Raw genomic sequence first — 71,602 nt, forward strand, 5'->3', positions numbered from 1 at the left:
AAGATCAGTTGCCACTAATGAAAAAAACGTAGTGGGTTTCCCCTCTAAGACTTGACGTCAAAATTACCAAATGTTTGACATCCATTAGCTGATGGTTAATAAATCAATGTGCTCTAGTGGTGTCGTTAAAACAAACACACTTCTTGGTCATTACCTAAGTGTAGCCAGTCGTATGTCTATAAAATGTTATCGCACGTATGTGTTGGTGAGAACATCATTCGTTGTTTTTGATAACACACACTTGTTTACACATGTATGTGTGTTAACAATTTCAAGACATACGACTGACTGCTCCTAGGTGATGACCGAGTCACCAATGCCATACATCCATAGAAAAATCAGCACGGTCGAAATCGAATACACTGTGACTTATAGTTAACCTAGCAATCATTTGTCAATGAAACGTAAGTGCAACGGCTGTAAATAACGTTCAGTCGAAAAAAGATGTTAAAATTTGCTTAAAACCTGGTAAGAAATAGGATACTACATTCGTGTCCGTTAGATACCATTTATCTTACAACTCGTTGTTTAAAACCGTATCAAACACGCTTTCGCTTGTTATATACATTTTAAGACAACTCGTAAGATAAATGGGATCTAACGGACACTCATGTATTATTCTGTATTTAATTACTGATGTAATTTGTGGAGTAATACATAATCAGACAGAAACACGCATACAGTATATTACGTGCTAATCCACTGAATGTCTTGAAGGGACATTCCTGAGTTTGCTGCACTGTAAGATATTTCCGACTAATAAAATATTTCTACGATTAAACTTTCATATTAAATATATTTTCTGGTTTAGAATATCAGTGTCTGTATATTCAATGTGTTTCCGGTCGTCTTAATATTTATCAGAAGCCCAAAATGGATTTTGTCTTCAAATAATTTCGTTAAAAAAAAGGAAATAAAATGAACTTTAACTTAATACAAATTTTAGAACGGTCAGAAACACGTTTAATAAACAGCCACTAATATTTTATGCAGAAAAATATATTTGATATTTAATTACAATCGTTAAAACATCTCTGTTAGTCGATACAATCTTAAAAATTGTAGAAACGCAGGGGGAAAAATCACTAATGTAATTTTTGAGGTCATAAATAACTGACTTAATAACTTCTTCTGTTTTCAAGACTAGTTCTTCAGCATAAAAATTACTTTTATGAACTGTTAACAGTGTCAGTAAATTTATAAGAAAATTAGCGAAACATTGTAGTAATTTTTGACAGATTGCGACTGGTTCCAGCGTAAATAAAACAGACGTGTTTGCAATTACACGAAGACGAGTTATTGAATTTGTATTATGGAAATATGGATATTTTATTATCCGCACGGTTGAGAACAAAAGATGCCACAAATATGGTGAATTTGAAATTGCAATCAACTGACCTGAGTTTCGTAATCAGTGGCGGGTCTAAGGTATTTTATAGGGGAGGAACACGCTCGATGGTATTATTGTAATGTGTAGTTCAGGGTTATTGATTGCAAGACTCCAGACACACACTATAGGCCTAATATACAATGTACTCTTCTTCTTCTTCTTCTTCTTCTTTTCGTTCCTTTACAATGTACTAATGAACTGTATGTCTTAAAAATCAACCAGGAAATGATGTAATTTTGGGTAATAAATAATCACACACGCGCGCGCACGCACACACACACACACACACATTCTCTCTCTATCTCTCTCTCTCTCTCTCTCTCTCTCTCTCTCTCTCTCTCTCTCTCTCATACAGAGAGAGAGAAAGAGAGAGAGAGACAGACATACAGACAGACACCCCCTCCCACACACACACACACGCAAGCTTTATGATATTATTGTAATCTAGTTCTGTAGCGTTGATAAACAAGACACCACACCCAAACTCACCCAAATAATTAACTCACCAAACCCCTGTGTAGGATCAAATGTAAACGGGTACTCGTAGTAGATCCCTCAAACCTTAAATAGTTGGGGTGAGAAATCTTTTTTACCAACCACTATCGAACTATCTTATATTAATAGTATGCTGCCCACCCCATATCAGCCCCCTAACCAATGACAGATCCTCTTAGGCATCAGGGTATTGAGCATGTAATTAATATACGTGCGTTCTTGGAATCGTAAGGGTGATAATATACGTGTTTGTGTCGAGGCGGTGTGGATTCCTCTACCTGCTCACGACAAAAAAAAAGCACCAACGTTTCCCACCTAGGCCTACACTATACAGATGATAATGAGACTAAAGCAATAAAGAAAAATAGCATTATGCATCTTGATTCCAGCGCTGAACATGGATGCTAAATCAAGCCGTTGTATTTCAATATATACACATTCGACCTTTGTTTTCCTTCCATGTTTCATAGCCCTATAGTGTAACTGGTGGCATGCATAATGGCAAAATGACGTAAAAAATATAATTAAATGAGAGACTCGGCCCGTGCCCGAGTACTCGAGTACTCGTGGAGACCCTATCATCATCAACATCATCGTCATCATCATCATCATCATCATCATCATCAACATAATCATCATTATCGTCGTCGTCGTCATCATATTTTATTATTTTATTTATTTATTTATTTATTATATTTTGGCAGTTCTTCGCTTTGAAAAATGTAAATATTAGTAATTAAATATAGTAAACCTTTTGCAAAAAAAACAGAAAACGATCTTAAAGGGACATACCCTAGTTTTTAAACACTAACGCATTTTGTTTTACTATTATAACTGTTTTTGATAACGTAAATCATACTTTACTTAGATTTTATTGTTTAGATTATCAATTTCCGTACATTCGAAGTGTTTTTGGTCATCCTGGTGTTTTTAATGTCACAAAATGCATTTCTCATATTTTTTTAAAACGCACGTGCGTCTGAGAAGTAATAGTTATGGACTCATGTTTCACTCAGTTGTAATTTTCTCCAAATGTGTTACAGGTTTGTAGATTAACTAAACTTAATGTTAATTTTCACGGGTTGAAAGTTGGGTCTGTCCCTTTAATGACTCCCATGCAAAAGGGGCTGACCTTTTCATTGATTGTGTTCAGCAATAGTTAATATGTTAATGAAACAAGGTATAAAAACACGTTACTAAAACAACCTAAAAACTTTCACTGATAAAACAGGCCAATTACACCGATGTATGAGAGAAAGAAAGAAAGAAGTGTTTTATTTAACGACGCACTCAACACATTTTATTTACGGTTATATGGCGTCAGACATATGGTTAAGGACCACACAGATTTTTTTAGAGGAAACCCGCTGTCGCCACATAGGCTACTTTTTTACGACAGGCAGCAAGGGATCTTTTATTTGCGCTTCCCACAGGCAGGATAGCACAAACCATGGCCTTTGATGAACCAGTTATGGATCACTGGTCGGTGCAAGTGGTTTACACCTACCCATTGAGCCTTGCGGAGCACTCACTCAGGGTTTGGAGTCGGTATCTGGATTAAACATTCCATGCCTCGACTGGGATCCGAACCCAGTACCTACCAGCCTGTAGACCGATGGCCTGCCACGATGCCACCGAGGCCGGTCCGATGTATGAGAGAGACGGTGTATATATGTTAAATGCAAACATGTATACAAGTTGACAAATAACCTTATCAAACAAACAGTCTAGAGACATTACATGTTGACTAATAAAACTCAGGCACGGCGGAGCAGAGTGGATGGAGAGGCTGTACCCAATAATTCTGAATCAAAAATAGTATTGGTAGTAAATTTAAAGGCAGAGATGATTTTAACTTGAAGAATGCAGGAAATTGCATTCACTTTTTACATTTTTTTAGCGGGAGAAAACCCCCGAACTCCCTAGAAACTTTGCTTTGCGCCCTCGATTTTAGTCAGCCCCCCCCCCCCCCCCCCTCCCCCCATGTATGCTTGCTTCCGCCGTGTCTGCATGTTGATTAATAACTGATAAATGAACCAGTGTACAGGTTAACTAATAACTGTTAATGAACCAGTGTACAGGTTAACTAATGACTGTTAAATGAACCAGTGTACAGGTTAACTAATGACTGTTAAATGAACCAGAGTACAGGTTAACTAATGAATGTTAAATGAACCAGTGTACAGGTTAACTAATAACTGTTAAATGAACCAGTGTACAGGTTAACTAATGACTGTAAAATGAAACAGTGTTTAGGTTAACTAATGACTGTTAAACGAAACAGTGTACAGGTTAACTAATAACTGTTACGTGAACAAGTGTACAGGTTAATTAATGACTGTTACATGAACCAGTGTACAGGTTAACTAATAACTGTTAAATGAACCAGTGTACAGGTTAACTAATAACTGTTAAATGAACAAGTGTAAGCACGTTGTGTACATGTTGACCATGTAAAATGTCAAATGTAATCATCAAATGTAACTGTCAAAGTACTACTACTACTACTACTACTACTTCTACGTTTACTACTACTACTACTACCACCACTACTACTACAACTACCACTACTACTACTACTACTGCTACTACTACTACTACTACCATTACTTACTACTACTACTACTACTACTACTACTACTACTACTACTACTACTACTACTAACACTATTACATGTATTATCACTAGTACAACTACTACTACTTACCAGCAATCTCCATCAGCACTGCTACAGCGACCAACCTCCCACTATCATGACCAGGTATCCATTAGATCAGATATCGCGCAATATCTCGGCAAGCCCATTAGTATAATTATTATAGTTTCTGTGCGTGTTATCGGGAAAGGTGCAATGTCCGACGTCAACAATCGAACAACGCTACTTATATTATCTTTAATTTCTATATCAAGATTGTCCAGTCATAAGTTTACTTACATATCAGACATTGGCAGTGTACATAAACAGATAGATGATAGACGCTATAGGTCAGGTTAATTAGATATATCTGGGTATTCTTATTCTTACTTATATTATACCGGGTGGGCGTGTACAAGATTTTGTGAACAGGGGGCTGGGGTATGGGGTAAATGGAATAATGGGTCTATGCGTGGGATGAATATCTGGGACAGTGTTGGTGGAGGAGGTGACGCCCCTCCCCCTCCCTCATTCCCTCCTCACAAAAGCGTCTTGTTTACGGCTATGTTGTAGACGGAGTATCAAGCAAGTTTGTTTTGTTTAACGACATCACTAGAGCACATTGATTTATTAATCATCGGCTAATGGATGTCAAGCATTTGGCAGTTTTGACATAGTCTTAGAGAAGAAACCCGCTACATTTTTTCATTGGTAACAAGGGATCTTTTATATGCACCATCCCACAGACAGGATAGCACACGCCACGGCCTTTGGTATACCAGTCGTGGTGCACTGGCTGGAAAGAGAAATAACCCAATGGGCCCACAGACGGGGATCGATCCCAAACCGACGGCACAATGTAATCAATGATTAAACTAAAGGTGCAGGACAGGAGGTGGGATCGATCCTGTGGCTAACGACATGTTGACCAGCTGAGTATTATATATAGTTACCAGATTATAACCCGCAAGTTTAAGGACGTAATATAGTGGTAAAATGCTCACCTGATGCGCGATAGATCTAGGATCGATCCTCGTCCGTGAACCCAATGATCTATTTTTACGTTTCAGCCAGTGCTCTACAGCTGGAGTAACAAAGGTAGTGGTATGTACTATCCTGCAACCTATCGTACCACAGAACTAAGTACCGTATTATATACAGTGTGTAATATTGCTCTTCGACAGGCATATTAAAAACTGTGGTATGGATTGCCCTGTTTGAACGAAAGTACATGTATATACAAAATATAGTTTGGTTTTAATCGGAAGATGTATACGTAGTGGCGATTTTCTTCTCCAAAACTTTGGATCAAGTGTTTTAGTAATAATATACCGTAGGATAGAAATGGTTTATTTGACTCAGTATATTTTATGCACGGTTATATGCGTTAGTCATACGATTAAGGACTACACGGCTAATGAAAGGGGAACCCCCTGTTGCCACTCTTGTTTTTATTATTATTAACTAGCAAGGGCACTGGAGTAGCCAGAATTTTATATTGGGGGGGGGGGGGGAGGCAACTCACACTATGTGTATATGTGTAATTTAATAGTTTTAAAACGAAGTTAGATTGATAGGGCCATGGCACCCGTACCGCCCCCCCCCCCCCTCGCCTCCCCCAGGCTACGCCACTGAGCAAGGGATATTTTATATGCAGCATACCACAGACAACCTATTATACCGAACTGCAAAAGAAACGCCAGGGGCTTGTAACTGGAAGTAGTCGGAAGGTTCTACTAAACTTACGGTAGTCGGAAAACAATACTAAAAAGTTAGGTGTGTAACGCGAACCAAGCGTAATTTTACTCCTCACCTAGGAAGGGGCGGGACGTAGCTCAGTGGTACAGCGCTCGCCTGATGCGCGATCGATCTAGGATCGATCCCCGTCGGTGGGCCCATTGAGCTAGTTCTTGTTCCTGCTACTGGTGTAACAAAAGCCGTGATATGTACTATCCTGTATGTGGAATGGTGCATTTAAAAGATCCCTTGCTGCTAATCGAAAAGAGTAGCCCATGAAGTGGCAACAACGGGTTTCCTCTCTCAATATCTGTGTGGTCCTTAACCATATGTCCGACGCCATTTAACCGTAAATAAAAAATGTTGAGTACGTCGTTAAATAAAACATTTCCTTAATTTCCTGACCAAGGACAAGCGTTAATTTCCACATTTACGACAACATTTAGTTCTACTATGCCCCAGACCGGTCGTAGCATGGACGTAACATTAGTTTGTGTGCTTGAAAAGGCGAATGGTGGTATGATTTTACCCTAATGTTAACTAGATTATTTTTCTAGGTTTGGCAGGCCGGCCTTTGCCCGAGTTAAACAAAAATGTCCGAATCTGGAAAACAACATTCATTCATATTAGCATTACTACAGCTATATGGGGTTGCAAACGAATCGCCACGCATTTCTACGTGGATTGCATGGTATAATAATGGAAATACATGGTAAAAACATCTCAGGTTAGCACATTTCTCCCGAATATCTGTATCAATTTTGCCCAAATTTGATGATTTGTTCCAGCACACTCAGGAATGTCCCTTTAAGAGGACATATTCCCATTTAATAACAGAAAGAGAAAGAAACATATGAACTAGTTATAACAAAAGTAAACAACAGAGATTTAATACACATATCTGCATCCATATGCCACACAGACATAAATATACATACACACATGTGTACGCACGCACATGCACACATATTTACATCATACACACTTGCACACGCGCGCGCGCACACACATGCACACGCGCACACACATATACACGCGCACACATACTGACGCACAAGAAACCAACTCCTTTGCAAGTTGCAAGTCAATACCTCATGTGACACCATGGGCGTTGACATAGAGAATAATACACGAGTGGCCGTTAGATACCATTTATCTCACAACGAGTTGTTTTAAAATATCTAACGAGCAAAAGCGAGCTTGATACGTTTTTAAACAGTTGTGAGATAAATGGTATTTAACAGACACGAATGTATTATTCTGTTTCTCACATATCCTCAAAAACCAGGTTTTAAGCAAAATTTAACATCTTTTTACAGACGTTGCACTTGTAGGTGACTTACGCGTCACAGACACTTAATTGTCAGGTTAACTAAACGTCACAGTCTAATCGATTTCCAACACGCTGGGTTTTTTATCAGACATATGGCATTAGTGACCTGGTCATCACCTAGGAGCAACCAGTCGTATGTCTTGAAATTGTTAACACATGTACATGTGTTAACAAGTATATGTAATCATAAATAACACATGGTGTTTTCATCAACGGGTGTCTAAGAACATAAATTAAAGCTGCAGTGTTTGGAATATTTTTTATTATTTAAGCATTTAGAATAGATGATCCAGTTCTGTTTGGTACATACAAGGCCCACCACATCGCTATAGTTTCGCAATGCTCCTTATCTACATTATTTAGGTCAACTGCAAACCCAATGGCCAGCTTGTTTTTTTTTTTCAATTAGCGGGACGCCAGTAGAACTGGGAATTTACGCGATTTGCGCAGGCGCTGAGCTTCTCACGTGATTTTGAACAAATTTAACTGTCTTGATCGAGGGGTCGTCTCATACTTCCAAAATATATTTATATCCATAGAGGTATGGTACAATACCTTTCCAGGGGTCGGTGAGTGGGGGATTTGCCTTGAAATTTTGACAGTGACCAGCGGTTGGCATACGCGTTACATGTAAGGGGGTGTTAATAATTACGTAACGCTCTAGGGGTAGAGGAAGAGGGCGGTATGTTCGATATACGTAACATTTATGAAGACCATAATTATGTTATTTCTATTCATTACTTAGACCTAAAAATGTGGTGGGTTTTTTTAATGCTCGGTCGGTCTAGGATCGATCCCCATCGGTGGGATTGTTCCAGCCAGTGCGTCATGACTGGTATGTAAAAGGCCATGGTATGTGATATCCTGTCTGTGAGATAGTACATATAAATGATCCCTTGCTGAAAAAAAAAAATAGTAATAATAATTTCGTTTTTAAATGTAGCGGGTTTCCAAGGCGTGTGTGCAGGGATTTCAGCGGGGTTGGGGGTTATGGACTGCGTTGAGCGAAGTTTATATGGGGCCATGTTCCCCCAGAAAATATATTTCATTTTTTTTTTATCTGGATCAGTTATGGGTTTCGACACCCAATACCCTCCCCACTGCACATGCTCCCGTTTCCTCTCTTAGATTATATGTCAAAATTACCAAACGTTTGACATTCAAAAGCAGATGATTATTAAATCAATATGCTCTAACACTGATGTCGTTAAACAAAACAAACTAACTTTACCCTTTCCAAACGAAATAATATTTATTTGAATTTGTCGATTTTACCACCTATATAAAAATATATACATGATCAATGTGTTATACAAACTAAACTTTATCGTTTGTGGTTTGCCGAGCAATGGCTGCGCAGGCGACGAATCGAGCGTATACTTTTGACGTTCTCCGTTCATAGCGAACATGCACGAATTTTTTAAAAGTGCAGTTGAACTTGTATTTCATATTTGTGCATGATATTATTATATGGTAACCAGACACTGTAACTTTAATACACATCTTTACATGGAGTTAACAAGGCAGTTGATAAAAGGCCTTTAATTAGGATCTGAACCCATATTCTGAGTAAAATTCTACGTATATCAGCTGCAGTTGCCGACCTTGGGTACAATTCATTGATTGTGTATACAACCAGAAAATGCTTATAAAAGATCCTTTGCTGCATTAGGAAACATGTATGTGCTCTAGTGGTGTCGTTAAATAAACCAGACTTTAGTGTATACAACCAAATCAAATCACATAGACGATAATAGTAACATATGTTGCTAAACTGCTACACACTAAACTGCTACCATCCCTCGCCCTTAAAGGGACAGTCCTGTGTTTACAACCATTGTAAAATGTTTCCGACCAATAGAGCCTTTTCGATGACGTAACATACAATGAAAATACATTTTCTTATTTAAAATACCAGTGTCTCTATTTACAAGGTGTTTGTTGTTGTCCTAATGCTTGTAGTATCCCAGATCGGATTTAACCCCCCCCCCCCCCCCCATAATTTCGTACGTACGAAAACATATATATCACGAATTAAAGTAAAAACTGAGTGATAGAAACATTAGTATACGACAGCAAACACATTCGATATACAGACACTGGTATTCTGAACAAGAAAATATACTTAGTATGAAATAGTAGTCGCCAACAAGGCTCTGTTATCGCAAACATCTTAGAATGGCTGCAAACTCAGGACAGTCTCTTTTAAGGTAAATCAATAAAAATGTGGCTTAAGCTGCTCGTTTCGAACATAATCAGAAGCGTCTTTCACTACCTTAAATCCACTGAAAAACTGTCACCTTATTTTGTATAGGATCCCACACGTTTCAAGCACATTTGTAGCTGCTTCATTGATGCTAATTCAAATTAAATTACAGGAATTTATTGGCAAGATGAAACAACAATTTATGACAAGCACTGTCACATGTATCACCAATGGCGTGATTGGTAGTGTTAAATTGTGGAATAAGCAATTGGGTGTACTTCATACTTTGACCCGCTGAAGATACTATTTGGTGCCATTGTAGGGTGTATACTACCAAATCAAATCCCATAGACGACAATAGTAACATATGTGGCTAAAACTCCTACCTGCAACGTATCAACCGACATAAACGCCACGGATATAAATACTACCACCCCTTACACTTAAAGTGAATCAGAAAAAAATGGGGGTCAAGCTGCTCGTTTCTGAGATAACGGGTAGCGTCTATGACTACCCTAGTTTCGCACAAAATTCGAGTACTTTTTTTTACAGGTACTCCATACATGTTTCAAGCACAAGGCTACTTGACACATTGGTAGTAGATGAAACAAAATTGCACTTTTTTTTTACCCAGATGAAACTATTATTTTTTACAACCAACACACTCACATTTATAACCAATCACAGGACTTGTGGTGTTCACTTCTCTATCAAAAGTTACGTGCACCTCCAACTTTGACCCAGCCGGAAGTTATTTGGTTTAGTACTACCTGTAACAGTTAAAAATCAACCTGCACTGAGGTGTATATATGTGCTAATATTCTAAAAGTCCACAGGTGCGACTTTCTGGTTGAGTCCGACGGCACACCAAAATCATAATGTTTTTGCCACCTAACGGGTCTCTCTCCATCACGCACAAGTCTGCGGACAACGTTCGCCCAGCCTGACTGCCATTCTCCGTAAAAACAAGAGTACCTTGTTTCGTGAGCGGAGAGAATGGTTCCGCCCCTGTAAGGTTTGTAAGGATGGACTCCGAGCAGGATAACAAGAGACGTTTTTGGCTGCCAAAAGACCATGTCGGTACTGACAAGTCGTTGCTGGGTCCCATTTGCCTGACGAACCATATTGGCAGTCCTGATTAATCTGCCTTTGTTGATGTGTGGTGCAGATGGTCAGATGTAGCAGACATTATTTACAAGCGGATACATTACAAGGCATGCGTATACTTATAACATGATTTACAGACCTACAGTGTGTGTATTAGTGATTAATATGTTTGGTTTTTTGGTGTGCTTTTTTATATTAGGGACCTCAAAAATGATCGATGTAAAGGTATTTAACGTCAAACATAGTATTGTTGTTGTATTAGAGAGGGAATCTTTGACTACCTGTCACGGTACATGCTCTTAATTTGTTTCGCCTGTGGCAATTTTAATTGTGTTAGAGGGCCGTGTGCAGTTTATTGCCCGTAGCCCAGGTGGACAACTTGTTACGTAAGACTTCTGCGCGACCATCCTCGATCCTTGCGTTCCAATATGCACTTAGTCCCGCTGTGGAGGCCATGTGGCGAGTAGTTACGTAATACCTCTGCGAGTGCGGGTTTTACAACCGCGTTTTGGCGACGATGGCGTCAGTAGTCTGACGATCAGAGAGAAATATACCGAGGTAGACTATGAGATGATACGTGAGGTGCCGCTTTGTTCCCTCAGGCCAATTCTGATTTTGGAATAAATAGCTAGAATTTAGAGAGATCTAGGAGAACGATTAGGAAGGCTCCGGAGGAACGTTAGTCCGTTTGGACTTTGGTAAATATCATTTCTGCTCTGTGTATCACCTTGATGTGATTGATGTGACTTAAATATTTTAATACTGTATTATACCAATATTCCTTAGACAGTGTCTTCGGTCATCTGACGAAGTAAATCGTAGACTTATTGTTCTAACATTATATGAGTATTTGGTAATATAAAGCTTAGCCAGTCATCCTAGAAGACCCTGGGTACACTGTAGGTTATTGTCTTTATTGTGATAAGTATTAATTCGGTGTTACAAGATTACTGAAAGAGTAGTTAGGGTTAATTAAAAATTAACCCGTTAGGAATAGAGCTGTAATTCCTTTATTAATTAAGTTCCCCAAGAAGCGTTCTAAAATTATCACACGTTACTGAACGAGTAGTAAGGGTTAATTATAAATTAACCAGTTAGGAATGGTGTTGTAATTCCTTTATTAATTAACTTCTCCTGTAAGCGTTTCTCAATTATCACACGTGCGGGTGTGGTGTAACGGTGAAGTGATTCGCATATTGTGTAACTAGACACCCAGAGATTAACTAATTAAGTGATCAGTTCTGGGTTGTTATTATTGTTGTTATTAATTCACTACTACGGCTGTACATTTGTCAGCGTAGATTAATACAGATTCCAAAGTGTATTGTGTTTTTGTTATGTTTTCTAGAGAACTAACGTGCTATATTATATATACTTTATATAAGATCGTATCTCTGATCATACCTAGAGACGAGCCATACTAGGTTTAACAGCCTGTTACAGAGAGATCTAATAGATATACAGTTAGGAGAGAGATTTTGATAATCGTGTTTTATTCGGTTACGGGAATTATAGAATCCCCGTGACAGGAGTAGAAAATTGGGGCGCTCGTCCCGGATCTGAAACGGGACATGCATATTTAAAAAAGTATTGTTTGTAAATGGGGGCTTTATAAATTAATTTTACAAATTAACCAGAAGTAGCACGTTGTTCACTAGAAAATTAATAAATATTAAGTGCGTCATATCTAAACATGGATAAGAATTTGCTGGATAGGCCTACGCTCAGTGTAGTGGAGATTAAGCGAGCACGTAAGGCCGAGTTAGTTGAAATCGCGGGTGAGCGAGAAATTGATTTAACATCAGCTAAAACCTTAGGTGATATAAAGACAATTATTATCCAGGAAGTTTTTGGTGATAGGCCTGTTATGGAAGACAGTGAGATTGTTCCAGAGATAGAGATAAGTGACTTGAGTATGGAACAACAGTTAGCTTTTAAAAAGCTTGAGTACGAAAGAGAAGAACGTGCATTAGATAGAGAGAGAGAGAGAGAAAGAGAAGAGAGAGATAGAGAAGATAGACATAGAGATAGAGAGGGATAGAGAAGAGAGAGAGAGAGATAGAGAGAGAGAGAGAAGAGAGAGATAGGGATAGAGAATTCCAGTTAGCAAAATTAAAAGTGGAACATGAGTTAAAGTTGAATACTGAAGAAGTCAGACGAGAAGCCGGAAATGGGTTTAACATGTCGGAGGCTTATAGATCAGTGCCGGTATTTGATGACGAGGAAATAGATATGTTCTTTCAACTTTTTGAACGGGCCGCTAAGCAGCTAAATTGGCCGGAGTCTAAGTGGACATTGTTAGCCGTGTCTAAGTTTAAGGGGAAGGCTAGTATAGCTTATAATTCAATGAGTGATGAGCGAGCAAGTCAGTACGACTTAGTTAAGGCTGCAGTGTTGAGGGCTTATGAATTACGACCTGAGGATTATCGGTTACGGTATAGCGAGTTGAGAAAAACGCAGGGTCAGTCTTATAGTGAGTTTGTGGCTAAGAAGGCAGGGATTTGATAAATGGGTTGTTTCTCATCAGGTAGAGTCATATACCGAGTTACGGGAGTTGTTGATCTTACAGGACATTAAAAATGGATTACCAGTTAGCTTACGTATTCATTTAGAGGATCGTGATGTCAAAAAGATAGAGGAGGCAGGCATAGTGGCAGATGATTACGTGTTAATACACAAAGCTCAGGCAGTACCGGGTAGCTCTTTACAACAGGGTGATAAGAAGAAATTTCAGCCAGGTTTTTCCCGGTAAGGTAACTATCGGGGAGAGTCATCTAGTTGGTCAGCTAGTCAGGCCAGGAATGCACCTGGTGGGCAAAGTAAGGATAGACCTGCATTATCAGCCAATGCACGAACTTTTCGTCCACAGTGCAGTTACTGTAAAAAGGATAACCATCTTATCGGAGACTGTTTTAAAAGGAAACGCGATAATGCGCAAGTGGTCGGTTTAGTGAGGTCAGCTCCGTTAGCGAGAGAGTTAATGGTTAGTCCCATGGCAGAGAAAGTAAACCCGTATGTGTCCACTGGTATGGTTTGTGATGTGAAACAAGAGTTGTGTCCTAAGCCAATATCAATCTATAGAGATACCGGGTGTAGTCAGAGTCTGATAACGCAAGAGTGTTTAGCTGGTATTGAAAATTCAGACATAGGACGTAGTTTGGTTTTAACCTCGGTTACTGGAGAAAATATGGTTGTCCGGTTACATAAGGTTTTCTTGTGTTCGAAGTTTGTGACGGGACCAGTCGTTATGGGTGTTGTGAAGGACTTGCCTGTTGAAAACATAGGAGTTTTGTTGGGAAATGATTTGACTAGTCAGTGTTGTCAGCCGAAATGTGACCAACTGTTAATTAAAGACAGCACGTTACCAATAGAAGAGTGTGAGGTTGATGAGATTAAATATCCTGCTTGTGTAATGACCAGGGATATGACCAGTAGGTTAGCACAAGACGCAGAGGATATTTGTGATTTGTCTGATACGTGTGTGAGCCATGAACTTGGAGTGGATGAGGTTATCAGTAAAAATTGTAGACAAGTCAACTGAGGAATTAAATGTGGTGGAACCTGTTGATCTCCCAGCAGAGGGGAATTGAACCAGTTGTGTTTGATAGAGGGGACTTACCTTGTATTAGACAAGAGTTAGTACTAGAGCAGGGGGCTGATCCAAATTTGTTGGCAGTTCGCACTACCTTGTTAACTGTGGACAAGGGAGCATTAATAAATAAGAGAGTTAGAAATCGGAGGTTGCCGGCGACCGAACTAGCTAGGACGCAACTGAGCCATGCTCAGAGCAAAATAAAAATCAGTGTTTGATAGGAAGGCTAAGAGTCGGGAATTTAAACCAGGGGATAAGGTGCTGCTGTACCTTCCCATTAAACGGGGTTCTGTGCAGAATAGGTATTTCGGGCCCTATGTTGTGCACAAACGGGTTAATGAGACAGGGTATGTGATAAACACTCCTGATAGGGTTAGGAAAAGTAGGTATTGTCACATCAATTTGCTAAAAGGTTATTTTGACAGACTGCCGATAGTTCCAGAGGGGACCGGTCCAAATTGAGAGACACTCAATTTCCGGTGATGACGTCAAGACTGCAGAGGTCAAGTTGGCCAACGGCCAGATTCTAGCAGACTTGAACCCCCAGCGAGCAAAGCTGACTACATTGATACAAGACAATGTTTCCATTTGTCGGGACCTTCCAACGGTTACCAATACCTTAAGCCAAGATGTGCGCTGGGAACCCAACGCTACACAGATTCGACAGCATGCCTATCGGAGAAAAACCTGGAAAAACGTGCGACGCTGAAAAGGAAGAACACGAAGTTCCATTGGTCAGGTGAATGCGAGAAGTCATTCAACCGGCTCAAGCAGAGGCGCTACTCGTCTCCCGTGATGGCAGCACCAGACTACCGAGTGCCTTTCAAGCTAGCTATGGGTGCCAGTGACGTGGGTGCTGGAGCTGTGCTGTTCCAGGAAGACGAAGACGGACTGGACCATCCTAATGAAAGCCTCCAACCAGAGAGTTTTGAGATGGAGTCTTCTTCTGCAGGAATTCCCAATTACCATTGGACACATCGAGGGCACATCCAGTGTAATCGCTGATGCCCTGTCCCGAAGTTGAACGTTATGATAATGTGTTGACATTCTTTATTTCTGTTTTGTTTATATATATTTTATTTTTGTATACCAGGGACTCAGAGACTCAGTGTGATTACTGGTAGTCACCTTATTATTACATGTGTTATAAATGCCCGTATGCGTCGGTTAACGCACCTTTTTGTGTTAATGTAGTATATTTCCCTATTCCTAGAGTAGAGGAAATATCCTTTTTGAGGTGGGGGTGTGTCACGGTACATGCTCTTAATTTGTTTCGCCTGTGGCGATTTTAATTGTGTTAGAGGGCCGTGTGCAGTTTATTGCCCGTAGCCCAGGTGGACAAATTGTTACGTAAGACTTCTGCGCGACCATCCTCGATTCTTGCGTTCCAATATGCACTTAGTCCCGCTGTGGAGGCCATGTGGCGAGTAGTTACGTAATACCTCTGCGAGTGCGGGTTTTACAACCGCGTTTTGGCGACGATGGCGTCAGTAGTCTGACGATCAGAGAGAAATATACCGAGGTAGACTATGAGATGATACGTGAGGTGCCGCTTTGTTCCCTCAGGCCAACTCTGATTTTGGAATAAATAGCTAGAATTTAGAGAGATCTAGGAGAACGATTAGGAAGGCTCCGGAGGAACGTTAGTCCGTTTGGACTTTGGTAAATATCATTTCTGCTCTGTGTATAACCTTGATGTGATTGATGTGACTTAAATATTTTAATACTGTATTATACCAATATTCTTTAGACAGTGTCTTCGGTCATCTGACGAAGTAAATCGTAGACTTATTGTTCTAACATTATATGAGTATTTGGTAATATAAAGCTTAGCCAGTCATCCTAGAAGACCCTGGGTACACTGTAGGTTATTGTCTTTATTGTGATAAGTATTAATTCGGTGTTACAAGATTACTGAAAGAGTAGTTAGAGTTAATTAAAAATTAACCCGTTAGGAATAGAGCTGTAATTCCTTTATTAATTAAGTTCCCCAAGAAGCGTTCTAAAATTATCACACGTTACTGAACGAGTAGTAAGGGTTAATTATAAATTAACCAGTTAGGAATGGTGTTGTAATTCCTTTATTAATTAACTTCTCCTGTAAGCGTTTCTCAATTATCACACGTGCGGGTGTGGTGTAACGGTGAAGTGATTCGCATATTGTGTAACTAGACACCCAGAGATTAACTAATTAAGTGATCAGTTCTGGGTTGTTATTATTGTTGTTATTAATTCACTACTACGGCTGTACATTTGTCAGCGTAGATTAATACAGATTCCAAAGTGTATTGTGTTTTTGTTGTGTTTTCTAGAGAACTAACGTGCTATATTATATATACTTTATATAAGATCGTATCTCTGATCATACCTAGAGACGAGCCATACTAGGTTTAACAGCCTGTTACAGAGAGATCTAATAGATATACAGTTAGGAGAGAGATTTTGATAATCGTGTTTTATTCGGTTACGGGAATTATAGAATCCCCGTGACACTACCGTTTGGTAGCAGCGATTGCGCAGAATTTATATAGAGTGGGATAACTGTTCTAATGTTTGTCTAGCTCTCTTACCGTCAGATAACTCGGACTAATTAATACTTGTAGAAAGAGGAAGAAAGGGGGGGGGGGGGGGGGGGGGGGGGGTGTTGAAGAAATATAGAATGTTATATGGTGAATAGGAAACGTTCTGTTATACAGTTGTTATGCAGTATACATCAGAGGTTGAAACTAGTGCAGAGTACCCCCAAAAATGGAACTGTGATTTTCAGCAAAAATTAGGGGTCCTGTCACGGGGATTCTATAATTCCCGTAACCGAATAAAACACGATTATCAAAATGTCTCTCCTACTTGTATATCTATTAGATCTCTCTGTAACAGGCTGTTAAACCTAGTATGGCTCGTCTCTAGGTATGATCAGAGATACGATCTTATATAAGTATATATAATATAGCATGTTAGTTCTCTAGAAAACACAACAAAAACACAATACACTTTGGAATCTGTATTAATCTACGCTGACAAATGTACAGCCGTAGTAGTAAATTAATAACAACAATAATAACAACCCAGAACTGATCACTTAATTAGTTAATCTCTAGGTGTCTAGTTACACAATATGCGAATCACTTCACCGTTACACCACACCCACACGTGTGATAATTGAGAAACGCTTCTAGGAGAAGTTAATTAAAGGAATTACAACACCATTCCTAACTGGTTAATTTATAATTAACCCTTACTACTCGTTCAGTAACGTGTGATAATTTAGGAACGCTTCTTGGGGAACTTAATTAATAAAGGAATTACAGCTCTATTCCTAACGGGTTAATTTTTAATTAACCCTAACTACTCTTTCAGTAATCTTGTAACACCGAATTAATACTTATCACAATAAAGACAATAACCTACAGTGTACCTAGGGTCTTCTAGGATGACTGGCTAAGCTTTATATTACCAAATACTCATATAATGTTAGAACAATAAGTCTACGATTTACTTCGTCAGATGACCAAAAACACTGTCTAAAGAATAATGGTATAATACAGTATTAAAATATTTAAGTCACATCAATCACATCAAGGTTATACACAGAGCAGAAATGATATTTACCAAAGTCCAAACGGACTAACGTTCCTCCGGAGCCTTCCTAATCGTTCTCCTAGATCTCTCTAAATTCTAGCTATTTATTCCAAAATCAGAATTGGCCTGAGGGAACAAAGCGGCACCTCACGTATCATCTCATAGTCTACCTCGGTATATTTCTCTCTGATCGTCAGACTACTGACGCCATCGTCGCCAAATCGCAGTTGTAAAACCCGCACTCGCAGAGGTATTACGTAACTACTCGCCACATGGCCTCCACAGCGGGACTAAGTGCATATTGGAACGCAAGAATCGCGCGAGAAGTATTACGTAACAAGTTGTCCACCTGGGCTACGGGCAATAAACTGTACACGGCACCCTAACACAATTAAAATCGCCACAGGCGAAACAAATTAAGAGCATGTACCGTGACAGGTGCTAATAAAAACATTTATTAAATCTCTTAAATGTGACCTCTCTCCTTTTTTTCTTTTTTCTTTTTTTCAGGAAGATTAAATGTGAGGTATAACACTTTGTATTCGTATACAGCCTTAGTGTGTTGATACGCTGCTTGAATATCAGTTTTATTAGTAAACGTAACATTATGAGTAATATGAATTGATTTAGTACATTGGAACCTTACGTTTTAAACAGTCCAAGGGAGATAACCAGCGCTCGGCGTTTTTGACTTTTCCTACTTCCGGGTTTTTGTCATCACATGGATGATTTGCTGAGATAACGTTGTGTCGCTAGTGGGCGTCACGAAAACCAAGTCACAGGTAAACCTTGATATGCCACAAATAATTACTTGCACACTAATGCAGGTTGCACTTTAGAATGACAATACATTTGTAGGTAAAAGGTGAGCATATTAAGTGCAGACAGGTCTACCGTAGTGAGTCGTACTCGTAGTCCTATTAATAGTATTACTATTATAAAAATCCAGATTAAAATGTAAAATCTCCAGCACTGTAACAGTTGGCAACAGTTACAGTCGATGTCGCAGTGATTAAACCTGGTGGGTGTCTCATCAGGGGAAGATGCAAGATTTTAACAGAGAGTGTAAGACCTACGAAGGGCACCAACAGTAATCAAGGAGAGTGCAATGTCACGTGCAGGAGGGGTCCAGTGATTGGTGATAGTTTCGGGGGGGGGGGGGGGGGGGGGGGGCGCGCCGAACGTGATAAGAGGTGTTTTAACAGGCTTTAATTGTATATATATTTGTGAGAAATAGGTGTGTGTGTGTGTGTTTCTTTTGGCACTCCCACTGGATCAGCGCCTGACATTTTAAAAAGGCACAGATCAGAGATCTAAAATATTCAACAGTTACTAGCATGCCTTAAAAGTTAAAATTATATATGGCAATACACGCCCATAACACCAAGCTTAGAATGAATGAAAGAATGAATGAACAAACAAACAAATGTTGAATGAACAAACAAATGTTACATGTAAACAAACACACCCGGTACGAACAAACAATTGGCTATTAAGTGTCAAACCCAAACTGACAAAAATAGAACATACACTAAAGTCTGAACTGTAAGGCAGTGACTACGGCTCCCCAACCTGTTCACTGCCTATGTTCTGGGGACAATAAATCTTTTCTTTTAAAAAAAGAAGAAAAAAGTCTGAACCAAATTGTTAACAACTACGATAAATTACTCTCCTACTTTTAATTACTGTTAGAATTCCCCCAGATTTGTCCAGATACTAATCGTGAAAAAAACCAGTGACACAGATTCCGCATAAGAGACTGTAACAATGTCATTGATATCAACTTTGACACTGAGATAGCATAGGGCAAAATACATGCAGTTTTCTGCCGTCTGCCATTTTGCTTGCTTATGGAATACACTTCAAGAGGGGTGGATTGATATGACATAAAACTGACAACATCATGACATGTGCTAAGGTATAACACACTCAACATGACGTCAAATTAATTACGTCACATACTTAGGAGGCTTCCACCCCTCTTGAAGTGTATACCACAAAAAAGCAAAATGGCTGACGATAAAAAATTGAATGTGTTTTGTCCTAGGAGATCTTAACAAAGTTGATATAGGTGATATGGTTTCAGTCTAATATGTGAATCCATGTCAGTGTAATTGTTTTTTTTCATGATTTATGTTTAGATACAAAGTGGAGAAAATCTAACGATAATTAAGGTAGGACAGTAGTTTATCGTAGTTGTTAACAGTTTGTTTCGGACTTTAGAGCAGTTTTGACTGGATGTACAGGGGCAGCGCAGATGGTACGGCCATGGCTGTACCACTTTTCAAAAAGGTATGGCATGGCAGTACCATGTTTGTGTGTGTCTGTGTGTGGGTTATATTTATTATATCTGTGAAAATGTCCTTACAAGTAATTTGAAAGGCGACTCTGGCAACCACTATTTTTTACACTGTGCCGCCCATGATGTGTATATTTTCTTAATGCAGAATGGCTATGAAACAGTAACTACTAGAACATACCAGGAGATGTTGATCTGAAACGGTAGACAAAATGGAAGACAGCACCGGTCCGAGTGAAAGCCAGGAGTTGAACAGCAGTGGGGTGCGTCAGAGGAAAGTGATCCGAAAATACGGACAAGCTCATGAACCACCGTCAGACGATCAGCTGTTCTACGTCTCTGATGACAACTATGGAATGTTCACTCAGGTATGTAGAGGATTTTTTTATGTTAAATATTAATCAGCCTCAATGGAGTAGTCATTACAGGGACATTCCTGAGTTTGCTGCATTTTTAAAGATGTTATCGACTAACAGAGACTTTTTGACGACTGTAATTACATATCAAATATATTTTTCTGCATAAAATATTAGTGGCTGTATATTAAACATGTTTCTGATCGTTATAATATTTGTACTAGGGTCTCACTACACAGATGTCATCTGCCATTGAAACCCATGTTAAACTGCCCAACTTCAAGCGAAGATTGCCCATAGAACGGGTTCTCGTTGGCACTAACAACATACACCATTGCGAACATACATTATATAAGCATTTATTTTCACTCCAAAATCGAGAACATTTCCGTCTCAGTGTTTTGCTATATGACCGCATCTGGCTGTAGTACCGGTCCGAACAGGTGGTTCATTAACCGATTCACTCCGGCTGTCACTTGCGCTATATACCCATGTCCCAAAAGGTCGATGCACAATATTACAAAATAACATGGGCAAAATACAGCCAGAAGGCTTACCATTAAACATACATATTGTTTTAATTCTTCACCATTTCCTAGAAGTGAATATGTGAACCATAACATGTGTCCCAATTAGGAACTGTAGTGGACCGTGATGAATGAACTGTCACCCGAAAGTGATCTGTGAAGTGAGACCTAGGTTAAATTTCATTTTATTTCCTAAAAAAGATTTTGTTCGTACGTACGAAATTATTTGAAGACAAAATCAAGTTTGGGCTTCTTACAAATATTAAGACGACCAGAAACACATTGAATATTCAAACATAGATATTCTAAACAAGAAAATATATTTAATATGTAAGTTTAATGGTAGAAATATTTTATTAGTCAGAAACATCTTACAATGCAGCAAACTCGGGAATGTCCCTTTAAGCAGGACTTCTAGATTATGGTAGCCCCACTCCCGTGGCTAGTGATATTCAATGATGGGCTAGTAAATAACTACTATTGCCATGCCAGACAGGGCTTCTAGATTATGGTAGTCCCACTCCCATAGCTAGTGATATTCAATGATGGGCTAGTAAATAACTACTATTGCCATGCTTGACGGCTAGTGAAAAAAAAGTCAAATGTTGCAGTTAAGTCTTATTTTGTAAATATGAATATCATGCCTGCCTCCACAACCCCCAATATCAGTGTTTTTAAGCTCTTTAGGTGGTATATCTGATTATTACTATTATTTAGTAAAATTGTATTAACTTAAAGTAAAGTAGGGCTAGTGAATTTTTAATCCTGGCTAGTAGATTTTTTAAATCACTGATCCCATGGCTAGTGGATTTTAAAAACATTCTAGAAGCCACCCAGAGCGAGTTTAACGACTCCATGCCAATAAGTAGGTGTAAGGCCACTTCACTAACTTCTCCCTCACTAGCAACTAACTACTAACCTCTGTACTGGACCCAGTCACAGTTCAGATAGCTGACGTGTGTGCCCATGACAGCGTGTTTGAACCTTAATAGGATATAAGCACGAAAATAACTACGAACGAATGAATGTTAAATATTTCTTGTAAAGTCAGCAAATTCATATTACACTCAACATATGGGTGTTGAATATAATATGAAAATGAAGACTTAACATGATGCAGTATAAATCATATTTGACAATAATATATGAAATGTTCTATTCAGACCTCTGGAAATTAAAAATTTGCATAACCTATTTTTGGCCCATAAATTATGGGTGGTTAAAAACTAAAATTCCTCTTTTCGTAAAGGGTTATGTTATAGTATACTATGTCCTAAATTTAATGCGCAATCAAAAAATATATTATTATACCTGCAGTTCTGTTTTCTAGACAGATTATTATTATTATTATTATTTGCACTGATCTCAAGCTGTTCATAATGTTTTATCTTACAGGGACGAGATTATGAACCAGTGTACATCACACACAAGTACACGGAGAAGGAAAAGGAAACTCTTGCCACATTTGAGAGCTTGGATTATCTCCCTTCCCACAGTTTTATCTACAAGCACTGGATAAAACGGCAGGTTATAACGAGGTTTGTATGTTTTGTTTCAAGAGCGGGCCTCGGTGGCACAGTGTTTTAAGACATCAAACTCAAGGCTGGTGGGTCCTGGGTCAGCATCCCGGTACCGGCTTCCCCCACCCAGAGCGCCGACACCATATAACCGTAAATAAAATGTGTTGAGTGTGCTGTTAAATAAAACATTTCCTTCCTTCCCACCCAGAGCGAGTTTAGGGCCTCTACATTTACTTCATCTCACTAACCACTAACAACTAACAACTAACCCACTTCTGCCCCAGATTGAGCCCCTGGTCTCCCAGAGGCCGAACCCTGAGGCGGACATGCTCGAAACCTACGTAGTATATGAGCATGTTAAAGGAGCATGCACGCACGCACTAACCCACTGTCCTGGACAGACAGCTCAGATAGCTGAGGTGTGTGGCCAGGAAAGCGTGCTTGAATTCAGCAAGATAATAAGTATAAATGAAATGTTTTCTTGAAGGCAGGGTCTACTTTTTATTTCAAAACTTGTAGCCCAGTAAAGTTCTCACTTGATGCACGGTCGGTCTAGGATCGATCCCCGTCCGTGGGCCCATTGGGCTATTTCTCGTTCCAACCAGTGCACTTTGACTGGTATATCAATGGCTGTGGTATGTGCTATCATGTCTGTTGGATGGTGCATATAAAAGAACCCTTGCTACAAATGGAACAATGTAGTGGGTTTCTTCTCTCTAAGACTATGTCAAAATTACCAAATGTTTGACATCCAATAGCTGATGATTAGTAAATCAGTGTGTTCTAGTGGTGTCGTTAAACAAAACAAACTTCTTCAAAACTTAGCTTAGTGGTAGAATGCTTGCCTGAGGTGCAGTAGGTCACAGGATCAATCACCCATGAAGGACTGCCCCCCCCCCCCCCCCCACACATACACACATACACTGTACTGAGATGTCATTAATCAGACATTCCTTTCCTTTCTTTTACAGACTGCAGCTTGATCGGTGGGTGATGATGGGTCTCATCGGCTTCAGCGTCGGCCTCATCGGGTTTCTTCTCCATCAGCTCATCGAGGAAATTGCCAAGTTCAAGTGGAACATGCTACAGAAGTTTCTACAGGTGAGGGGTGAATTTCTTCATTTGTTTTACAATGGTGTTGTTTTTTTGTTTTTTTTTGGGGGGGGGTTGTTGTTTGTTAGGGATGGAGCTTTATTCATTTTTTTTTTTTTTTTTTTTTTTTTTTTTTATATTATATTTATATTGTCCCAGAAGAATACGTAGTGTTAGGGTTGTTTTACAATGTTGGTTACTTGGCAGATGGGCATGCCATGCATATTAAATCTGGTGCTTATAAAACTTTTAGAGTCTAGACTCAAGACTCTAATAGAGTCTAGGGGCGGGACATAGCCCAGTGGTAAAGCGCTCGCTCGATGTGCGGTCGGTTTGGGATCGATCCTTGTCGGTGGGCCCATTGGGACTATTTCTCACTGCAGCCAGTGCACCACGACTGGCGCATCAAAGGCCGTGGTATGTACTACCCTGTCTGTGAGATGATGCATATAAAATATCCCTTGCCGCTAATTGAAAAGAGTAGCCCATGAAGTGGCGACAGCGGGTTTCCTCTCTCAATATCTGTGTGATCCGTAAGCATGTGTCTGACGCCATATAAACGTAAATAAAATGTGTTGAGTGCGTCGTTAAATAAAACATTTTCTTCCTAATAATCTGAGACTTCAATGCCATGGCAATTTCATACAAACTGTATGCATGTGATGCCATTAGAGATTTGAGTCAAGAGTATAAATTATTATTATTAGCACAGGTCCTAAGGCAGACATTTTGTATTTATGTTATCTTTGCCTTTGCTGTACTTATAGTGAATGTTTATTAAATTTCATATTAATGCAACCTGTAATATTCCATTCACTAAGTTTTACAAATTATGTAGAATTTTTTTTTAAGTATCAATCAAGGACATGTTTCTAATTTTAATCAGTTTGAACGTAATGTTGTTTTCATTGAAAATGTATTATATAGAATAACGTTTTCATGTTCTGTTATTTCTCAGGATGGTGAGTCAGCCATTGCCTGGTTGTTTGCGGTCGGTTACAGTATTATCTTCATCACATTCAGTGCTGCAGTTGTCATAGTAAGATTTTTAAGAATACTTATTTTATTACATACCTTCATAAACTTATTATAGGCCTAGTAATAAATATTGTATCTGTTGAATAAACAAATTCTTAATTCAAAATATGTTGAATATACATGTAAGATCATACATTATTTTTCTTAAGGAATTCCTTTTTTTTCAGAACACAAAATAGTATTTTTGTCCTCTTTTAGGTTGAGCTTATGTTGTAGGGCATTTATTTTATGTAGATTAAAAAAAAAAATGTTTAAAAAACAAAAAACAAAACATATTTAATTAAAAAATCCAATGCTCTCCTAGTTAAAGACATAATAAACTATTGAGACAGAATGTTTATAATTTTTTCTTGATAAAAGACTGTGTGTTCCACCCCTGCAATTGCTGACAGCATTTGGCCATGCCATGTTGATTGTTGTGGAGTCTTGGAAAACTAAATTTGAATAGAGCAAAATCAGAGTGCCATGGAGAATGAATTGCAGGGGTTATCTTTTATCAGGAGTGGGAATTCTCCTCGGATCCACGGTTTTCCTCTCGTGGAACATTGCGTTTTTTCAAAATTCACAACTGGCGAATTTGGCGAGTGCTAGATCTAGCCCTGCATTTGCAAAGGCAGCTTTAGCCAGCGCCACAATGCAGCGTGGGATATCTGAAGTAAAAATGGTGGTCCGGACCCCTCTAGATTTCCTCTTTTTTACTGTTCACCAATTCCCACCCACCCCTGATTATATATTGATTTAAAACGTATCAAAATGTTACAATTAAAAATGTTCGAGACCAACTACTATATAATAAACCTGTACGGTTTACACTCATGGCTTTAATAAAGTTTCACATGCAAAGAGCATTGTAATTAAATAAATCTGGTGACATTTTGTTAAAGCCTTGGATCGCTACACATGCCCAGATATTGCAGTTTTAAACATAGGTGTTGGAAGTGGCTCAGAGAGACAGGGGACACTACTCCTCCCCCCCCCCCCCCCCCCCCCCAGGTCTGAATATTATGCATCCCCCCAAATTGATAGATGATCTAAGATATGATTTAATATTTATCTAATCCCTCCATTTGTCTGTTAGACTCACGGATGTAGCTTGGGGGTTGGGGGAGCCATATGATCCGACCAGTTGTCTATGTTAAACTCACAGGTGTAGCTCGGGGGTGGGAGGCTATATGATCCCACCAGTTGTCTGTTAAACTCACAGGTGTAGCTCGGGGTTGAGGGGCTATATGATCCCACCAGTTGTCTATGTTAAACTCACAGGTGTAGCTCGGGGTTGAGGGGCTATATGATCCGACCAGTTGTCTGTTAAACTCACAGGTGTAGCTCGGGGTTGAGGGGCTATATGATCCCACCAGTTGTCTGTTAAACTCACAGGTGTAGCTCGGGGTTGAGGGGCTATATGATCCCACCAGTTGTCTGTTAAACTCACAGGTGTAGCTCGGGGTTGAGGGGCTATATGATCCCACCAGTTGTCTGTTAAACTCACAGGTGTAGCTCGGGGTTGAGGGGCTATATGATCCGACCAGTTGTCTATGTTAAACTCACAGGTGTAGCTCGGGGTTGAGGGGCTATATGATCCCACCAGTTGTCTGTTACCACAGGTGTAGTCTTGAGGGGCTATATGATCCCACAGGTGTCTAAACTCACAGGGTAGCTCGGGGTTGAGGGGCTATATGATCCCACCAGTTGTCTGTTAAACTCACAGGTGTAGCTCGGGGTTGAGGGGCTATATGATCCCACCAGTTGTCTGTTAAACTCACAGGTGTAGCTCGGGGTTGAGGGGCTATATGATCCCACCAGTTGTCTGTTAAACTCACAGGTGTAGCTCGGGGTTGAGGGGCTATATGATCCGACCAGTTGTCTATGTTAAACTCACAGGTGTAGCTCGGGGTTGAGGGGCTATATGATCCCACCAGTTGTCTGTTAAACTCACAGGTGTAGCTCGGGGTTGAGGGGCTATATGATCCCACCAGTTGTCTGTTAAACTCACAGGTGTAGCTCGGGGTTGAGGGGCTATATGATCCCACCAGTTGTCTATTAAACTCACAGGTGTAGCTCGGGGGTGGGAGGCTATATGATCCCACCAGTTGTCTGTTAAACTCACAGGTGTAGCTCGGGGTTGAGGGGCTATATGATCCCACCAGTTGTCTGTTAAACTCACAGGTGTAGCTCGGGGTTGAGGGGCTATATGATCCCACCAGTTGTCTGTTAAACTCACAGGTGTAGCTCGGGGGTGGGAGGCTATATGATCCCACCAGTTGTCTGTTAAACTCACAGGTGTAGCCCTGGAGTGGGTGTGGGTGGAGCATACAGTCATATCCTCTGCAATCATGCACACCACGTTTTATCACACCACTTTCAGCTCATAGCATGATCCACAGACTGGGTCTACCCCATCCCCAATATATGAAATCCTGGCTATACACCACTGTATCAGATTCTGTCATGTCTTTCAGTTCTGGCGTCCGAGTGCTGGTGGTTCAGGTATTCCCGAAGTCACTGGCTATCTGAACGGCACCCACATTCGACACATCTTCAGTCTGCAGACGATGATCGTCAAGTTCGTGTCCTGTGTCACGGCCATCGGATGTGGCATGCCGGTCGGGCCCGAGGGACCCATGATTCACTTAGGGTTTGTCTCGTCTAGCTTTGAACATCCAACTTTAACTACTGTAAATCAGGAAGTCTTAGCGAGCAAGGCCATACAAAATGCTAATATTTCATGATGTTAAATTTCATGACATGCTAACTGTTCTAAAAAAAACTTTTGTATGATTGTTGTTTGGTGGGGTTTTTTGGTGATTAACTGGGAAGGGGGGGGAGTCATCTCCCAAACCCCCCCCCCCCCCTCCTGCACATGAACCTACACTGAACAGGACTTTGACATCATGATGGTTCTCAAATAATTTAGAATCGCACGGGGTAAGGAGGATTTTGGAGGCACTTTAATTATTATTTTATTTTTGCAGTTTGTTTCTGTATGCATCCTTGGTTGAAGTAAAGTTGTATTTTGTGGTTGGTGGTTACAAATATATTTAATAAAATGTCATCAGGTTTGGGTTAGCATTGCATAAACAATGACTAAGTACTTTGTATAACTATATAATACCTATAAAACATGATTCCTTTAGGATTTGATACAAACTTTTACTATGTACATATATAACTATGTGCTACATAATAACTACATGTATCAAACAGCTTGACATTATCTAACATTAAATGTTTGAACTGTATAACTAAGTAATATTAAAACAAAGTTATAATGGATAAAAATACTTAGGAGTGGGGTGGGGGCACACCTGGTTACAACGACCGACCATCGTTACTACGACATTTACGCCATCTGACCACAAATTGTCGGGAATGAATGTACATCAATGTTATTCTGTTCATTACACCAGAATTTACACCTTCCGACACTGACAGAGCAAATTACAATGTAGGAACAAACGTACACAGTATACACAGCCATTTGCCATCCTTGATCTCGTCGCGAGCCAACAATGTCGGCTAAACCCAGCGCCCTCAATAGTTTAAGAAGTAGCAGGCTGCAACAGTGATGATAGCAGGGGGCAAAGCGGGGGGTCTGGGGGCCCTCCCCTAGAAACATTTGAAAAATCGAACCTCTGAGATGCATTCTCATGGCCTCTGTTAGCGCAAATCAGTCACCATCCATTAAATGCAGCAACTGAACAATTTTACTCGTTGAAAGTTTTGTAGGAGACTTTATTAAAGAAGAGAAAGCACTTTTTTTTTTACCATCAACGAAAAGTAAGCGGCGGCAAAAGCTGTTTCAGGCGGCGATTTGCCGCCGGAGACCGGGTACTTTTGAGGGCTCTGTAAACCTGCAGACATGTATTGCTTTTGAAAATACGCCTAAGTTAGTCATTCAATTAAAGGATTAACTTCGAACAATTAAGTCATCGCGTGAGAGCCAGAAGGACGTAAGTGCATCAAAGTTCATTTTTAAAAAGCCGAGATAATGAAGGAAAACTGTTTTTCTTGATCAGTAGTTAAGATGTCGAATTTGTTTTAATGACAGTGAAAGCCGAACATACATGTATTTACGATTTCTTTGTATATTTGCAGTATTTATAGCATATTAGGTGTTTTAGTTATTTGCTTAAATAGTTGTATTTACGACAATTATTCGTGATTAAATTAAATGCTTCATTTACGACCAACAGTATATCAAGTAAATTTAAATATTTATTGGGAAAGAACCATCACTTCTAAAACATTTCAGTTTTACAAATCACATATTTATTTTTAAAAAGGAGAAAGCTTGTAAATAGAAAATATTTAGAAGCAAACATTCAAAAAGGAATACAAGTAGAAGTACGTATTAATAAAATCACTACTTGAACAAAATATTACGTGAAAAAAGTTATTTTACTTTTGTTAATAATAATACGATAAATAAAATCACCAATTGAGCAAAATAATAATGTGAAAAAAACTCGTGAAATCCTTGTTTTCTTTGACCCACCCCTGATTTTGTGTGACCTTATCTGGTGCAGGGTTTCTGCCAGAGGGTAAAATGGGTATGGTACCATACCCAAATATTTTTGCAGAATTTATTTTTAAGTTAACTTTTTGACAAAATTAATTACTGTTATTACTGTATGATTTTCTTAATCCTAACCCAAAACTTAACCCATTTTCTTTCTGAGGGAGGGACCCCCCCCCCCCCCCCCCCCCATATCTCTGTTGACTGTTGCATTCAATTCCATAGAGCCATACCCCAAAATTTCTATCTGGCAGAAAAACTGGTGGTAGTGATCCATGTTCATTGTTTGATGATAGTGCGTCAGAATCAGACGACTTATCCATACAAAACCTCTTTTCCTAGGCAAGTATTCGTTCCTGATGAGACATCAGAAAAGCTGATGCCATGTTGTGTGCAATGTTCTTTCCGTGTTCTTTGCACCATGGGAGTCCTTTTGCAGATAGTTCCTGGTTCTGCTGCCTCAGGTTGTACTTCACTAGTTTCAAGAATACCTGATTTATCAGCTAATGCAACAGACAAACCAGAATAGTTAAGCAAACTGAAACTGGTATCCTTTAATGAAGAAACTATGTTTAGCAGCTTATTGGTTTGGGATACACCGGGTTCAAGTGAAGCTCATTCAAAGGATATAGGGTTTACGTTTCCAATGAGGGTGTTTACTGAATATCAAATCCATGTTCACCTGTTGAGTATGCAGGATTCTCTCCAGTTTATATTGAGAGAACAGTAAACCCTACGGCTTCTGCTATGCGTTGGCTGTACTCTCCAGGTTCTGTTGTGTGTTCAGTGCACACTCCTGGTTTTGTTGTGTATTTGGTGATCTCTCCGGGTTCTGTTGTGTGTCCAGTGATCTCGTCAGGTTCTGTTGTGTGTTGGGTGTACTCTCAGGGTTCTGTTGTGTATTTGGTGATCTCTCCGGGTTCTGTTGTGTGTCCAGTGATCTCTCCAGGTTCTATTGTGTGTTCATTGATCTCTCCAGGTTCCGTTGTGTGTCTGGTGAGCTCTCTAAGTTCTATTGTGTGTTCAGTGATCTCGCCATGTTCTTGTGTGTGTCCAGTGATCTCTCCAGGTTCTATCGTGTGTTCAGTGATCTCTCCAGGTTTTGATCTGTGTTCAGTGATCTCTCCAGGTTCTGTTGTGTGTTCAGTGATCTCTCCAGGTTCTGTTGTGTTTGGTGATCTCTCCAGGTTCTGTTGTGAGTCCAGTGATCTTTCCAGGTTCTATTGTGTTCGGTGATCTCTCCAAGTTCTACTGTGTTCAGAGATCTCTCCAGGTTCTACTGTGTTCAGAGATCTCTCCAGGTTCTACTGTGTTCAGAGATCTCTCCAGGTTATGTATGATGTGTGTTCAGTGATATCTCCAGCTTCTACTGTGTTCAGAGATCTCACCAGTTTGTGTATGATGTGTGTTCAGTGATCTCTTCAGGTTCTATTGTGTTCAGAGATCTCTCCAGGTTATGTATGATGTGTGTTCAGTGATATCTCCAGCTTCTACTGTGTTCAGAGATCTCGCCAGTTTGTGTATGATGTGTGTTCAGTGATCTCTTCAGGTTCTATTGTGTTCAGTGATATCTCCAGGTTCTACTGTGTTCAGAGATCTCTCCAGTTTATGTATGATGTGTGTTCAGTGATATCTCCAGACTATGTTATGTGCAGTGTTCTCTCCGTGTTTTGTTGAGTGTTAAGTTTTCAATCCTCCAGTTTCTGTTGTGTGTGCTAAATTATTTTCTGCGTCTGTTGTGAGTGATATGTCATGTTCTCTTGTATGTGCTATGTCATGATCATGGTATGTTGTATGAGTGTTCTGTCATGTTCTTCTTCAGGTTCTTTTGTGTGTACTATGTCACGTTCAGGTTCTGTTGTGTCTCTATTATGTTCAGGTCCTGTTGTGAGTGCTATGTCATGTTCAGGTTCTGTCGCAAGTGACTGGATAAAGGCCGTGGTATGTGCTGTCCTGTCTGTGGGGAAGTGCATATAAAAATAACTTGCTGCATTAGGAAAAATATAGTGGGTTTCCTCTGATGACTGAGTCATAATTACCAAATGTTTGACATCCAATAGCCGATGATTAATTAATCAATGTGCTCTAGTGGTGTTGTTAAACAAAACAAACAAATAAACTGTCGCAAGTGCTATGCCACGTTCATTTTCTATGGTGATTATTTTCTCATGTTCAGCTTTTTGCTATGTTATGTTCAGGTCTTGTCATTGATGTGCTAAGTTCTGTTGTGTATGCTATATATCATGTTCAGGTCCTGTTGTGTGAGCTATGTCATGTTCAGGTCCTGTTGTGTGAGCTGTGTTATGTTCAGGTCCTGTTGTGTGTGCTATGTCATGTTCAGCTTATGTTGTGTGTGCTATGTCATTTTCAGCTTCTATTGTGCGTGCTATGTTGTGCTAATGTTTTGGTGTGTGTGTTGTGTCATGTTCACGTTCAACATTCTGTTGCTTAGGTTAGCTTAGTAACTGGTTTAACATGTTCATAGTCCATATACGACTAGGGTTTCGAACACGCCTATCCCAAGTCCAGCCTACCATAGGATCGGGTGTCTGACTCAGGACAGGGATATTCTGTTTGTTAACTGTATAGTTAATCAAAATTCATAGATCTTGCTATCGTTTATGTTGAGGCCACATTTACTTTATTCACCGTTTAACCTTACGTCTGATTACACTGTCTTTTGTTACTGGACTTTGTCCTCGATAACTTACAATGAGGTTTGTATGTGTAATATTGTTAATCCATAATGCCTACATTAGGACAATCCTGTAGATCTCCAAAGGCAGCTGAAAGGCGGAATTTGTTCACCGTAACATATAATTAAATACATGTACATCTAAAATCAGTGTGATTATGCTTGCACTTTGGTCGTATATGCCATATACATTTGTACAACATTATTATGAATTAAAATTGTGTCTACAGATACAAATTACATGTCGGAAACTTCACTTCAATTAAAAACTTTTCAAAATAGATATTTGTTTTTCAAGAAAATTCACCAAAACATGTTTATTATTATAATTATGGTGCACATAAAATAGCAAACCATACAAACAGTAATGTTACTGCAATTCCTATTTATATATATAGACACCATTCTTGTCTGTTGCCAAATGGTTCGTTGCATGTAGTACCAAATGTTTTTCTTAAATAGACCGGGCTCTCACAACGACAAAAGTCATATTATTTTTAGGATTCAAGCACATAAAAATATTGACATAATGTATGCTCTATTGTACTTTGCATTTGTAATTTTTATCACAGACCGATAACAAAGAATACATATGTGTCGTATTTGGCACATACAACCTATGTCAGACATAATTATATAACAAACTGTATTTAAAAAGGGTGTATCTACCACACAGACCAGTCGTGTTGACATAATGGACAGCAAGCAAATTGGAGGAAAGTCGTATATGTGTCAGTTACGTCTATTTTCATGCAAGTCGTATATGTGTTTCACTTACGACCATTTAAATCCTTCTGTATAAGCGATGCAATTAGAGACAAGCTACGATTTTTTGTGACAATATGTAATCGGGGATGGCGATTCCAAATATGCGAAAAAGACGTTTTAGGTTGTATCTGCCACTTACGACCTTTTAGCTCTCATGCGACAAAGTCTGCTATTTTATGACATTATGTAAATGAAGTAGGTACCAATCGTAGATGTTTTTAACCAAGAAATGATTAGAATGACAGAGAATATGCCTTGATTAATAATAATATATTTAATAATAGTCTGTGACTGATCCCCGTCAGTGGACCCATTGTGCTATTTCTCATTCTAGCCTGTGCACCACGATTGGTATATCAAATGCCATGGTATGTGTTATCCTGTCTGTGGGATGGTGCATATAAAAGATCCCTAGCTACTGATGCAAAAATGTAGCGGATTTCCTCTCTAAGACTATATGTTAAAATTACCAAATGTTTGACATCCAATAGTCGATGATTGATGAATCAATGTGCTCTAGTGGTGTTGTTAAACAAAACAATTTTTAACGGCAATTTCGATATCATGACAATTTCGATATAACGACAAAGTGACCAAGGGACAAACGTGGTCATTGTAACGAGGTCTGACTATATAGATATAGATATAGATACAGTAGAATCTCATTGGCTCGAACACTGGTGGTGATCAAAGTCTGTTCGACCCATCGGGTAGTTCGAACCATGCATTCGGCCGTTGTCGGGTGCTTCTGTAACACAAAAACCAATCGGAACACCTCGCATATTTCCGTAAAAATGGCTTGGGCGAGATGGTCCGATGGACTCATGAGTGTAACTATTATTTATCACCGTTAAATAAACAAATAACAAGTACACTGGTAGTTTGTATTTATAAATATTTATTAATTTAAAAAATCGTTCTTTATTATGCTGTTGTAGAATCTTTTGCGACATATTGACAACGTTGAGAAAAAATGAAAGTGCATGAAGCACAGGCGGAGGCCATTTATCTGTTATTGTTGCAATCACTACATTACATTGATCTCTCATGTATTTCAAGTTAAAAACAAAATATGCCGACGCTCATGTGCAGAGTAGAGATTAAACTCATTAAAGTAAATCGGCGAGGCCTGCCTATGCTCACCAATTGATTGGTGTTACAGGCAAGGTTCATTCAGTTAACGATTATCATAGTACAATTGTCTGTACTAGAAAGATAATTACCGATAGGTGCTAAGTAAACAACATGATAAGCCGGCATATGATCTAGGATTAATTCGTTCCACTTCCGAATTTATAATAACTTACTTTGTGACTGACGTGAAAGGGTTGATGAAAAATTTGTACATAAATAATTTTTTGTATTTCTTCGGATAGACGTAGTCATTCGAGCTAAATATGTTTAATTTTACAGTTCGGACCAATAAACTGGTTCGAGAGAAAGCTTTTGTTCGACCCCAGGGTTATTCGATCAATCAGCACCAAAATAAAAGGGTTTAATAGAGAGAGAAAATCGGGACCTTGTTCTTGGTTTGAGAATACCGGAAGATTCGACCGTTACCGGCATTCGAGCAAATGAGATTCTACTGTATATAGATATATATAGATATATATATATATATATATATATATATATATATATATATATATATATATATATATATATATATATATAAAAACCATCGCTGCTGCTACAAAGTGAGGGGGTCACATGCCCGCTTTGCCCCACTCCCCCCTCTTCCTACACCAGTGTCAATATTGCAAACTCAAAGCACTAAAATAATTAACCTGAATTTTTAATTTGTTGTAATGACAGAAAAAACAAATTGTTAATTACAATAAATGAAATAAACAGTAATAACAATAAAAGCATGATTTGAATACAGCATGTATATTTAGAGTGTTTTGTTTTTGATTTTTTTTCTCTCTGTTATTTCAGAGCTCTGGCAGGTGCAGGCGTCAGTCAGGCCGGATCTGAAAGCCTCCGATTCCGACTTCCAATATTTCAGAGATTCAGAAATTCAGAAGACAGGTACCGCTGAGATAGAATAATCTCTTTTAAAAATATTGTTCAGTCACCTACTACTCAGGGGTGGGAATTATCCTCGGATCTACGGTTTTCCTCTCATGGAACAGTGCGTTTCTTAGCATTTTAATCGTACTTGGTCCACGGTCCCCTCTAGATTTCCTCTTTTTTTTACAGTTCACCACCCTGGACCCCTCTAGATTTCCTCTTTTTTACAGTTCACCACCCCGGACCTCTCTAGATTTCCTCTTTTATACAGTTCACCAATTCCCAACCCCTGACTACTACCATGCATAGTATTTAATCAGTATTACTTCCCTACCCATTAATTGGAGGGAACTGTTGGTTTTGTCTCTGTCTGTTTGTCTGTCTGTCAGTCTCCATCTGTCCCATATATAGTGTTTTGGACATTTTAAAAATGTCTCAAGATATTAAGCTGATATTTTTTGTATATAGCTTTATCATGTAAAGTTACAGATCAAGTTTGATTTTCATGGAGATTTACACATTTGTGACAGAGTTATGTCCCTTGAACCTATGCAATATTAAAATATATTGAGCCTCATTGGCTGACAGTATATGTATTTCTATAGTAGTTCTTTCAGAATTCTTTTTTAAACTGGTTATACTAGGCAATTTTCACAAGATAGTGAGCTCCGTGGTCTATTGGATAAGCTGCTGGATAATCAAGCTGACGACAGTGGTTCAAATCCCGTCATGGCTGGCTCACACTTTCATTCATCTTTGTCATCTATCACCCTCTGCCTAACATTCTCATTATTTTAATATGAAAAACCTTCCAATTTCTCCCATGATTTCAATCTGTTTCGACCCTTTCTGTCAGTTTCCTCCAACTCTGTCTTCTGAGCTGTCCACACCATCGCCTACCTGTCTCAACTTCCTCCACAGGTGCAGTTTCTGTGTATTTCCCTGCACCCACCTGGCATCCTCGTCCTCTGCTGCTAATAAAGCTGGTCTGACCCATGTCACTAACTAACGACTGTCCCTTATTAACAATTCCAGAAGAACTACTGAACACTCCCTGAAGTGGTCAGGATAAGCTCACAGCTAAAAGCTGACGGGGAATGGCAGGTGTGTGGCACAGATAGCCACAAGAGACAAGCACCTGTCGTGGTTGGAGAGATAAGGACTGGGATGTGGAGGTGGACAGCGAAAGAAGTTGAAAGATAGGAGGAGTTGCCAGATCGGGAAGAAATGAGACGGAATTCAAAGGAAAGAAAGGATTGAAAGGGGCAGTGGGAAATAAAAAATATAGGCCTATATAAAAAATAATAACTAAATTCACAAGAGTATTACAAACAATAATTATATAATTTAATTTAACAAGTGACTGTGATATTTGTTTCTGCAGGAGAAACTTCATCTCTGCCGGTGCTGCAGCTGGAGTCTCCTCCGCATTCGGGGCTCCTGTAGGAGGCCTGCTGTTCGCGATGGAGGAGGTGTCGTCGTTCTGGACAACGACCTTGTCCTGGCAGATCTTCTTCTGCTGCATGATTTCCACCTTCACCACCGACCTCTTCAACTCTGCGTTCGAGGGATTCACATACACCGGGCAGTTCGGAGCGTTCAAAACAGAGAGATATATCTTATTTAACGTTAGTCTAGTAGATATATACATGTGTATATATATATATACTCAGGAAAAAAACGTTCCTGTGCACCAAATAAAAAAATCTCAAACGAACTTCAAAGTTTGTAAAGGGGCGAGACGTAGCCTAATGGTAAAGCATTCGCTTGATGCGTGGTCGGTTTGGGATCGATCCCCTTCAGTGGGCCCATTGGGCTATTTCTCGCTCTAACCAGTGCACCACGACTGGTACCTCAAAGGCTGTGGTATGTTCTATCCTGTCTATGGGATGGTGCATATAAAAGGTCCCTTGCTGCTAATCGAAAAGAGTAGCCCATGAAGTGGCGACAGCGGGTTTCCTCCCTCAATATCTGTTTGGTATTTAACCATATGTCCGACGTCATATAACCGTAAATAAAATGTGTTGAATGCGTCGTTAAATAAACCATTTCCTTACTTCAAAGTTTGTAAATGACTGAAATCATAATGTTTACAAATGCCAATAATAATTTTTTGAAAAGTTTGATTTTTCCTTCATTATCATCAAACATTCTATGTTGTGCAGTGTATGCACAGGAAAAAAATTCCGTTAGTATATATTTTTCTTTTTTTTTTTTTTCTTGCTCTTGAATATATGTAGTTTCATTCCTGTAGGACTATGTTTTAATTTTAATTTCACTTTGGCATATAGGTATTACTTTACTGATGGCAAAGGTAGCAGTGATGGCATATCATGTTTGATCAATGAATTTTGGGATATAGTTGCATCTGTATTTTCATTTCATTGTTTGTTAAAATAAATTAAAATTTTGTTTTTTAAATAATTCAAACTAAATGTTATTAATTTTTTATCTTTAAGTTTTCATTTAATAGCTCTTCTAGATTTATTAATTATTGGCTATTGGATATCAAACATTTACAGTTCTGACATAGCCATCTGAGAAAATCTGCTTCATTTTTCCAATAGCAGCAAGGGATTTTTTATATGCACTTTGCAACACAAACAGCACAGCACACACCATGACCTTTGATATACCCTTTGTAGGAAGAAGTAACCTCTATGGTGGCTGTGGGTCTCCTCTTTCCTTCTCTAGACTGAATGTAAGAAATAATAATAAATTAGACACCTGGGACCATATTATTGAAGCTATCTTAGCACTATGGAACTGTAAAACATTTGTAGGCTCTGATGTCACAACAGCACATGATGGTTTTATGATTTTGTAAAACTAAGATAGCTTCCAAAATACGGGACCAGGCATCCATAGTTTAACATGGGACAGGACGTAGCCCAGTGGTACAGCGCTCACTCGATGCGCGGTCAGTCTGGGATTGATCCCCGTCGGTAGGCCCATTGGGCTATTTCTCGTTCTAGCCAGTGCACCACAACTGGTATATCAAAGGCCATGATATGTACTACCCTGTTTGTGGGATGGTGCATATAAAAGATCCCTTGCTGCTAATCGAAAAGAGTAGCCCATGAAGTGGCGACAGCAGGTTTCCTCTCTCAATATCTGTGTGGTCCTTAACCATATGTCCAACGTCATATAACCATAAATAAAATGTGTTGAGTGCGTCGTTAAATAAAACATTTCTTTCTGTAGTTTAAAATGTGATGAAGTGTTGTCAGACTAATTTTAGTTTTTCCATTTTTTTTCTTTTTTTTCCTCTTTAGATGGGCGATGGCTTGATATAGGTAATTGTACTACACTGTTTAATGGTTTGTTATCTTTACTTCTTTTACTTGCAGATAAACAAGGGTGTGGATGTAAACATCTTGATGTTTATTCCAACTGTTGTGATTGGTCTGATAGGGGGGATAACTGGAGCTCTGTTTACCATCATCAATCTGAAAATGGCTCGCACACGTAAGAGGTTGATGTCGAGCATTAGTCGACCCTGGATTCAGAAAACAATTCGAATGGTAGAGCCAGCCATTATCATGGTAATTGTCAGCCATTGTCTAATGTAATTTTGTTCTTAATTAACTCTTCATATTGTAAAACCAGCCATTGTCTTAGTAATTTTGTTATTCATTAAATCTTCATATAGTAAAGCCAGCTATAATTGTCTAAAATAATTCAGTTGTTAATTAACTCTTCACGTAGTAAAACCAGCCATTGTATAAATGATTTTGTTGTTAATCAACTCGTCATTTGGCAAATCCAACCATTGTCTAGGTGTGTGTGTGTGTGTTAGTATGCCCTCATTTGATTGTCACGTCAGATGTCGGGAATTAACGTGCTTATATCAATTTAATGTTCAAGCATGCTTGTTGTTAGCAAAATGTCTGTCCAAGTCCAGTAACTCTACTCACAACAAGAGGGTGGGGGGGGGGTGTAAAACAAAAACAAAAATGGTTTATGCAAAAGGTTAAAAACATTTATACAAATTAGATAAAATTATTGAATTGATGGTTAAATAAAATTTATTTACATGGAATTTTAAAAGGGTTTATGCAAGTGTCTAGGTAACTTGGTTGTTATTGAAACTGTTCATTTGGTAATGTCAGCTATCATCATGGTAATGTTCTTGCTAATTAACTCTGTAAAGTCAGAAATACATTAACTGAAACATTTTAATTTCATTAACAGGTGCTTGTATCAACATTTGTGTTGTTCATGCCTGCTGCATTTCCATGCACAGAGTACACATGTATTGAAGGCAAAAGCGGTCCAATCAGGTAACTGCTTTTGAATATTTGTCACTGGTTTGCACCAATCAAATGACTGATTAAAAATAAAGCCACTGATTTGTTCCAATCAGTTGACTGCTTTTAAAAATAATACCACTGGTTTGTTAATCAGTTGACTGCTTTAAAAAAAAAAAAAATAATTAAAATACTATTTGCTGCCATTGTAAACAGTTTTCAACTAACACAAACTTTTTTAATCATAAAAATTACATTTTAAATATATTTTCTTTTTTATAACACAAGTGTTTGTAATGTTTCATGTGGTCCAAATATTTGTAGTAGCCCAAATCGATTTTCCTTCAAAATAATTCTGAACAAAAAACAAAACAAACAATATATCAATACATAACTCGCACCTGTATATTAAGCATTGTTTTCCTGTTTCCTTTTTATTGCAGTAAAAACTGTCTGAATGATACTAGAAATCCTCTCCATGTTGAACCAGCTGTGATGAAATATACTTGTAATCCGGGAACATCATGGCGAGTTAACGAGACGACTTACACAAATGGAACTTATAATGAACGTAAGTTCAGTCACTGTATATTTAACATGTAAACAAATAAATTCTCTTTTTCCTTCCAATCTTGACTGTAGTCGAGATGCGCAATACCACCGTGCTGATCTCTTCTCAACTAGTCAAGAGACACAAGACCACTGTTTGTCGGCTGTGATCAAGATGTGAACAGCCTTCGTAATAACAGTTGTCAGTGTTTACAAGAGTTATCTGTCTTGAGTCTGTGAATGTTAGAACATGGTAGAATAACAATCAAATACATTCAAGTTTTTTTTTGACTGGTGTTTGTATTTAAGTTGTTTGCACAATAACGAAAACAAAATGAAAACCTTTTTTTGTGTGTTAATTTTAGGTATTGATGAAGTAATGTGAATACTGGTTCTAGACATTTGTAAAACACCATCATAGTCCATTCCTTGACATGGTGAGGGGGCTTGTATATCTCAATGACCCAGATAGCTATGCCAGCAGAAGCTTTGGCTTCTGTTAGGGACACCCACCAAGCTAGACTGGTCAATGGGTAGAGGCTAGACTGATATGGACTAAGGGTGAGGTAACCCTAACAGAAACCTCGAGTGCTGAAGTCAGAGGTATTGGGCCGCACGGCGCACTCTAATAGACCACAATACCATGCATCAACAGCTATTATGACTACATTTCTGATATTTCTAAAATATTTCTTTTAAAACCTGTTGAACATTCTTATTTAATGAAAGTAAAAGATGTTTAAAAGAAAATATTTGCCTACAATGACTGATGATACCAACTTTGAAGAAAATGATTGGGATCACTCATTGTCGACTCAAAGTGAAAATACACTTGTTGAAAGTATCGTAACAAATGATGTAAACAATCATGGTATGAATACATATACAGAACTTCACATATGTTGTTTTCGCTTCCTCTTTATTGCACAAGTTTATTTTGTGCAAGACCGCGTAGCAGTCGAGTGTTATGTTCTTTTGCAAAATAAACGAGTGCAATAAATAGGAAGGGAAAACAACGTATGTGAAGTTCTGTATTTATTACATACCTTCTTTTATGTTTCGCAAAAACGGTTTTTAATTTAACATCATAACAACACTTTGTTAAATTTATTATCAAAACTCTTTTCATGGAATTACTTAACCTTAATAATCTTACTCTGCGGCAGCCTTGTGTAATGTTTCAAATACAATTTGTGACTAATTTGTAAATCATACATGATGTCAGTAAATAAAAGGCGCTAACTTCAGTAAAAACTAAAAAGAGAATTCCCCATTTAAAAGTTCCAGTCCATATCACACATACATTTATGTGCGATACAAAATAAATTGATCACACGGTTTCAAAGTATCTTTATCACTATAGTAAGATTGAATAGGTATGTAATAAAGTGCATCAGCTGTCACTATCTGGTCCAAGTGTCACAATGCATGTTCCTACAGATAAGACAGCACATACCACAACCTTTGATATATCACTGTAGGTAGCAAACACATAACGAACAGTAATTACATGTGGCTTGATTCAACCAGCCCGTGATATGTACTATCCTGTTTGTGGGATGCTACATATAAAATATCCGTAATAAGAAAGAGAAGCAGCAGGTTACCTGTATCATTATCTGTGTTGTCCTTAACCATATGTCGGACACCATATACAGTGAAACCCCTCTAAACCGGACACTCTCAGGACCAAGTAAAAATGTCTGGTTTCATAGGTATCTGGTTTAGAGAGGTTAAGTTCTTTACTGATTTAAAAAAATTACCATGAAACATGTCCAGTTTTGAAGGAATTCTGGTTTACAGAGGGTCCGGTTTTGAGAGGTTTCACTGTAATTACATTTATTATGTATTTAGTGTGATATTAAATAAAACATTCCTTCCTTCTTTTCGTCCTTGTTTATTCTGATCCTTCTTTGATTGTGTTTGTTATAAAGTACGTTCTATAATTTACGTTAATTGTAGTTGCATCTCTTCTGTTTGGGACACTGGAGACATCTGTGAAGCACCTGTTTTCACGTGACACTCAGTTCCAGTTCGGGTTCCCTACACTGTTCACAGCCTTACCGTACTTCTTCTTCGCCGTCTGCTGGTCATCAGGCACGTCCATATCGTGCGGGATGCTTGTACCCATGTTGTAAGTGATGTCGGGGGAGTACTCTATTAACATTTCTAAACCAGGTCGTATCATGTGGGATGCTCGTACCAATGTTGTAAGTGATGTCGGGGGAGTAGCTCTATATTAACATTTCTAAACCAGGTCATATCATGTTGGATGCTTGTGCCCATGCAAGTGATGTCAGGGGAGTAGCTCAATATTAACATTTCTAAACCAGGTCATATCGTGTGTGATGCTCGTACCCATGTTGTAAGTGATATCAAGGGAGTATACATGTAGCTCCATATTAACATTTTTAAACCAGGTCATATCGTGCCCATGTTGTAAGTGATGCTTATAAAACTTTTAAGAGTCCAGACTCAATGTCTAATAACGTCACATACATCCAATTTGTAAAGCGTTGTCATGACAACGCTGTCTCAGACTCTATTAGAGTCTCGAGTCTTGACTCTAAAAGTGTTATAAGCGCTATTTTTAACTTTTGTTACACCAGTTGATTGCTTTGTTATACAGATTTACCACTATATACCATAATAAATATATTGCATGAAATCAGAATGGGTTATTCGTTATGTTTGAATACTGCTATTCATTTTGAACAACTTTACTTTAAATCTTGTCTCTTCTTGTAGATTGATTGGTGCTCTGTATGGTCGTATCATTGGTCTAGTGATGGTGACGGCGTTTGGCGCCCACACGGAGCCCGGCAGTTTCTGGGGATGGATGGATCCCGGAGCCTTCGCACTCATTGGTGCTGCCTCATTTTTTGGAGGAGTTTCACGACTCACAATGGCTGTCACTGTTATCATGGTCAGTTCAATATGCTGAATGTGAATAAGAACTCAATTGTTTTTTGTTTAGGTTCGTTGCTTTGATAAAGTCTAGAACTATGAAACTGCAGTATTTAAGGATAACCGTAAGTTAGTGTATAATGTTCTCCACATACTGTAAATTAAAGAACAAATTTAAGACAAAACAAAAACAGCTGTTCCATACTTGTAATGCTCAAAAGGCAATAACCAGTGGCGGATCCAGAAAATCCATTTAAGGGGGCCCCAGTGACATGAGTTGGAATGCCAAGGGAACTTTGGGGGAGGTTTGGAGGAAAATTAATAGATAATAAAATTATAACTATCATAAATTAGGGTTTTTGGGGGGGTTCGGGCCCTTGGGCCCCCCTAAATCCGCCCCTGATAACAGTGCACACACACACACACAATTCAAGTATAGCACTATTTGATAGTAGGGTGGGGTTGTGATGGATGCTTACTACACACTGATATAGAAAATTTGTTTTAAAAACACCATGTTAGACTCACTTGGAATAGAAGGATTAATTATTGCTACTGAATGTTCACTTTTTCTAAACAAATGTACTGCATTGCACCAGTGGCGTAGCATGTGTTGCCAGCATCTGGGGCAAGGCAAGTATTGCGCCCCCTAACCAGTGGACCATTAGCACTTCCCCCGTGTCCCTTCCACCACTCCAGAATTTTGCGCCCAGGGCAACCACCCCGGTGGCCCCGCCTACACTACGCCACTGCATCACACCCAATCTAAACCCACTGTCTGAAAATCCTGCATGTCATGCTATATTAATGCAGAACCTTTACCTACTGCCACTTCCATTAGGCAATAAATGGGAGAATCTAATTATTTTAAATCAAGGAATTGTTACGGTAATTATTAAATAAAATGTCAACTAATTACTGGGGTGTTTTTTTTAATATTTATTTTATTTCCTGTGATAATGTTTCCACCATTTTTCTTCAGATGGAATTGACCAATGATATTCAAGTGTTACTGCCAGTAATGGTCGCCGTCATGGTTTCTAAGTGGGTTGGTGATTTCTTCACACATCCAATTTTCCACGCTCATCTAGAACTTAAATGCATTCCATTTCTCGAGACCGAACCAAGAGTCACGATAGCAAAGAAAAGGTAAGTAGAAAATTGATGAATTTGAGAAATGAAAGCTTGGGCAGGGAAACTTTTGTTCAGTATCGTGTTGCAATTTGCTATGCAACATTTAGAGATTGCTACACAATTATAAAACATTAAACAGTAGTTGCTAATCAATTTTCAATTGACTAGAAATGTTCGCCAATTAAAATTTAAAAAACAAAATATTCCCTGTTGAGGTGTTTTTTTCTCTAATTCATCACCTATCATTTTGTAGTTTTGTTTTAATTGACACATTAAAATAATAATTTATTGTATAATTTATTGTATCTATTTCTAACAAATTAGTTTTTTGCTTAAATCATCTTTTCAACTGTATACATGTCAGATAATTTTATATATATCAAATATCATGTCAGTCATTATTTCATTTCATTTCAACTTATTTTCGTGCTTATATCCAATTAAGGTTCAAGCATGCTGTCCTGGACACACATCTCAGCTATCTAAGCTGTCTGTCCAGGACTGTGGTTTAGTTGTTAGTTGTTAGTGAGAGAGAAGAGGGTGTAGTGGTCTTACACCCACCCATTGAGTCATTAAAACTTGCTCTGGGTGGGAGCGGGTATCGGGCTGCAAACCGTGAACCTACCAGCCTTATGTCCTACAGCTTAACCACGACACCACCGAGGCCGGTGTTGGTCATTAATTGTTTAATTATTATTATGGTTATTATTTATTTTTTTGTGGGGGGAGGGGGTGTATATATAATTAAAAAGTTCAGAGATATAGTGTTTTCCTGAGTGGTAGAGCTGGGCGGTATTGAAATTATAGCTTCAGTATTGGTATTTTGGGGGTGATTTACCTTAATTGGTATCTGTACAGTATTTGGTATTGACACAATACCGATACAAATCAGAATTTTTAAATTCATGCCAGAGTTAAAGCTCACCAGCTAATTTCATACTTTCTGTTGACACAAAGTGCTTGTACATGTTTGTCTGCTCTTACATATACATGTACATATATATTTGTTTGTTTTTTTTGTTTGTTTTTTTGTTCATCAAATATATTGTTAATGCTTTACTAAATGGTGGGAAACATTTTTTAATACCAAAATTTCTGTATTTTGAGATTTGCTCAGTACAATAAATTAGTATTGACATGATATCGATACTGAACAGTATATATAGTATACATGTACCACCCAGCTCTACAGATGGGTAATGGACCATAGAATTTGATTGCTCTTTATGAATCAATCAGACTTTTGTTAACATCTCAGTCAGTGCCCCATCAAAATGACATGGTATGTGCTGCCCTTCCTATGGGACATGTCTATCTGTAAAAGATGCCTTCTGCTAATGTTAGAGGTAGTGGCTAAACCAAATAACTTCCGAGCTGGGTCAAAGTTTGAGGTGCACCAAGCTTTTGATAGAGAAGTTAACACCACATGTCCTGTGATTGGTGATAAATGTGAGTGTGTTGGGTGTAAAAAAAATTAGTTTCATCTGGGCTAAAGATGTATGCAGTTTTATTTCGTCTAGTACCACTGTGTCAATTAGCCTTGTGCTTGAAACATGTGAGAGGTACCTGTAAAAAAAAGTACTTAAATTTTGTGCGTAACTAGGGTAGTTATAGATGCTACCCATTATTTCTGAAATGAGCATCTTCACCTCCAGTTATTTCTGATTCACTTTAAGGGTGAGGGGTGGTGGTATTTATATCTGTGGTGTTTATGTCGATTGATACGCTGCAGGTAGGAGTTTTAGCCACATATGTTACTATTGTCGTCTATGGGATTTGATTAGGTGAGTGCTTTACCATTATGTTACATGTATGTCTGCCCCACATACTCATCAATAATATTCTTTCAACTTTAAAGGGACATTCCTGAGTTTGCTGCAATTTTTAAGATGTTTAAGATATTTTATTAGTCGGAAACATCTTACAATACAACAAACTCAGGAATGTACCTTTAATAAATGTTCTTCATATTTCAGCACCGGCCTCGGTGGCGTCGTGGTTAGGCCATCGGTCTACAGGCTGGTAGGTACTGGGTTCGGATCCCAGTCGAGGCATGGGATTTTTAATCCAGATACCGACTCCAAACCCTGAGTGAGTGCTCCGTAAGGCTCAGTGGGTAGGTGCAAACCACTTGCACCGACCAGTGATCCATAACTGGTTCAACAAAGGCCATGGTTTGTGCTATCTTGCCTGTGGGAAGCGCAAATAAAAGATCCCTTGCTGCTAATCGGAAGAGTAGCCCATGTAGTGGCGACAGCGGGTTTCCTCTCAAAATCTGTGTGGTCCTTAACCATATGTCTTACGCCATATAACCGTAAATAAAATGTGTTGAGTGCGTCGTTAAATAAAACACTTCTTTCTTTCTGCACCGACCAGTGATCCATAACTGGTTCAACAAAGGCCATGGTTTGTGCTATCCTGCCTGTGGGAAGCGCAAATAAAAGATCCCTTGCTGCCTGTCATAAAAGAGTAGCCTATGTGGCGACAGTGGGTTTCCTTTAAAAAAACCTGTCAGAATGACCATATGTTTGACGTCCAATAGCCAATGACAACATAAAAAAAAATCAATGTGCTCTAGTGGTGTCGTTAAATAAAACAAACTTTTCTTTTTTCTTCATATTTCAGCATCCAGCTCGAGTTGTATGCTGCCAAAGATGTAATGTCAACACCTGTGGTTACCATTAATCGGATTGCTGAAGTATCTTTACTGGCCGATTTATTGTTATCGACTACACACGGCGGTTTTCCCGTTGTCAAGAAGGATCGAAATGGAGAGGATGTTTTCTATGCTTTAATAACCAGGTAAGAAATTAAACTTCTAAACAGTTTGAAGGAAAGTGCTAAAAATGGATGATTTTTCAAAACAGGGAAGTGGATTAGCTGTACCACAGAGCTACGTCCCACCCCCAGGGAGGTGGATTACTTTTCACACCAAACTGTTCACCTCTGTCCTGGATAGGCAATTAAAGTAAAGTTTGTTTTGTTTAATGACACCACTGCATTAGAGCACATTGGTTTATTAATCCCCTACCAATCTGACTAGAGGTAAGGATAGGTTTTGTCTCCAACTGTCTGTCCATCCGACCATCTGTCCCACATGATTTTTTCACCTGTAGTCTTTTTGAGGAAACCCACTACATTTTTTACATTTCCACATGTCCATATAGCACACATTTTTACATATTTGTTTTGAATGGTGGACGTGTGAAGATAGTGACATATACTGTATTATAGGTTGGAACTGCACTGTTGGTAAATGTAGTGCATCATTCATTTCAACTTATTTTCGTGTTTATATCCAATTAAGGTTCAAGACCGCTGTCCTGGGCACACACCTCAGCTATCTGGCCTGTCTGTCCCGGACAGTGGGTTAGTTGGTTAGTAGTTAGTGAAAGAGAAGAGGGTGTAGTGGGCTTACACCTACCTACCCACTGAGTCCTTAAGAACTTACTCTGGGTTGGAGCTGGTACCAGGTTGCGAACCCTGTACCTACCAGCCTGTAGTCCGATGGCTTAACCACTGCGCCACCGAGGCCGGTTTACGACTCATAGCAACTTGTTCACTTTTGTCCTGAAAAGGCAGTTAGGTCACACATCCATAGCACACAGCACACTAGTTTTGAATGGTGGATGTGTAAAGTGACACTGACTGTATTTCAGGTTGGAGCTGGTACCAGGTTGCGAACCCTGTACCTACCAGCCTGTAGTCCGATGGCTTAACCACTGCGCCACCGAGGCCGGTTTACGACTCATAGCAACTTGTTCACTTTTGTCCTGAAAAGGCAGTTAGGTCACACATCCATAGCACACAGCACACTAGTTTTGAATGGTGGATGTGTAAAGTGACACTGACTGTATTTCAGGTTGGAGCTGGTACCAGGTTGCGAACCCTGTACCTACCAGCCTGTAGTCCGATGGCTTAACCACTGCGCCACCGAGGCCGGTTTACGACTCATAGCAACTTGTTCACTTTTGTCCTGAAAAGGCAGTTAGGTCACACATCCATAGCACACAGCACACTAGTTTTGAATGGTGGATGTGTAAAGTGACACTGACTGTATTTCAGGTTGGAGCTGGTACCAGGTTGCGAACCCTGTACCTACCAGCCTGTAGTCCGATGGTTTAACCACTGCGCCACCGAGGCCGGTTTACGACTCATAGCAACTTGTTCACTTTTGTCCTGAAAAGGCAGTTAGGTCACACATCCATAGCACACAGCACACTAGTTTTGAATGGTGGATGTGTAAAGTGACACTGACTGTATTTCAGGTTGGAGCTGGTACCAGGTTGCGAACCCTGTACCTACCAGCCTGTATTCCGATGGTTTAACCACTGCGCCACCAGGCCGGTTTGACTCATAGCATGTTGTTCACTTTGTCCTGAAAAGGCAGTTAGGTCACACATCCATAGCACACAGCACACTAGTTTTGAATGGTGGATGTGTAAAGTGACGCTGACTGTATTTCAGGTTGGAGCTGGTACCAGGTTGCGAACCCTGTACCTACCAGCCTGTAGTCCGATGGTTTAACCACTGCGCCACCGAGGCCGGTTTACGACTCATAGCAACTTGTTCACTTTTGTCCTGAAAAGGCAGTTAGGTCACACATCCATAGCACACAGCACACTAGTTTTGAATGGTGGATGTGTAAAGTGACACTGACTGTATTTAGGTCACACATCCATAGCACACAGCACACTAGTTTTGAATGGTGGATGTGTAAAGTGTCACCTAGTTGGACCCTGGTACCACCAGCCTGTAGTCCGATGGTTTAACCACTGCGCCACCGAGGCCGGTTTACGACTCATAGCAACTTGTTTTGACTTTTGTCCTGAAAAGGCAGTGTAGGTCACACATCCATAGCACACAGCACACTAGTTTTGAATGGTGGATGTGTAAAGTGACGCTGACTGTATTTCAGGTTGGAGCTGGTACCAGGTTGCGAACCCTGTACCTACCAGCCTGTAGTCCGATGGTTTAACCACTGCGCCACCGAGGCCGGTTTTACGACTCATAGCAACTTGTTCACTTTTGTCCTGAAAAGGCAGTTAGGTCACACATCCATAGCACACAGCACACTAGTTTTGAATGGTGGATGTGTAAAGTGACACTGACTGTATTTCAGGTTGGAGCTGGTACCAGGTTGCGAACCCTGTACCTACCAGCCTGTAGTCCGATGGTTTAACCACTGCGCCACCGAGGCCGGTTTACGACTCATAGCAACTTGTTCACTTTTGTCCTGAAAAAGGCAGTTAGGTCACACATCCATAGCACACAGCACACTAGTTTTGAATGGTGGATGTGTAAAGTGACACTGACTGTATTTCAGGTTGGAGCTGGTACCAGGTTGCGAACCCTGTACCTACCAGCCTGTAGTCCGATGTATTTAACCACTGCGCCACCGAGGCCGGTTTACGACTCATAGCAACTTGTTCACTTTTGTCCTGAAAAGGCAGTTAGGTCACACATCCATAGCACACAGCACACTAGTTTTGAATGGTGGATGTGTAAAGTGACACTGACTGTATTTCAGGTTGGAGCTGGTACCAGGTTGCGAACCCTGTACCTACCAGCCTGTAGTCCGATGGTTTAACCACTGCGCCACCGAGGCCGGTTTACGACTGATAGCAACTTGTTCACTTTTGTCCTGAAAAGGCAGTTAGGTCACACATCCATAGCACACAGCACACTAGTTTTGAATGGTGGATGTGTAAAGTGACACTGACTGTATTTCAGGTTGGAGCTGGTACCAGGTTGCGAACCCTGTACCTACCAGCCTGTAGTCCGATGGTTTAACCACTGCGCCACCGAGGCCGGTTTACGACTCATAGCAACTTGTTCACTTTTGTCCTGAAAAGGCAGTTAGGTCACACATCCATAGCACACAGCACACTAGTTTTGAATGGTGGATGTGTAAAGTGACACTGACTGTATTTCAGGTTGGAGCTGGTACCAGGTTGCGAACCCTGTACCTACCAGCCTGTAGTCCGATGGTTTAACCACTGCGCCACCGAGGCCGGTTTACGACTCATAGCAACTTGTTCACTTTTGTCCTGAAAAGGCAGTTAGGTCACACATCCATAGCACACAGCACACTAGTTTTGAATGGTGGATGTGTAAAGTGACACTGACTGTATTTCAGGTTGGAGCTGGTACCAGGTTGCGAACCCTGTACCTACCAGCCTGTAGTCCGATGGTTTAACCACTGCGCCACCGAGGCCGGTTTACGACTCATAGCAACTTGTTCACTTTTGTCCTGAAAAGGCAGTTAGGTCACACATCCATAGCACACAGCACACTAGTTTTGAATGGTGGATGTGTAAAGTGACACTGACTGTATTTCAGGTTGGAGCTGGTACCAGGTTGCGAACCCTGTACCTACCAGCCTGTAGTCCGATGGTTTAACCACTGCGCCACCGAGGCCGGTTTACGACTCATAGCAACTTGTTCACTTTTGTCCTGAAAAGGCAGTTAGGTCACACATCCATAGCACACAGCACACTAGTTTTGAATGGTGGATGTGTAAAGTGACACTGACTGTATTTCAGGTTGGAGCTGGTACCAGGTTGCGAACCCTGTACCTACCAGCCTGTAGTCCGATGGTTTAACCACTGCGCCACCGAGGCCGGTTTACGACTCATAGCAACTTGTTCACTTTTGTCCTGAAAAGGCAGTTAGGTCACACATCCATAGCACACAGCACACTAGTTTTGAATGGTGGATGTGTAAAGTGACACTGACTGTATTTCAGGTTGGAGCTGGTACCAGGTTGCGAACCCAGTACCTACCAGCCTGTAGTCCGATGGTTTAACCACTGCGCCACCGAGGCCGGTTTACGACTCATAGCAACTTGTTCACTTTTGTCCTGAAAAGGCAGTTAGGTCACACATCCATAGCACACAGCACACTAGTTTTGAATGGTGGATGTGTAAAGTGACACTGACTGTATTTCAGGTTGGAGCTGGTACCAGGTTGCGAACCCTGTACCTACCAGCACACAGCACACTAGTTTTGAATGGTGGATGTGTAAAGTGACACTGACTGTATTTCAGGTTGGAGCTGGCTGTTCTGCTCATGAACGAAGATCTGTTCCAGCAGCGTGGTCAGGAAGAATCTATAGAGGCAGCGGCCGATTCATCGTGGATAGAATACGAAAATGTAAGACCTTATTTACACCTGCAACTGCATGCAAAAATCTGTACTCAGTTGGCAAATTTTATGTTAATTTGGCAAAATAATTTCTTGTAAAAATTTTAATTTTTTAGAAAGTAACTGGCGATTTCTGTGATTTTTAAAAGTTTAATAGACAATTTGGCAAAAGGTTTTGCTCACCCAGAGCTAGCCATGCGATGACTTCATTAGTATCCAAACACAACCTAGTCGATATTATATTACGAGAACACTGAATCGACATTCAACAACAATCAGTCAAACTTTAACAGAACTCTGAATCAAAATTCAACAACACTCAATCAAACTTTAACAGAACTCTGAATCAAAATTCAACAACACTCAATCAAACTTTAACAGAACTCTGAATCAAAATTCAGTAGAACACCGAATTAAAATTCAATAGAACACTAAATAATTTTTTTACATTTATACAAAATTCAACACGGAACACTTAATCAACATGCAAACATACACTCTACTCATGTATGTTTTCGTTAATTGTAATAAGGAAATGTCGAAATTGGCAGTTTGCTATATTGTATATACACAACAAATCATGGAACTACAAATTGCTACAATTATCAGATCTATAACAAGTGCGGAGCGTGATTGGTGTAGAGGACTTGTTTTGTTTGTAATTCTCAAGCTGTGGAAGATGAAAAACATTTTATTTTAGACTGCCCTATTTATTATGTTGAAAGGCAACAACTAGTTAAACTTCTTTTCCAAGTTCTCTACTCTAAATAGCAATTTACAATTTATATTTATTGTCATACAATAATGGTGACATTGAAATTCTTAACCATGTATTAACATTTATTGATGGCTGTATTTCTAAACGTAAAGTTCTTGTTCCGCTATCAGTGGGGCAGTAATTTAATTTAATTATTTCCCAGTACTTAAACCATTTATTTTTATAATATACTTTATTCCTACAAATATAATACAAATTTTGTTTCTCCATTTGGCATGTACATTAATATTGTTATTATTATTAATCGTTGTTGCTGTTATTGATGTTGTATGTTTGTTTGTTTTTTATCTGTTTGCTGACACCAGCTTGTTTAGTAATATGCAATAAATTGATTGATTGATCGATTGATTGATTGATTGATTGATTGATTGATGGGTGTCCTCCATACCCACCCAGTGTAAGGTCCCCTTTTAGTGTAGATTCTTTTATTACTGTCATCCCAATTATTTTGGACTGGGTGTGGCTCTGATTATGATGTTTAATTTCTGCATTATGAAAAGTACCTTAATTTATACTTAACTTGATTTTTGTTTGACAGCTTGTTATTGATAAGCTGACAGATCCCGTGCAAGTTACGACAACATTAGAGAAATACAAAGATGAGCCTCGTTACAAAGAACTCTTTTTTAATCTCGTAAGTATCTGCAGCTTTAGTTTTTGATGTCGTACATGTAGATCAGGGTTAAAAAAAATGCCATCTCTTCCATTTTTTGCCAATAAACATCGCCACAAGCCTGGAGATTTTTTTGTTTGTCATCACATCAGACCAGCAATTATTTTATGCCTATATTCACACATTAGGTTTAGTCGGCCATGTTTGGTCCAGCAGGTTTTGATTCGGTAGCTTGCCCGACCAGATATCTGGCAGGAATTAATATAACTATGGCTTCAGTGCAACTTTACAGTTAAAAGTTATTGACACTAGTTTAATGTGGTAAGTATACATTCGTTGTTACAGTTAATTGTCTTACCTTTAACAAAGTTAAAAGGCAAGATACATGTATAGGTATTATTTTTTGTGTTTAGCTCTATATAATGGTAATGTTGACATTATTGTACATCAATGAAACTTGGTTTATAGTTGCACCTATTGACTTTTATTACAATGTTTGTGAAAAATTAAAACATTAATTGAATTAAATTACATTTTAATTGCATTTTTAAAGTTTAATTTAATGTGAACTTTCTTTATTTATTTTTTTAAATCATACATTGAAAACATCAAAATGTATGGATGAAACTTGAATATGTTTATTGTAGCTGAAACATTTAATTCAACAGAATTCTTGTATTGATATATTAATGGCCTACACCGGTTGCTGACATTTTCCTAAACCTAAGCTAATGCTTCACTCAGGCCAGTGTCTTTTGTTTCACTACGTCTGTAGTCCTTCCAACAGAGAACGCCATTTTTTTTACTTTGGAATTTACTATAATTTATTTATTTCTGAGCCGATTGTTTTTTAAACTGCACATAGAAATAGTATTTTTATGTTATTTCCAAAACACTTTTACTTTTCTTCTTGTGTCAAACCAAACTGAAATTATTTACAAAAAACATTTTTGTACAAGAATGGGATGGACTGTAGGTACCTGCATGCTTATAATTATTGTTTTTGTCTTTCTCTGTTTTTTAGGATCCGTATGTGAACCAATCAGCTTTGGCCATTCAAGAGAAGTTTTCCTTACAGCGTACATACATCTTGTTCCGAACGCTGGGTCTTCGCCACCTGACCGTGGTAGATTCGATGAACCGTGTCATGGGTTTTATCACGCGGAAGGACTTGATGGGTTTTAGTATGCAGGAGAAGATTGCTATCGTTCTGTCGAGGCAGATCGAGAACGACGGAAGAAATCCAACTGGGATCGACGTGGAAATGGAACCAGCCCCCAGAATATAATGAAGCAGAAGGAATGTTCTTTTGTAATTACAAACTTTACACTGTTATGCGATTTACTCTATTCCTATTGGATGAAGTCATTAAAATACGGAGGGCATGTTTACTCTTGACAAACATCAGAATATGATGTCATTACGTCAAATGGGATGTTATAATGTAAAATTGGTAAAACAAAAAGGACATTAAAAACTGATTTATGTGTATTTTTAACTATATGTACATACATGTAATTGGTAATTATTTAATTATATGAATTGTTCATCATTTTTTGTAAATTTATCGATGTACAACAGTCACACATTTAGTATAAAATTGCTTTATACAATACAATTTCTGACTGTTACACCTTGGTAAATTTTTTAAAAAACAATTCTCGTATAATTTTAAAATTCTACTTATATACCACTTACTCAATTCTATTGTAACTGTATCTAAATGTGTTACAGCTTCTTAGATTAACCAAACTTAGTGTCCGCTTCCAAGTGTTGAAACTAGTGTCTGTGACTTTAATAGATATTTCTGTCTCTTCTACATAGTTGCATCTGCTTCAACAACTTTTAGCTCGTTTCCTCACTTCTTACAGGTTTAAGTTTATTATTACATTAGTGAGGCATTATGGAGAAACTTTTGATTTGACTCAAAATTTGTTATAATGAACATAATAATATTGTGTATATTGAAATTTCTAAATATTTATGCCTTTTCTATTGGCTTGAGATAAATATGCACTTTAATAGTCTATTTTGTGTTAAATGTACACAAAATCCTTGATGGATAACTGTTTAATTTCATTTTGTTTTATTATTTAAGTGTATACGTTTTAGGTTGTGAAATTCAGTGAAGATTTTACATGGCAAAATCCTCTACATTATGTCTATGTTATGCTTTGTTTAACGACTGTTACCTAAATTTATATCCGATATTTACCTTATTTCTTTGTTATGGAAGTACATGTGTATGCAGGCCTGTAGGAACAACATTTAGTGGGGTACACAATCTCTAGAGATGGGGTCACAGTGGGGGAGTGGGCACAAGCCATATTTTTATTTCTGTTTATATAGAGTTGGACAAAAAACCATATATTTTCATCCTTGAGTTGGGGGATTGGGGGGGGGGGGGGGACACACACACACACACACACACGGTTCCTATTGGCCTAATGTGATATACATGTATGTTGTAGCCTGGGTTGTTATCCCAATATTCAAAAATTATCTACGCAATTATCTTTTTAATACAAACAATACACAGAAGATGCACAAATACAAGACTTCGTGCATTTCACCATGTAATGGTTGTTTTTCCTACAAAATGCTTTCATTCATTTTAGCTTGTGCTTATTAAGGTTCATGCATGCTGTCCTGGGCACACATCTCAGCTATCTGTCTAGGACAGATACTTTCATTAAATGTTGGCTTATTATAAGGCAATGTTTTGCCAGAAAGAAATTTTTGGGTATGGCGCCATGGAATTGAATGCAACCACAGTCAACAGGGGGTATGGGGGGGCCTTCCTCAGACAGAAAATGGGTTACGTTTAGGGTTAGGGTTAAGAAAATCATACAGTAATGATAAGAGTCATTAATTTGTCAAAAGGTTAACTTAAAAAAATAAAATCTGCAAAAAAAATTGGGTATGGTGCCATACCCGTTTTACCCTCTGGCAGAAACCCTGTTTAAAGGCTAGTTGCACCTAATTTGTATGTGTGTGTGAATGCTGTGTGTGTTTGTGATGTAACCTCTGTAATTATTTATGGGTGATAAAACAAATTAATAACATGACCTGTACAACATGCTGCCTCAGTTAGGCCTATTTATTCACATTAGTAGTGCCAAACAGCTATATAGGGTTGCTAATGAATCACTATACATTTATACATGGATTACAACCAATTTTGAGGGTGGAATGATGGAAATTCGTAGTAAAATGTTTTCAGGTTACATGATCACATTTTGCCTGAATATCTTTCTCATTTTTGTCTGAATTTGAGGGCATTTTTTTTGCTGTAGACCTTTTCTTAATTGCAAGGGTTGTATCTGTTACATCTCACAACTCAACATCTCATAACTTGTTATTCTTTGTTATGAATTAATATTGATTTTGTTTTCAACTATTGTTTAGCTTATAAAGTAAAGTACTCTTATAACGAACTGCAAGGGACCAGGAACATTGGTTTGTTATAGCAGTAGTTTGTTGTAAACATTTACAGAAGTTGGCCATTTTCATTCAGGAAGTCGGCCATTTTGAATTTTTCAAATTTAAACACCATAAACATGAGAATTAGTGGGGTGGGGTTTTTTTTTATATTTCATTTATTATCACCAGTAGAAGCAAATATGCAAATAAATACAGCATGTTGGATCAAAAATGAGTGTTCAGTGAGTCACGTTTTGAAACAAAGTTGCTTATTTTTGTCTGCTTAGTGAGCGTTGGTCTCATAGTCTGCAGGGCTGTAGTGAAGTTGGCAGTCGAATGAAACACAGCGATAGCTACAACTTCACTTTGGAAAAACAGTGTCATCGTGTCCATAATGATTGCGCATCTACCGCAGGCTGTCAAGTATCCTATTTTTTCCTATTTATTGTATTTTTTTTTATGAGTCCCTATTTAGCCCTCTTTTTGATGAAAATTCCTATTTTCCCCCCTTTTTTTTGCACTTTTGACCAGTTTCATATATATTTTTTTATTTTTTTTAGCGACACAATATTTTTTCTCTTCACACCATTTGCTCCAGATGACTTGCTATGAGGCACATTGTGATATCTGTGGCATAGTCATTGAAATCTGAATATGCAGATGGGATGCATGGTTACAGGCTTCCAGTTATTAATTTTCACAAAGCAATATAAAGTCCTCTTATTTATAATTTCTGAATTTATGGATATGTTTCTGTTTTTTGGTCATATCTGATCTTGTTGAATGCTCAAAACTAGAAGGTTGAAAGGATATAGCAACCCTTTCAGTCTAGGCCTAGTGACTTTGAGCTACATACTAATTATTTCTTTGGTTCATTATCTGCATGGTAATGGTGTTGTGTGTTGTTGATGAGTGGAAAGCCTTGCAAGCTGATGGTGATGTTGCTGCAGTCAACAAAGAGCAAAGAATTGAGCACTACTGGAATGAAGTATTTGCACTTAAATTGGTAACCAACACCAGCAGGTACTCTGTACTGTCACGCATTTTGAAATCAGGACTTGTTTTGGCACAGATGAATGCAGAATCTGAAAGGAGTTTATCCATCAATGCTAGGGTAGTCACAAAAGAAAGATCTGCTTTAAGTGATATCACAATATGTGGTCTACGTGCTGTGAAAGATGCTGTTCGCTTCTTTGATCCAGTTGAAAACCAACCAGCAAAGATACCTGTAACAAAGGAGATGTAGGCAAGTGTTAGACCAGCACATGCAAAATATCTAGCAAGATTAGAAGAGGAGAAGCTTCAAGAAGCAAGAAATCGAGAACAGGCAAAGCAAACGGATGATGCAGAGAGGATGAAAAGAGAGAGAGAACAGATGATGGAAAAGAAACAATTATTGGCTAAAGAGGATGAAGACTTGAAAGAGGAACAGGCAATAGTTTCCATGTTCGCTCTAAAAGTACTTTACTGTACATGTATTTGTTTTAGGTTCAAACACTATGTCATGGACACGCACTTCAGCTAGATCTGGATTGTCTGCCCAGAACAAAGGTTAATAGTTTTAACCTGTTGATTCCTTGAAATGAACTTTGGGTTGGAGCTAGAGCAAGAATAATATATGTGAACCCAGCATATGCTACAGAGTCCAGAAGGACATTATTTTCAGTTCCTTTGACCCAATAGCCGATGTGTATTTTTGTGCTGGGGTGTCGTTAAACATTCATTCGATTCCTTTAATTCATAAAAACCAATACAGAGACAAAGTATGCTACACTAGGGAACGTTTAGATGGGGTGTTATGGGTAGAATGATGGAAATACATGGTAAAAAGTTTTCAGGCCAGCTCATTTTGCCCAATTTTTTCCCTTTTTTAACCTCCCGAATTTGAAGATTTTCTCCCATCTTGTACACTTATAAGTTAGCATCATCTGTGCCAAATTTTCATTGTCTGAAAGAATATGATCATGGTATACTTACATTTGTTCACTTTACACTATATTTAAATGATCAATAGAAAAATATTTTGAATGACCGATTTTTAGCAATTATTGTTATTAAATAAGACATCTGTTTTCCATTTATTGCTTGTAGGCAACCTAATAACCATTCCTTTTGTGAACAATGTTTTTGAGCTATGAAGTTCATATGTTGATAAACTTATATTTATATACAATTGTATTGACAAACTGTCCATTATATTCAAGTATTATGTGCAATATTAAAGGGGAATAATCAAATTGTGGAAATAATTTTATAAATTAACAACACTTCAACACATGGTTTAATAATCGGTTTATTGAGATATATATTGTTTACAAAAATAATAGTTAAGATGTTCAATAATCATTAAATAATGTGCTGGGGTGCTGTTAAAACTTTTCTTTACATAAATACTATATTGTGTATCATATTTTACTGTTATGTGTTCACTACTGACTATATTGATTTTGTCCCTTTAAAATGATGTGCTTATATACATATATGCACATTTAGTTGGTTTATGTGTATATTTTACAGGCAGAAATATCTTTAAAATTGAATTCTAATGCTCTTCTTTTTTTTGTTCATCAATTTTTACATTTATGTATATACATGTATGTATTACAAAAGTATCCAAACATACATGTACCATTTCATCATTTTCTGTCATTAATCTGTTTTATTTTAGAAATACAGTCAACTCCACTTATTTGCACATCGGTTTATAGCATAATTCGGTTAATCGACTATTTTCACCCAACACGGAACCATTTGCCCTTATAACACTACAAAACATCCGGTTAATTGCACAGACTACAGGCTATATATCGGTTATTTGCACATATAAATAACGATTTTTTTTTTTTTTGGTGCTAAATTAATGTCACAAATGACTGAGAATGTCTATCAAACTTTGGCAAAAAAACTCAAATAAATCACCGATTAATCTGTTTTGTTTGAGCTCACTGTGTGGTAAGCCGACTGCAAGTGTAATCGCTGTTTACAGAGTCGGCGTGTGACATGCAAATGAGATGGTGTGCACGTTACTACTGGTGAATCACAATACCCGACTACAAGATTTAAGAATGACATAATTAAGTTTAATAAACCTAAGACCTAATGTTTTGTTTGCAATATATTGCTGTTAATCAGAGGCCATCTCAATAACAAGTAACTCTCCGACTATTATTTTTAGAAGTACCGCCTGTGCGCTTGTACGCATGCGCACTCAACTATTGAGGCCCTATTCGATTGACGTGTTCAGGGCAATCATTGTTCTGTATCAAATTATTATTATGTTGAGAAGCCTTGTTAATAATTAAAAGATTACAGATCAATCGTCCTAGGCGGTTAAATAAATGTGACCGAGAAAGGGTTGTTGTTCACTTATTCATTAGATGCAGTGTACGCTATATCTGTTAAACGCAAAAGAAACGATTTATCACTTGCTTCCCGGAAAATGTAGCGGAAAAAAAAAGACTGGTGGGGGAGGTCGTCAAAAAAAACAAACATAACAAAGACCGTTATTTATGGATCGTCCCTAAATTTCTGCTATATTGTTAGACACCAATCAGTCGGACCTCACCATGAAGGTCAGTCAATTGTGTTAGACCGGTCATGCATGCAATGCAGACTGCTGGAACTGATAACGACTCACTAGCCGAGCTTAACTTTAATTGCTTAACAATAGCAAAGTCATTATTTGGGGATCACAAATAATACCAAAGCTTGCCGTATCTTTTGGGATGGAAAGAACACCATACCAGCAAATGCATACAAGTTCACGTAATTCTATTCGGTCAATCAACAGCCCGGTAATTCCGGAAACTGACGTCATTTTGTAAACACGTGCACCGATGAAACGTGAACTTTTTGATGGTTCTGTTGTTTCAAGTTTATCTCATTAACTACATGGCTAATACACTTTGTTTACACTAGTGGATGGTCAGTGGGGTTTTTTTTAATGCACAAAGTTTGTGTTTTTAGAAAACGACGCCAGTTTGTGTTTTTAGAAAACGACGCCCAGTGACGGACGTTGTTGGTTTTTTAGAAAATGATTTCTGGTCTGGCAGATTAAAACAAAAACGCCATGCTAATTATATATATCGATAGATATATTTTTTTACATTTATATATATCCAACTGCATGTGACATGTGTTAACTGTAATAGTTCCGGTATGAAGTACCGCATTATGCTAGACTGTCTCCCATGCCACTTTGTAGTTGGATGGCTGTTACAAAGGGAAAGTCGGTACTCTATCGGTTAATCGACTAACCCGGTTAATTGCACAAAATCGAGCAGCACCGAGGGTATGCAAATAAGCGGGTTTGACTGTAAATGGTAAATATTCCTGCAACATTAATATTAATTGTCTATTTTCGATGGATCGTATGTATTGTCTTGTTGTTTCCAATTAGCCATCTTGTATTAACTGTTTCAGACGAAATCGGTGTTATTTTGAGTAATCTTGTTTTTTTAAAACCAAATACCATTTGATGGACAAATTAATAATTTCAAATTATGATGGAAAGAAAATGTTGATCGAGATTAATAAAATTATTTTTGTTAGTGCTTATGATGTTTGTTATCTTTTTCTACTAGAAAACATTTCGACTATTGTTACAATGGTCAAGTGCATGGTATATGTTGTAATCCTAAGTATTAAACTAGTCATAGTAGGGCTGATAAGTGCAAATTTCAGAAGAATTGTTCACTTGGTGATACAAGCACCACAATTGGCATGCAAACTTATTTGGGACTACCTTTTTGAAAAAAGCCTGTTAGCCACTTAAAAATTCAAGATGGCTACCATTTTTTTAAATATGGCTGCCATTGCCTGTACTGAAAATAGTGTTTTCATTACACAATTTGTCAGAGTTGTCCATTTTGATTATCTTACAAACAAATCATATATTTTGGACATGGGGAAGCTGCCTTCTATAACTTCTACACATGTTCTTAAAAATAAGGCTGCTCATTAATAAAATTTACATGCCACATGGGTGGAATGCTGTGGCATGGGGTGTACAGCTGTAGTCATAGACGTAGCACTTTTCTTTAAAAACTTGGCCACATTCTGTGGATGGACTCTGTCACTAGTCCTCACTGCTTACCCATCTTTCACCTATGGTTCCAAGTAGTTGCTAGTTCACAGGAGAATGAACCTGTATTGACAACATACGTAGATTTTTGTAAAACGGAAATAAGTCAACTTCGTGCATTTTAGATGATGCATTGTATATAAAACCTGTCTGGTTTGGGTTTGTTTTCATGCAAATGTAAAGAAAACAAGCATTGAATAGGAATTAAACGTAACATTTGCAAAAAACTTAGGGTCTAAACAACTGAACAGGACTGTAGTGCAAAAGTAGTTCCGTCCGTAAAAGCTATATTTTTGGTCAATGACCAAAAACAGAAATGTACATTTAGTCATCATGTCTTGACAACACATATAGTGATTGCAGGATATATTGCATGCATGCAGGGTAGGTTGGACAGGGACCAAACTAACCACAAATGTCAGAATCATGATTTTTCATCTAAAACCATGTAAATATGTTCCATTTTAAGATCCAAGGTGTGAACCCTCATTCCTCAAATTGCATCCAAGTGCGAATTGACCCATAATCATACACATATACAGAGGGGTCAACACTAAAAATATTTTCTTGCGTAAATCATAAAAGCCCTTAATTCTTGCGGTATTTACAACAGCGCTATCTATACTAGAAATAATGCCATAGCAACTGAAATAATAATGTGACATTTTGTGCAAACATTAGATCATTTGGTTAGATCATTTAAGTCGAACCAGAGCCGGTTTAAGGACCCGCGGGGTTCTGTAGCACAAATAACAGTGTGTCCTTCCCAGGATATATATTTTGTAACCACCTTGGGGTTATAAAAACGATCTGGGGAAAATAAATGTAAACATGCGGGGTCGTAGCATGTGCTACTAGGATAAACTGGCTCCGAGTCGGAAGTCATAAAAGTTGTCACTGCCAGGGCCGTAGCTAAGGGGGGATGGGAGAAAAAAATCCGGAACAAATTATAGACTATATTTTGTTTTTGGTCCAACACTCTAAAACAAAAATAGTTCAGTGGACTGTGATGTATAAATTTAAAAAGAAAAACAATGAACGAAAAACAAAAATTTGTATCAAATAAAATGTCATCTTAAAAGAACCCAGACTAAACTCTAAAAATAAACATTTCAGTGGTGCCTAATTTAAAAAAAACAGTGTTTGTCTAGAATAAAATACAGTTTTGCCAAATACAATCCACCTCAATAATATTGTGTGAATCCTTTTAAAGTGTGCTTCTGGGAATTATATTATCAAACACTGGTCCTGGGTTAACCATCGGTTTTCTGCCTGGCGTCTTTTTTCATAAGCTTCTGCCTGGCGTCTTTGTTCATCAGCTTCTGCCTGGCGTCTTTGTTCATCAGCTTCTGCCTGGCGACTTAGTTTGACGGCATCTGTAAGCGTAAGTGCAGGTCTTGATTGTAAATCTGTTGAAAGCCTGGATTCCCGTACACCCACAACAATCCTGTCCCGGATGAATTCATCTTTCATATTTCCAAACGCACAATCATTTGCCATTATATACAAATCTTGAATAAAGCGGTCTATGCTTTCACCGAAGCCTTGTTTTCTTGTGTTAAATTTGGCTCTTTCAAATATAATGTTCTTTTGAGTGCAAAAATAATGGTCCAGTGCTTTCTTAATTTCGTCGTAAGTAGCTGTTGCTTCGTTTACTGGTAGCGTCGAAACAATGTTGTCTTCTGATTCTCCCATTGCATAAAGGAATGTACTAACCTGTTCTTTTTCGCTTTTTGTCGCGAGGCCAGACGCTATTCTGTATCTGTCAAAGCGTTGACGCCATTTAGGCCAGTGTGTTGGAACGCCGTTAAAAGGTTTTGGTAGTGGAAGGTTACGATTTTGATGAATCAAGCCTTCGTCCGTTTTGTCTGCCATATTACTTCTATATCGAATCTCAGACATGTTTATGTGTCTGGGCTTATCTGCCAGTTCTTACCGCTAGTATCACCATATATTTCCCAGTTACGAGCACAGGTAATGGTATCACTAGATACGATAACATAGCGCTGACATCGACATGTCTTCTGTAACTGAGACGTAGGCGAAAGTTCCCGTTACAATACCTAAACTAATTAAGGTATCCCCAAACAATAACGTCAGATATGTTACAGTAAAGTTATTATGTACAGTATTCGTATTAGGGGTTTCTGTGGTTACGAGTAGCCTTGACATTAGTTCGTCAAGATAAACGACAAAACGTCTCCCGCACGATATGTAGGCCCTATTATTCCGATGTTTACTGCTGTGTCGTAACGTTTATCGATTGGATCGAAATTGTATATACCACAGTGTACGAGCGGAAGTGTACACTAAATGACTAAAGTAGTGTCGGAAATAAAATAAAACTGATTTTCGTCGATTATGTCTTTCATATTAAACTGACAAGTAAATATTTTGTAAATATATATTTAATAATGCTCTACCTAATTTAGCATTTACTTGTTTGGGTTCTCATTGATGTACAAGGTGGTGTTTACTCTTGAAATTAAAAGAAAGATGTCGGTAACAGGTGATTTGTGTACTTTATTGGAACAGGCTATAACACATTTTGATCGACGTGTCAATTTCATTTACCCTTAAAAAAATAAATTATTAATTATGATCAGCATCTTTAGTGAATATAAATTCAATATAAGTACATTAGAAATTTACATAATCTTGCAACCACTTAAAGGAGCTATATCATAGTTATATGTGAGCATCTGTTTGTGATAAAGATTCTCCAATAAAAATTTATTTTCTACTAGTAGATAAAATTATATTGTTAGAATAATTTATGGGCATATAGATGATGGTGTTGTCTTTAAATTTTAAAGCAAAATTTAATTTAAAAAAACAAAAATGCAATAGCTGTGATTATGCAACCTGGAGATAGCACCTTTAATACATGTACATAGCACCTTTAATACTGGTGTAATATATCACACACAGAATGGTTCTTGACAGTTTTGCTCAAAAGTTACTTAGAAATGTCTACAAATATTTTGTTTTGGAGAGGGATAGGGGTAAACTGTCACCAGAGACGGTCTCTCATATATTCAATCTAATTAAAATTAGCTCCACTATTACATGTGGATCTAACAGCAGCCTGTTGGAGCTCATGTCCATTTGACCTTTCATTCGACCAATCAAAACCTTACTTGCAAAATCAGGCCAGTGATTTGAGTGCGAGTGCTAATAATTTTTACATGCTCATATACAACTACTTTCGAGCATGTCGGTCCCGGGGCCTGTCTCTGGATAGCCAGGGGCTTGTCCCGGGACAGAAAAAAAATTAGGCGGACAATTTTGAATTAAATAGTGGGCCTTTAAAATGTTGATGCGCATCTCTAATTAATAAAGAAAATTCTACTCATTAAATTTGGTCGCTAGATTAGATTGGGTGGTCAAAAAGAAATTAGATAAGATCGGTGGCCTGACTCGGGGTGGGGGGTGGGGGGTGCGGGTGGGGTGGGTGGTAGAGTTGAAAATGGGCAGAATTTTGAAAATAGCAATTAGTAAAAGAGTTAATAGAATTTTTTTTTAAAGAAAAAAAAAGTTACAAGCCAAAAGTAAAAAGAATTGACTGCTCGGTCGAATATTTCTATAATTTGGAGCGTTTTAGAAGGACAGTCCAAAAATAAATGAGAGAAAGAAGAGAGGATCGGACTATTTAATAATATTAAAAAAAAGAAGAAGTAATTTCGACATCAACGTTTGAACGAAGGTCTAAAAGTTTAAAGTCCGATCTATATGTCCACATGAGTGGCCTCCTTAAGACCGTTAGGGTGCACAGCTTGTAGGGACGAGATGGGTTGCATCCCGTCAAGAAAACTCCTAGATTGACAATCAATAGACGTTGAAGATGTAGTGCTGTGCTGAAATATAGATCTTGAGAAGCCGGATCCGTCTGAACGAGAGAGAAAATCAGACTAGGGTATAGTCCAGTCGTCATGGGTTGGTATAGTGGTGCGGACAGGCCCGACTCCGGAGGATACGAGATGGTATCACAATAAAACAAAGTAAAGTCTAGAAAAGAGTAGTAGGGGCCGACCCCGTTTCCTATTTCTTCTTAGAGTGGGGCGGTCAATCAAGTTCGCCTATTGCATAAATAGTCTCGCCCGAGGTATATAGATACCAATAAATGTACTTTCTGTAATCTGCTGCCAGAGACAATGGAACACTTATTCTATGATTGTCATTGTGTTAAAAAAAACTATGGAAATCTATTGCAAATTGGATAACAAATACTATGGGTGAACATATTACTTTTGATAAACATATACCGGTAGTTATCTTAGGTTTGCCTAATGAACAAAACAGCAGTGTAGTAAACTGGATGATTATTAATATAAAATATTATATTTATTCTATAAAAATGCAAAAACAAAAATTGAACTTACGATCATTACAACGGACAATTAAAAACAAATTAGAAATTCAAAGGTGTATTCTGCTTAAAAACTGTGAATACGAATATTTTTTAACATATTGGAAGAAATGGTATAATTTATTTATTGATGATTTTACATGAACTTTTTCAACTGTAGTTTAACATACTGGCTTAGAGACAAACATTAAAAGATAAAATTTGCAACCCGTTATTCTTTTCTTTCACTTCTGACATTTCGTTTTTCCCCTTTCTTCTTTCTCTTCTTTCTTGCTCCCAGAAATAATTAAAACTAATTACCGACATGTATGAAAACTGATGTACATGGATATTTGTGTGTGTGTGGGGTGGGGTGGGGTGAGTAGGTGAGTGGATGAGAGATTTTTTTTAATGCAGTATATGTTTTAAACATGAACATTGTAAATAATCTGTATATACAGTGTATATATATATATATATATATATATATATATATATATATATATATATATATATATATATATATATATATATATATATATATATATATATATATATATATCTGAAATATAATTAAAATATGTGTACGTTAGTGAGCTCAGGGCACCTCAACCCTGACAGTGCCAAATATTTCTGTGGAAGTCTCGCCCGAGATTTTTAGAATTTGTATGCTCCAGAATAACGCTATAAAAGGCGAAGTGTAATTGGTCGATATTTAAATTGTTATCCCCTCCTGCCCCAGAACCACCCACTGGCTATGTCAGAGACTGGATCCATGGTCAGCGTGCCTGAACCTTCAAGGATATGGGCACGTTAATAAGAGTTCCCATTCCCATAAATTTCCATTTTCAGAGTTTTCTAGTGATGAAAGAAAGAAATGTTTTATTTAACGACACACTCAACACATTTTATTTATGGGTATATGGTGTTAGACATATGGTTAAGGACCACACAGATTTGGAGAGGAAACCGGCTGTCGCCACTACACGGGCTACTCTTTCCAATTAGCAGCAAGGGATCTTTTATTTGCGCTTCCCACAGGCAGGATAGCACAAACCATGGCCTTTGTTGAACCAGTTATGGATTGCTGATCAGTGAAAGTGGTTTACACCTACCCACTGAGTCTTGCAGAGCACTTACTCAGGGTTTGGAGTCGGTATTTAGATTAAAAATCCCATGCCAGCTGACCAACAAGAATAGAGTAAGTGAGGAATATAATACTAATAGAGTGAGTGACTTGGCTGGCAGGATGACATACAAGAATAGAATGTAATGCTAATAGAGTAAGTGAGTGACTTGGCTGGCAGGACAACCTACAAGAATAGAATCACACTAAACGTTTTATAAGCATCAGGCCAAGAAACAGCCTGATGGCATCTCACCTCAGAATCATCTGAATATTGAAATATATCCAAATTAAATGGTAAGCAATAACAAGTCTTAACTCGCAAAACAAAATCCAATTACAAGATGGATCCCACATTAAAAAACAACAACACTTAGTGATCATTTTTCTTTTATTGCTCTACTTCAAATCCTAATAACAAATTATCATCTTTCTTATATTGCACTAGTTTATTTCCTAAAAACACATAATAGATTCACATACAATGTACATATATAGGAACTCAATCTCAAACTTTGTGAAAATCCTAAAAAAACACCCATTAACCACAGATTTTCATATGGAAGCATAATTGAAAAGATTAAGAATTAGACCCTCGTCGGTAACTAACAATCTAAGGTACATGTGTACATCCATGCATATAAACAATACAAGTATATAAACTAAACAAAAAAAACAAAACAAAACCCCAACACATTGATCATTTAAATAACTGAGATAAAGCTTTGATATAATATTATCACAGATGTATTGTAATGCACAACTAAAAGAATTGAAGTAAACCATAGCCATAAATAAAATATGTTCCTGACAGTATCCTTAGTACATGCACAATGCATGCATGTACATGAAGATATTTCATGTTTTCTGTTAAAACATAATTTGTTTCATAGAGTCTACAGTCCTATCACAAAAGACACACTTGCACAATCTGATTATAAAATTACTAGAAATTACAGAATTCACAAAATGGGATACAAATCACATTTGTCTGAAACATAACATTTTGCATTTATTATTGTAATAATACTCATCAATTAACCTTTATTCAAACCCTGTTCACGTCTAATCTCCTTTGACAATTGAGAATGAAGGTGATTTTACATCGAGTCACGTATTCACACTAGAGAAAAGCAAACTGTCACAAAGAGCCGTTCATAACATTGTAGTGCGGATCGACAGACAATTCGGTTTCTACTTGCTATTTTCCAACATCATTTTAAATCATGTGTTAATGTATGTGCCAAATTGACATCACATGATGAAGATACACGAATGGCTGTGGGATTATATGGACGTATGGGTAAATTTAAAATATGAGCAGATGTCAAGGTACAAGCTAAACGTTTTTGGTAATAGTTAAAATATGGAAATTTATACCGGCATTGTGAAACAACTTGGGGACATCAATCACAAGTGTAATTTGTCATTTGCTAAAGTTAATAGGAAATGAATGAATGTTTAATGACACCTCACAACACTGGAAGTAAAAGATGTCATTCAGCAAATCAGCAAAGAAAGACAATCAAGGACCTACATGTATAGAAGAACAGAGGCACTAGTGGATAAGATGGAGAAAATTACTTAAAATATCAACAGTATATATGTATGAAAGAGACTACACAGATTTCCATAAGAATTTGAGATGGGTGTGGGTATGTGTGAACTGACCAATCACATTATGCTTAACATTTAACAAAAACGTAATGGCTTCTCCCATAAACAACAATATCGGTGCACACTTTAAAATTTCAGTTAAGTGATAGATGAAGTCCATCAAATCTGTTCATGATGGAAAAGATGTGTTTGTGGGCACAAAGACAGGTGGTTGCAAGTCGCTGACTTACGAATACGGTTAACTTTGAAATTTTAAAGCCAGCATTGATGAATGAATGTTTATTGGGTGTCCAAATAAAAAAAATATGATCAACATTAATTTAAAATTATTAATAAATATAGTGTAGACAGATATGAATAGTCACATTTACAAAGTGAGGCATATTAACGTTGTATGTAAAAAGAGGAAACCCATTGCCTATACACATACATGTAGGCTACTTCTACCGAAGAAGGAGCAAGTGATCTCTTACATGTGTTTTCTCTTAGAAAGGATCATACAAATCACAACCTTTGAAGTACCATTCGTGGGGCACTGGTCCACTCTGCAACTGAGCTATACATCCCACCCACAGCAGACGCCACAAACTGAAAAATCCTGTCATCTGCTACGAATAATCCTACTGTCTGCATCCGAGGCAGATTTCAATCCTGAAAATGCTATATATCATTAGAAAGACAAAGAGATTAATTTATATATACAAGGGCCTGATTTTGACTGTATTTATAATGACTGAAGATTTACGTTTAAGAAAAACAAGGCTTGATTGAAAAATAGAAACAAAAATAGTCCATGTAATGACAAATATTTGCGGGGTATCTATATTTTAAGGCAGAAGAAACCTTTGATAATAGATAGCATACAGATTATTTAATATTCTGTGGTGACATAAAAAACAAAACAATACAAAAAACATTTCACTAAACAATTTGAAGATGTAGGGGTGAGAATGTACCAACAGTTATCAACTTGGTGTTGTCAATTCCAGCAACATCTGTAGAAGCAGAGATATGCTTTAGTGTTATGGAGATAGTGAACACAGACTTCAGAAGAGGAAAACGAAGGACTATTTGTTCAACAACACCTCAGCTCATTTTGAACTATAGCTATTTGGTGCAGGGTTGGACAAATCCCATGCCCAAATGCCCGGGGCTACTAGATTTCATGACAGGGCAACCAGTTTCGCCCATGACGTAAGCCCGGTGGGCTACTGAGAGAGGAAGACACCAGGTGTCTTAACAAATACATGTAATCGACTCTTGGCTACATAAGCTACTCCTACAAAAAGAAAAGAAAAAAGTAAGAGATCTTTTACATGCATTTTCCCACAGACAAAGATGAACATATCAGTCTTTAATGTACCAATCACGGGGTACTGATCCATCACACAGTTGAGCACCCAACCACTGAGCTATATATCCTGTACATCCACATCAGACTTCAGAAAACAAAGACTGAAAAACCCTGCAATCTGTGATCTGTTTCAAACAATTATGTTGTCTCCACCTGAGGCAGAGTTCCATCCTGACAATGCCCTACATCATTGGTATTAATACAATCATAAACAAAGACATTGGAGGCTGCATAAGAGGGACGGGGGCTTTTCAAACTGTGAAGCCTATTATAACAATGAAAACAAACAAAAAAGAGGAAGACTTTGATGTCATAACTATCAGCAGTGTTTATAGTATAAAACCATTTATAGTTTATATATATCAAAATAAATCAGAAATGGTTGATAAAACTGAAAGACAGGATGTTTTGTAAAACGGTATAAAAGTTGGACTAAACCATAATGGTTCTCACGTATTCATGACACTAACCAAGCCTAAGTAGCCTAACAAGACATCACATTCATTTACTACACAATTTAGACAGAATGAAGAACATCATGACACTAACCAAGCCTAAGTAGCCTAACAAGACATCACATTCATTTACTACACAATTCAGACAGAATGAAGAACATTTTAAAAAGCCCACCTCTGATATCTTTCAGATGAGGACAAAATCTAGGTGATATTTTAATACATGGAAAGTTAAATAAAATATATTGGAAATAGAGGGACAGTTCATGTACATAGTAGCTGGCTCTTTGAGTGTGATATGTCAGCTATGGATATCACTTAGACAACTGGCCTTGTTGCAGAGACTGGGTACTTTAAAGCTAGCCATCCATTGAGACATGGCTGGTGAAGATACAACTGACGCTGACAACAACAGTGTGCATGCAGCTAAAGGCCTGGACTATGGCCATTTATCAGAAGTCTGTGATAGTCTGTGCTGCACCAAAGATGCACCTGTCAATCAACCGACAGACACTCGTGTTCTAAATAACACCAGAAAGGAATACAATGTAAACAGACGAAAAGTATATTGGAGTGTTAACAAAAACTGGTACAAGTCATTTCCTTGGGTGACATTGTGTACATCACGCAATAAACTATTTTGTCACGTGTGTCATGCACAGTTTGAAAAATCTACTCTAACAATGAGTCACAATGCTGAAATGGCTTTCATACAAAGCGGCTTCGAAACAGCCAGCACAAGAAAAGCCTATGTCACAGTGAGGCCTCATTGAAGAAGATGTCTGAAAATCAAACACCAATTGCGACAATGTTTAGTTCAAAATTAGCCGCCGATCAAGACAGTTCTTTTTAACAGAAATATCATCACTAAGATACCTACTTCAACAAGGTGATGCGATTTGAGGTCATGAGAAAGTTCAGGGCAATTTATATCAGCTCATGAAGTTGAGGCTAAAAGATGTACACATTAGCGATGTTGACGCAAAAATATGTCACCTGAAATTGTAAATGAGTTGATAACCATGATAGGACATGCGATTTTGTGTGGCCTAATAAGCGAAATGCAGGAAGCCAAATTCTATTCTGTCGTGTGTGATGAAACAAGATATCGCCAATCAAGAACAGTTTGGTGCAGTGTTTGTATCTTAAACTATATTCGTTGTACTATTAATAGTAATAAGAACTCTGGTTTAGTCGTAGATTTACGTTGACGTGCAAAACGAGGCTTACGATGTTTTGTGAAATTGGGCCCCGTTTTTTTAAAATGAGTATTTTCGGAATAGTGGAATAGTGTATATTTCGACTCCTGCAATAGGAAACAGAATTTATTTGCTATAATATTAAAACACAACATGAAGGAGGTAGCAGGTGAATGGGAAGATGAGAGTGAAATCTTAAAGAAAGTGCCCTCTGCAGGTAAAGAAAGCACAGCAAATGCATCAAAGAATGTACATAAAATTGAACTGAAGTGGATGCTGAACAGAAAGGTTCTGCACACATCTGGTGGAGAGGAAACCAGAAACATTACTGTATCAAAAGGAGCTGAGAACAGCTTTATATTAGAAGAAGGGGAAAAAATCTCTGGGGTTTTTTTCCTAATGAAAAATTTCCCAAAAGTGATTTGGAACAGTTATGACTGCTCAGTATTTGATTACCTAAAAAACCCACCAAGAAACAAAAAGTAATTCCTAATGGGAGACATAAACAAAATCACAAAAGTGGGAGGAAATGTCCGTTTTTATTTATCCACAACCACCAAAACAACAGAGAAAAGAAAGAAATGTTTTATTTAATGACACACTCAACACATTTGGTTATACGGCGTCAGTCATATGGTTAAGGACCACACAGATTTTGAGAGGAAACCCGCTGTCGCCACTAAATGGGCTACTCTTTCCGATTAGCAGAAAGGGATCTTTT

General features: G+C 38.2%; 1 protein-coding gene across 1 annotated transcript; it reads left to right on the forward strand.

Moving 5' to 3' along the window:
- The first annotated feature begins 18,798 nt into the window (after nucleotides 1–18,798).
- On the forward strand, nucleotides 18,799–54,645 carry LOC121388729 (chloride channel protein C-like). The gene is made up of 18 exons (XM_041520206.1): nucleotides 18,799–18,857; nucleotides 20,523–20,742; nucleotides 22,653–22,795; nucleotides 23,749–23,878; nucleotides 24,828–24,908; nucleotides 27,367–27,542; nucleotides 34,825–34,917; nucleotides 36,284–36,527; nucleotides 38,250–38,444; nucleotides 39,094–39,182; nucleotides 39,593–39,720; nucleotides 41,661–41,832; nucleotides 42,447–42,624; nucleotides 43,588–43,754; nucleotides 46,365–46,541; nucleotides 50,789–50,894; nucleotides 52,202–52,297; nucleotides 53,301–54,645. The coding sequence occupies exons 2-18, from the start codon at nucleotides 20,587–20,589 to the stop codon at nucleotides 53,562–53,564; spliced, it is 2,595 nt and encodes an 864-aa protein (XP_041376140.1). The 5' UTR covers nucleotides 18,799–18,857; nucleotides 20,523–20,586; the 3' UTR covers nucleotides 53,565–54,645.
- The last annotated feature ends 16,957 nt before the right edge of the window (nucleotides 54,646–71,602 follow it).

This window comes from Gigantopelta aegis, chromosome 14 (assembly GCF_016097555.1).
Source record: "Gigantopelta aegis isolate Gae_Host chromosome 14, Gae_host_genome, whole genome shotgun sequence".
Classification (NCBI taxonomy): domain Eukaryota; kingdom Metazoa; phylum Mollusca; class Gastropoda; order Neomphalida; family Peltospiridae; genus Gigantopelta; species Gigantopelta aegis.

Excerpts from the sequence above, each read along its gene's own strand:
- LOC121388729 (XM_041520206.1), top strand. The coding sequence starts at position 20,587 with ATGGAAGACAGCACCGGTCCGAGTGAAAGCCAGGAGTTGAACAGCAGT. Across the intron at positions 22,796-23,748 it reads AAACGGCAGGTTATAACGAG|ACTGCAGCTTGATCGGTGGG; the intron begins GTTTGTATGTTT and ends TTTCTTTTACAG. Across the intron at positions 42,625-43,587 it reads TGGCTGTCACTGTTATCATG|ATGGAATTGACCAATGATAT; the intron begins GTCAGTTCAATA and ends ATTTTTCTTCAG.